The following is a 72,089-nucleotide window of genomic DNA, read 5'->3' on the forward strand; positions in this document are numbered from 1 at the left end:
GTGTGTGTGTGTGTGTGTGTGTGTGTGTGTGTGTGTGTGTGTGTGTGTGTGTGTGTGTGTGTGTGTGTGTGTGTGTGTACTCCTGATTTGGAGTCATGAAGCCGAAGCATTCCAAAACATTTTCACGTCGTGTCTTCACTTCGCTTCTTTGGACAAATCTCCATCTATTCGCGTCCACTCCCTTTTGCATCTTTGCACCGACTTGATGCGCCGCCTTCTAAAGTCTGAACAACAGCTTGATGAAACGGGGGGATGAATGAATCTCTTTGTTTCAATGTAAATGTCACAAATCAAACCTGTGCACACAAACAAACTCAATGTGATAATGTGACTCAGGGCCTTGTCTGATGAATGTACAATTATTCACTGAGTCATTTTAATATTTCTCACGGAAGAACAGCGTCTGCCTCCCGTCTCTTTCTCTCTGTACTCTCTGCTTTTGAATATTTTGTGTGTGTGCCAGAAATCTGACCGACTGCTTTGTTCTGCTTTGTTTGTTTGCGAGAAGCCGCCTGCGTGATGTTTTTAGCGCTGCTGCAGCGGCACCGACAGTTGACCCGTGCCGGGATTATGAAATGGTGTTTTTATTTCTTGGCAGGGACGTTAAATTGAATGGAAGCAATCTGGTGATTTAATAATTCACGAGCAAATAACCATCTGTCTCCAGGTTGAGGCCCTGAGCGATGCAGTCTCTGTTCGGTGGAGGGGAGCTGGGGCTCCTGGGAGGAGGCGGCGGCGATGCCGGGGGCCTGAAGGAGGACGGCTGCGGCGGCGTGGCGTGGCACTCCTCGCCCCCCGACGACGTCTACTCGGCCTCCCACTTCGCCCTCATCAGCGCCTACCAGGAGATCAAGACGAGGCTGGCCCTGCTGGAGCGCGAGAACACCAGCATCAAGAGGAAGCTCAAGATCTACGAGATCAAGGTGAAGAGCTGTCACTTCTTTTAATTAATATTGCTGTCCCAGTGCAGACAAGGATGAGGCCAGCTTGTTTTTTTAGATGTATTAGTCTTTTAAAAATTGGAGTTAGCCGTCCACCCTTAAAGCATAATGGAGGCAGGGAGATGGTACACAAAGATAAAAGGAGAGAACGCTTTGGTGGGCTTTGATCCGGGACCAGCGGGGAACAAACGGGAGAAAGAATGTTTAAGTAAAAAATAATATAAAGCAACAACCGTGAGTAGCACTGGGAGCCAACAGAGCCAACAGAGCAGCTATTAAAAGGGTTCTGCACACATAAGCTCTAGTTGAAACTGAATTAGTCGCCCACAGGAGCAAACACAGACCTTTAAAGTAACGATGGACCCCACTTACACCTGGTAATAACATGCAATCTGTACATGGGAATGTAGATAATGAGGAAAGGTCTGAAGGTCTTTGGATTTAACTGATTTCATCCGCATTGTAATTGGACCTCGGTGTGCAAACTGTGTCGGCAGAGCCGGCGGATTTGTCAACAAACCCGTCCCCGGTCGTAGGAAGCGGCGCTGCTGAACGGGCTCTTCAAGTTATTTACCGTCATGTGCACAGCAATTACAGAGAAGCAAATATCAGGTTCATTCCAACAATCCTCATTAAATATACATAAAGAAAATCACACAATAGATACGATACAAAAAGATAATAAGACATCAAATAACATATATTTGTGGTCGACAGGTGGACAGCGATTGTAAAATGTACAAGTTGAATGTAGATGTAGGCTTAATGTGGCGTAACTATATATATATATATATATATATATATATATATATATATACACACACACACACACACACACACACACAGAGTGTTAAGGTAAGACGTGGTTGTGTGTAGATTCTTCTTGGGTTTGCTTGAGATATTACGGCTGCAACTATATACGTTATCGATTATAAAACACTTTTTCTTCTTGGTTCATCAACTTATTTAGTGCCTGTTATGATTTCAGACAATCCAATATTGTTTTTATTAATAAAGTAAAACAAAGGTTATTGGTGAAATGGATTCAGCGGGTAATGAGCTACGTGGGTCTCGTCAAAGGGAGTCCAGAGCTCATCCAGAGCCTCACGAGGGAGCAGAGAAAATGAGCTGCACAAGTCTTATCTCACTCTTCAGAACGTTACTCTGGATGTCATTTTAGATAACGGAGTAACATTTCAGCAAAGCTCAGGCCTGATTGCTTGGCGGCGGACACCAGAACACTTTTTCTCCGGTTGGATGAGAAAGCAGGTGAGGCAGAAATCCACCGCTTAGCAGTTGCTGGGCCAACAGACTCATATACAGCGTAAAGAAATAGCGTGGGAGGACAGAAAGTGAGGAAAAGTGGAAAAAAATAAGTGGAAAGAAGGAGTTAAACGAGCGGAAAGATGCAGTGGAAGACACACAGAGATGAAGAGGAACGAAGGAGTAAGAGGAGATAATGATGCAGAGCGCAAGGGAGAGATACATTGCCTCAATTAAGAACAAAGGAGGATTACCGAAAAGAATCCTGGATGTTCTTCATATTAATACGAGTGTGTGGTGTTTCACTTTTTCTAGGAATTATATGATGTAATGTACCCACTCTGCCTTCAGCTAGTGCTGAAGGCAAGTGAGTGAGTGAGTGAGAGAGAGAGAAGATGAGTATGAGAAGCACTCGTTTGTCTGAGAGGAAAGAGAACGAAAAGCTTCAAATGATAAAAAGTTGTCAGAGAGTTTGCTGTACTTGAAATGCTGAGGAATTCCCAAAAAGATGCACGCTGTGGCTGTTGCTGTGGCTGTTGCTGTTGCTGTGGCTGTGGCTGTTGCTGTTGCTGTGGCTGTGGCTGTGGCTGTGGCTGTTGCTGTTGCTGTGGCTGTTGCTGTGGCTGTGGCTGTGGCTGTGGCTGTGGCTGTTGCTGTTGCTGTGGCTGTGGCTGTTGCTGTGGCTGTTGCTGTTGCTGTGGCTGTGGCTGTGGCTGTGGCTGTTGCTGTTGCTGTGGCTGTTGCTGTGGCTGTTGCTGTTGCTGTGGCTGTGGCTGCATCTTGGTCTACGAGGGATACGGTCGGTTGGGGAAACTGAATCATCTGTGATGTTTGAGTTGAATTCAAACAGCGGAGGATTAGTGCTGATGCTTCTAATATATTTATGTTCTCTCTCGTGAACGTGATAATTCAGCAGCACCGTGACTTCACCAATCATGTTCTTGGCCATAACTCAAGAATTCATAAGCTAATTATGACAATGTCACACAAATGTTTAACGGGATAAAATGGTGAAGTGATGACATTTTAGGACAGACATAGGATGTAAACTGCAACTTGACAGGTTGGCGGAGGGTTTTTCCAGTTAAGAAATTGATGGAAATGCAGTTTGACTGCGTCTTCCCTCTCCTGACGTCCGTGTCAGTGCAGAACTCCTGCGTCCTGTTAGTGAGCAGCTGTTACTGGAGGCTGCAGGCTGCCACATCGCTGTTGACTTACTCGCAGGCGGCAGTTTGTTCAGGGCCCATTCCCAAAGAGACAGGTGTTGGTGTTTGGAGCCGGAGCCGTCACACCTGTGACTCTGCAAATATAGCAAGTGCCTTTTTTTTAAAATTGGAAAATCAATCAATATAATCATATTGGCTCCTGAAAAGGCCAAATTCCCACACGGGAAGACCTTTTGCTCATCCGCAAAGCTCTGGATTCTTTTCTAGTGTTGTTGCAGGCTTTTCTCCACACACACAAGATGCCCGAGTACAGCTGCTGTAATGATGCAGATGGAAGTGCTTTCCTGCTACTCTGAACATGGGTGAGCAGTGAGGTTGTTAGCGCTCCCGATGCTTCGGCGGTACGAGGAGTCTTGGAACTCCTGGGGGGGTTTGACTCTTGTTGCGAACATTTACTGTTAACTGAGCAGAGAGAGGTGTTCTGCTAAATGGAAAAGGGTTGTTTGCTCCTCAAATAGACATTGCATCAGCTGCAACGACTTCGTACGGAAAATGAAAAGCCCTCCCCGCTTACGGCAGGCACTCTAAATGTAAATGTGTTCATTTAGGTCGAACCACATGCAGTTATATAACTTGTCGTGTTTTCGATCACAGGAGTCTGCAACCAGACAACAGTTTAGCACCATTACCAGACAAATCGCTCACTTCACAAGTAAAACAACAGCGGTGCAGCCCATAAATGCATCGTTATGATTACATAATCGATCGTATCTGCATGAAAATGCAATTATTTCTGCATAATATAAATGTTTATGTGTAATGCTGCAGCATCATAGCTGTACCTCATTTCATATAAAACAGTTAATATGTTTCCCCCATAAATCATGAGCAGCAATAAGATGTAAATAATATATAATGATATTAATATTGATAACACTGACATTAACAATAATAATAATCGTCATAATGATAATATTCTTTGTCTCTAATATGTATTGTGAATGTATCAAAGCTCTGAGCCACAGAGCTCCATTAAAAACACATCAGTGAGCCTCACTGTTGCTCCTCCATCACCATGAACACACACACACTGTAGTTTATTCTGACTCCATCACACACACACACCGTCCTGCTGCCACTAAAATACCTAATGTGAATTAATCCGCCGCTGAAAATAGTCCTGAACAAATGCACTATTTCATTGTGTGTAAGTAAGTTAAAAACTACAGTGACCAGCTGTTTTAGGAAATCAAACCATATGTTTGTGAGCTGTTTATAAAGATTTACATCTTCAGTAGAAACCAATGAGCCACAGACAGGAAGTCAGAATGTATTGAGAGACAAACTAATGTATTGTTGGTTTTGGTCTTTTAATTGTGTTTGTTGACACTAACTACTCATAATATATTACCAGCTGTTCCCTTTTGCCTCATCAGTATATTTATGAAAATAACACAGTGGACTTATTTAAGAAAATCTGATATATTATTTCTGAGATATCGTGATTGGCAAAAAAATTAAAGAAAAAAAACAACTCTCATTTTGAAAAAGTATTCATCATTTCAGAAAGTTTAGTCAAGAAATATGAACAGATGGAAGAACACAGTAACTGATGGACGGACAAACACGCCCGTCCCAGATTTAATTGTGCGGGAAGAAATTCAAAAGTACAATCAAAGCAACGTGCTAACTTCACAGATTACTTTAGGAGAAGGAGAAAATAAAATCTAGTTCATGACGGAAAAAAAAAACATGACACGAGTTAAAACACGCTGATCCTCTGAGTGATATCTGGGGCAAACAGAAGCAGTCGATACAAGATTCATCTTTTATGATCTCAGCGTGAAATCATAAAAAAATTGCAGAAAACAGCAGGAAAAACTAAGAAATCATAAATAAGCACTGCATCCTTGTTCTCTCCACTCTTAGTCTTATCATAACACGTCTAATTCTATGGTTCTTTAATGTGATTCACTTGTGTTCTGTTTCTGCAGTTCCCCATGATCAATGAGTTTGGGGAGGACACCAACTCCTACTGCTCCTTTGAGAGCAAGGAGACGGCGCTGCTGCACTCAGAGAATGGCAGCCTGCAGCAGAGAGTCAACGTCCTGACCCACGAGGTGAGAGAAGAGACGAGGACAGGGGGGGAGACAGAGGGGGGAGGATGGGGGACATGGGAGGTGGGAGAGGAGATACGAGACAAGGCAGATATGTACGAAATAAGAGGGGAATCATTTAAATAAACTGAATAAAATTAAAACCTCAGAACACCAAAAGGTTTGTTCTCAGTGCAGAAATCCCTCCCTACATGTGAATTAATTGAAAGAAAAGAAAAATTGAGGCCAACCCTGGTGGACATACGCTGAAAGATGTCCAGAACTAATTAATCAGAGCAAAAAAGACTGAGTGAGCTTTTAAAGAAACCGTGCAAGGAGCACTGGGACGTGGGATTTTCATGTTCTATTTTTGAGACGCACTATAATTGTGAACAAACGTGGCCAAGAATTTGCTGATTGTGAGCACCTTAAAGTCGAGATGAAATGAAAAATGCCTTTAAAACCCTTTTAGATCACAACCACGGTCATTTAACAACACATGCAAAATCTAATTCTAATCTCTTCTTTAAAGAAAAACTAAATATGTGAGACATAAAGCAACTGCAAAGAGTCACAAAACAACCACAAAGAGACACAAAGCAACTAAAAAGCAACTCAAAATGAGCACAAAGAAACAAACAGTCCTCTGTAACTCCGTATCATGCTGAACTCTCAGCCCGTCCATTTTTTAGCGGTCCAATAAAATGTGAAGGATTTGATTTACATCCGTCTTTTAGCTGTACACTGCTCAGATAGTCGTAAAGTTAAAGTAAAGTTAAGTATAAATGAAATTGATTGGTTTTACATCACGCTTTATATACTTAATTTAAAATGTAAAACAAGATGTGTGCACATTACTCACAGACGGCACTCCAAAGGAATCCGTTTTACTACTTTTCCACTTGAGCGTAGAGAGAAGAACGGCAGCGCCCTTAATGTACTTGGACCGCTCGTTCGCCTCGCTTGCAACTCTATTTTCTATGACTGTGTGAACGAGAGCAGGGGGAAATATAAATGAGAAACGACTGACACAGGAAGGCAGTGGTAAAACTGGTAGCGGTAAAAAAAAGAAAAAAAAAGAGAAAAGAGCTAGAGAGCAAGAAAGAGGAAGGAAATGGTTTAAGGGAGCAGCAGAGGAGATTAGCGTGGGACACACAAGGTCACATGGGTCTGACTTCGGGAGTTCAGAGTGAGGAAACGTGCCACGTTGAGCATACACACACACACACACACACACACACACACACACACACACACACACACACACACATACACACACACACACACACACACACACACACACACAACTAGGCTGTGGACACTTTGCATTTGTGACCACATGTTTTGCAGTTTAAATAATGAAAACAGCTGGGCATTAAGCGTTTGAAGGACATTAAAGTGACAATTGCAAGTGAGAAATAATTGTCTTATGATTTTTAGAGCTTTCAGGGGTTCTGAAGTTCCAATCAAAGGGTCTCGGACCCCCCCCCCCCCTCCCCCTCGAGACCCCACGTATTTCGCATTTGCGACAACAAATAGAGTTCACTCCATCAGTCTTCCCTCAGCAAGTGGTGTGTGGACACATGCAGCAGTGGGTGGAAACGCAAATTAATTTGCATTTTGTTTTTGCAGATTCTCTGGAAATTCATGTTCAAATTTGCACTGCGTGTGCATGTAAACCTGGCTAACGCCACTGTGTTCTCAGAGCACAGCGCTTTACTTTAACATGAACTGATAGAGATAGTGGCCAAAAGGATGAGCGACCCTTCTCGTCTTTACTCTCCTCTCAACAACATTCAAAGTGGCACCTTGAATTCATCACCTCAATGATGAAAACACACACTGCAATCAAATCAACTGTTTCAAACTAACTAATTAAAACTAACCAAACAGCTTTGAACCCAAGAGGTCGTTTGAAACAACAAGCCCCGCCCACACACCGAATCCAGACTGAAATGTAAAGCGTGATAATGAGAACATCTTTGGGTATTAAAATCTCCTTACTCTCAGTCACGATGCTGTCGACAAGCCGCCCAACACCTCGGTGCCGCTTTTCCTACAAGCATATGTTACCATAGACACGCTGCACACAGCAGCGATAACCTCTTGGTCCTCTCTTGTTTGTCTCACTCTCACTCAGTTGTCTAAAGTGACCATATTTTTCCAACACTTCCTCGCTCTGCTTTAAAAAGCTCCCCCCTTTTCAGTCAACCCGGAGCGCCGCGGCGTTCCGCTCTCTGGCCTGTCAGAGAGTATGTGATTATGCCATCCAGCGACATTCACCCCCCTCATTAAGCCACAGCGTGATGGATCAGCAAGACACCGAGAAAATTCATTATTCAAAACAGTGCCGAAGATGGTTGTGGAAATCATCATTCACCCGTTTGTGGAGATGGGGGAGGCGGGCGTGCTGAGGTGTCAGGAGTTCCGTGTCCTAAATTTGCTCGGTTACACAACAGCTTCTGAGAGGAAATGGAAGTTTTCTCTCGCTCTCTTTTGGGAGGAAGTTTGAGAACTGACAAAGAAGGGAACAAAAAGTAAATGTATGTCAAGCCTTTGTTGTTGTTGTTGACGTTGCTCTTTTTATCTGTCTGTACCTCGCTGCTTCAGCTCCAGAAGAGGAAGGAGAGAGAGGAGCAGCTGGAGGACGTGATCCAGGCCTACGAGAAGATCCACATGGAGAAGAGCAACCTCCAGAGGGACCTCGACAAGATGGTCAGAGACGTTACTCGGTCCGCTGCACTGTGTGCAGGAGCCATATGTTCCATTAATAAATAAATTCTTACAGCTTCACATTCTGCTGAATATGAAATGTAAACGCCGGCGTGGATGACATCATGTACTGGCGATGAACATGAGAGATGGTCATATTTTAGTTAGCACCACGTGGCCAGAAGTATGTGGACACGTCTGGGCAGAGATGTTTGTGACTTCAGGAGAAATCTTAACGCTACACAATGACAGTAATGTTCTAGACAACATCGTGCTTCTTGTGTTTGACCCTTTCCCGTTATTATATATTACATATTTCTGTAGGCTAAACAGGAAGTTAGCGTCACGCTGGTCCCCTCGACTGGATTCTTCCATTAGATTTTGGAGTATTGCAGAAAATAAACTTTAAACGATTATGATGCTTACACGTTTTGTTCAGCAAGACAATCTTCACAAATGAACACCTCTCTTTGGTAAAGGGATAGTTTTAAAAGGGGTTGTATGATGTACAAATATGCAACTAAAAACATCAGATTCTTGATAAATTCTTCTGTATTTCTGTAAGAAACTAATTAACTACATCTGCTTTTTCTCTCTACTGACTGTTACATTCGCCCCTCTGATAGTGCGACCAAAAAGAAAAGAGTCACTTCATGAAGTGCATTGGCTCACTTTAACTTGGCACTGTCGACAACACTGCTCATTTCAGAGTAATTGCTTCTGAGCAAACCCGTTTCATCACTTCTTATTCTGAGTCAACAGCCCTTCAGAGAGAAAGGTCATTCTAGAGACAACACATGATCGACTGGAAGGACACACCCATCTCTAAATGATTCCATTATTGTTTGTTGTCCAAGATGCTGCAACTTCCCATCATTTAAAAGAAACAATCACAGATTCGTTCTTTAGCTTCACGCTCTAACTCCTTTCATTTAGACACGTGCGTATTTCAAACTGTGAGGACGAACACATTTCTGTGGCGGAGCTACAAATCAAAGTGGATGCAGCCCAGGTAGACGCCGTCCAACTGAACAGATTGGCTGGCTGCTCTTTCCCAGAACCCCTCTGTGATAATAAACCCTCTCATATGACAGTGAAGTCCGCCGAGCAGCTCACGCCGAGCAGCCTCAGCAGTTTTTATGTGGGCACACAGTGATTACGGGGACGAGGTGCGCCAAAGATGTTGGAACTGCCACAGTGTCTCAATGTCACCCCGAGTCTGTGGCTCCAGCTTCCTACTGGGCCTCATTGACCTTTAACCATATTTGTATGTTATGAATATGTATTTTATCGTGTGTGTATTTTGCACACTGAAAATTAAAAAATGAAAATTTCACCAAGAACAAACTTTTGTGGCCCACAATCAAAGACGTTTGGTACATAAGTGTTTGAATCCTGCATCGTCGTAATGCAATTGGTGGATTAGAATAAAAAATGAATGTGTGTGATTGCAGACCGGCCTGGTGGAGAAGCATGTGGAGCGTATCCTGGGCCTGGAGTCGGCTCTGAGGCAGAGGGACAACTCGCTGCAGAAACTCAACATGCAGCTGCACAGCAAAGACATGCAGTACCTGCAGCTGCACGCCGGCCCCGACGCACACAGTGAGTGACGGTCGCCTCTCTCCTCCATCACCTCCATCTCCTCCATCTCCTCCATCTGTAGCTGAGATGTGCGGGTATTCTGGTTTTACTATCAATAGGTTCTGATGGTTACAACACAGCCAACGACGATTCCTGTTACCACCATTACTGACGTTATCTCCATTTTCAGAGAGAACCGTGGAATTTACTGTTTGTTGCAATTGCAAAACAATTGCAATTGTTGCAAAAAACACAATTTGTGCAACAGGGGCCTCTATTTGTCGAAACTCTTAACACAAAATATGTATACACAAAATATAAATGTGAAAGCAAACACTTCATTCAACATCTATCTTGGCTTGGTCTCCCTTGAAAAAGAGATTTTAATCTCAAACTCTTCTAAAAATGACCAAATAAATAGCTTTGTCCACACAACAACTGATGTGCTGAGTATCAAACACTATTACCTGAGTCGATAGACTTAAAACACAAACGTTTGTTCCCAATAAAAAACACATTTACTTTAACTGAGGATGACATTAAAATTACAGTATTCTACTGTAAATAAAAAATACAGCATCTTACAATTATAGTCCTCTAACTCTCTCTGTAAAATAAAATAAATAATCTAACTGCTTACAGGTGTTTGCACAGGTGCATTCTGGGAGCAGGTGGTTGATATTAGAGTGTTGTATTTTTAATGTCAAGCTTCAATGTGTTTAGCAAACAACACACATTCACTACTCAACTCTGAAACCCATTTTAGTTACTGTACGATAAATACAGTACAAAGTACATTTAACCAGCCGAGACACCGTCTCAGTTAATCACTGCTCATATTTTCTCTGCCATCAAAATCCCAAAATCTGGCCAGAAAATAACACTGAGGTCAAGTTAATCCTCGGCCTGTTGGAGAGAACCAGCTGGGACATTTTGTTCCAGCTCCCCAATCACAGTCGCAGGAATAGAGACCTCCAGAATCCGAACGTTTGTCAGTGCCTGGTTCTGTATATTTGGAGGATTTCTCAGCATCATTCAGCCTGTTGCTTCCATCTGCACCGCCGAGTGATCTCTATTGTAGTGAGTCTGTGTCACCAAATGCTAGCAAACCTGTGAGATAAGTCAAATGATTACGATGCAAATCAATTCCTGCATGGGAAACATGTAAACGTTTTAAAGATGCTTCAAACAAAAGGCGGGTCACTCACACTGCTTTCACTGCACGTGAATAAAACCTTGAATTCTGCTAAAGCTTCGCCAAGATTGTGTTACACTTTAGACGTCGTGGGTGGCTGATGGAAACCTGGAAGAAATGTGTCACTGCCACCTCAACAGATGCCCCCCCCCCCCCACACACACACACACACACACACACTGATGGTGTACTTGAGTGAAGGGGAGGTATCCTCCTGCATCAAACTCATCTTTAATGGAAAAAAAGGCGTTTTTTGGTCCTTAAGGGGAGAAACCACAAAAGGTTAAAACATTTAGCTAATAGATATCTCCATGAAACTTCCCACGTTCATTACTTACATTAACGATATCATATTTAAGAGAAATCTACGGATGCAAATACACAAAGTAGTGAAATAAACATCTAGATGTGTATTTTGTATGTTTTATTTCCTCTAGTCTGAAACAAGACATGTTATGGATGTAAAATAGCCCAAAATCTCAAATTGACCCACACATGAAAAGCAGCTTTTTGCCTGTAGTCTCTTATCTTAAAGAAAATACATAAAGAATCAAACATATTGACGTCACCGTCACTTCTCTCCTCTCTGGAATCAGACCTGTACTATTAAATGGTCCTCAAATTGAATTGAATATGCAAATGAGGCATTGTCTAATGGTAACTTTTGGTGAGTTTAGGAGAAATCTACAGACACAAACAGACAAAATAGTGAAATAAACATCTAAATGTGTAATTTGAATGTTTTCTTCCCTCCAGTCTTAAAAGAAGATTCCCACAATTGATCAGTGCATGATAACCAATGTTTTTGCCTGCAGTGTCCCGCCTTCATTTTGTGTGTGAGGAGTCAGAGCATGCCAGGTATTATTGTTGATTAAGAGCGGTGTGTGTATGAATGTGGGAACACATCCGTGTACAGTGTGTGTTTGCAAGAGGAGGCAGGAGGAGCTGGGATATAAAAGAAGATGTGCCGCTCCAGTGTCTTCTGGCTCAAGGACTGAGTGTGAGTCTTTGTGAGCAGAGCTGAATCACTAACATGCCCACGCACATCACATCACCCAGGTACACAGTGAAAGACGCTGCCCTTGGAAGAAGTCAGCTCCTCTGCTCTCTCACACTCATCTATTGTACAACAACCGTGGACGGAAGATTAGAAAGAACGCTGCATTAGTCAGGGCCAAAAGCAGTGAAAATTAAGTATTTTCGTTTCTCTCTCTCTCTCTCTCTCTCTCTCTCTCTCTCTCTGCTCCCAGTGCTGGACTGTCCAGCTTTGACCCTCCAGAGCTCCCGTAGCCTGGACGCTCTGTCCGACCTGAAGCTGCAGCGGCTGGAGGCTGAGCTGGAGGGGGCGCGGCACGAGGCCCAGGGGGCGTGTCAGAGGGAAGATGAGCTGAAGGGGGAGTGTGAGAGACTGAAGGAGGACATGAGGATGCTGCAGAACAGCCAGAGGGACAGGGTCAGTGTTGATGTTGTCAGAGAAGCAGTGCTTTTCTTGTGATACATTCCTTGTTTTGTGTGAGAAGTATTAAGAGAAATGTCAAATGATGAGCTTAGCTTTGCACAAAGACTGGAAACGGGGGATGAAATAAACAGTTCTGGTCATAGACTGTTAATAGGAAGTAGACACAATAACTGTGACACCCATTGGTTTGTGGACTAAGGTTTTGAAGCCTCGAGTTCAGCACTTTGGCCGTCGCCATCTTTTTTTTTTTCGCAACCAGAATTGACACGAGAGGATGAATAATACGCTGAATAAGACATTTTTAGGCGACCAAAAATGTTGCAATTAACCTTCATGAACTGAAAACACACTGTGCAATGGTTAAAGTTCTAAGACGAAAACATTGACAACACCCAGACCGGACAACGCTGTAGTAATGACCAGTCAATCACTGTGTAGCCCCGCCCTAAAGCATCCCCTGCTTTATGGTCTGTTTGACTCTAAATGGACCATAATGTACTAAATGAACATCATGCTGTATTGAAGAAGACTTGAAACTAGAGATTGAGACCATAAACTCATGTTTACAATGTTTACTGAGGTAATAAATCAAGAGAGAAGTAGAGTCATTTTCTCATAGACTTCTATACAACCGGAGGAGTCGCCCCCTGGTGGACATTAGAGAGAATGCAGGTCAGCGTTGGCTTCACTCTTCTGAACCGGAGGTTGCCACCTGGTTCTGGTTGGAGGGTTTTGGTTCCTTGCTACAGAGCGAGGCTAGCTGTTTCACCCTGTTTCCAGTCCTTGTGCTAAGTTCCAATACAGTTGTTCTCTCTTTGTTGGAGCAACATTGCAAACAAATTTGGGCTTTATGGAGGACTTCACCTACACACATAAAACCATAAAAAGGTCCACAATTACACACACACACAGTGCTTGAATAATATTTATCCTCGTCCTCTTTATTTCTGACGATGTTACCTTCAGACATGTTGCCTCGATGTGCTCCTGCTGTCAGATTTTGTCCAATATTCTACCAGCACCCGCATGCTAATCTAATTTCACGCTCTACTTCGGCAGGAAATGACTTCTCCGTGCAAGCAGTGTGATGTGGAGTGGATAAAAAAGGTGGGAGATGAGCAGTAAGTGACCACAGCCGATCTTCTGGGCGAGGGGAGGGAGGGAAAGAAAGGAAACCAGGAACGATGGAAGGAAAGGTGTCAGGAAGGAGAGAGACATTGGTTGAGCATCATCTGCAGCTTGACCTCCAGAGGCCTCATTAGAAACAAGACGAGCTCGCCATCGCTGGTTAACTGGGTTCAAACCCAGCATTAACTAAAGGAGTGTTCTTCTTTGTACACAAACGCTGCATTTACTAAGTGCACTCGACTGTAACACCATTGTTTCTTATTCAACATTTGCTCAGGAGAGATTAGTCTGAGCAGTAGGGGGCAGTGTAAGCACAGCGCAGAACCACTTCCTCTATAAACGGCATCAATCTACCGCTCTTACACCTGAAACCACACAAAAAGAGCAACAGCGGGCATTCAAGTGTTTCCACTCGCTTACAGCACATGAGCGAGAAAAGGAAGTAGCTCATGTTCATGTCTTTATAAAAAAATGGCCCCATGTTGCGTGGCTGTTTACGAGGTGCTACAGGTACAATGAAGAGTCAAAACCACAGCAGGTTGGGCAAATGACTCCCACACAGTGAAACCCCAGAAGTGTTTCGATGGGGAGACAAACTGAAAGTAAACGCTGTGGCAGCAAAGAGAGGTTGGTTCCGAGTGTGTGGTGGAAGCCTACTGCTTTTTTCCAGACCTTGGTCACCTTTTGGTTTTACTCAACAATATCACAAACTCCCACTGAGAACCTACAGTGCCTCTCCTCTGCTTCCTGCTGCTTTTTCTTGTAATTGGGCTCATTTAGAGTAAACTGCACAGATTGATACGGAGGGTTTTGCATGTGCTGTGGAGCGCAGTAACACACGACCTTTGCCCTGATAATCAGCAGCATTTTAAAAGGACTACTTCACCACATGACCATCGGTTACTCACCTTGAATTCTGGAAGGAAAACGTCTGTTCTTCTCACATGCCTCCACGGTGAAATGTATCCAGTCTATTCACAATTTAAAGGGTTTAGTGAAGATGCATGCGTTTGTGAAGTAGTGAGCATTGGAATGAGTTGTTTTAGAGTTTAACGGATGTTTTGTTCCCCGTGGAGGCACAAACACTGTTTTCTTTAAGAATTCAAGGTAACACAGTATTTGATACATGAATCGTCATTTTCAGGGGTAAAGTATTCCTTTAAGAGCTTCTGTCGGGGGAAATTGGCGTTTTATGAAACTGATGGTTTTGTGAGTAAATGGGTTTCTGTGATACTTTTAAAGCTTCTCTGCTACACTTTGAGATTGTTGTTGGCAGCAACTGAACTGATGAATTGATGAAACCTTCACCTTCTAAAAAGCAAAACAAATGTTCTCTTCCATTCTGTTTTTGTCAGGTTTCTTTCCTCTCCTTGTTTGTGGCAATAATCTTACAACCAGTCAAATGAAATGACGTTTTTGTGTGCATCACTCAGAACCAGTATTACGTGAACGGGATGCCCTCACCCTCACCAACCACAAGCCACACTGCCCCCCCCCCCCCCCTTACTACAATAAACAGAGCGACTGACTAATCCCTCTTCAGCTTTCAGAAAGTGAGACTATTTCCAATAAGTCACGACATGATGATTTTAATTTCTTCCTATATTTTGTTGGAAATTACAAAAAAAAAAACATTGAAGGAATGACAAAGTTTGAGCCTGGCTTTTGAAAAACCACAACGTTTAGCTTCTGGAAATCCCCCCAAAAAACACTTGCAGTTACCGTGTAGCAAAGCCCGTCACTCTGGATGTTTGGTGCACTGTGACTTAGCGTGAGGACTGTTTGACACCTCTCTGTGCTCGGCTGAAAGTGCCTCATGCGAGTGTGAAAAGCCCCGTCCGTTTCTTAACACGTCCCCTCATGAGGCCGAAGGCATGCAGCCAAGATTCACGACCATGAATATCTTCCTTTTTCCAAAACCACAGTAAGAAGTTTATGAGAGTATTTGTTACGGCCACATCGCAGAGTATTTAACCGTTCGTTCCCCCTCGAGGCCGCGTCCTCGATGTGAGCGACTGAGCTGCGGAAGGTTTATTATTACTCTAAGCCAACAAAGAGGAGCTCCGATCTCGCAGGCAGCCGCAGTGACGGCTCTTTCTTTGAAACGTCTGATCGGGTCAGAGGTCGGATTCCTGCCCACACGCTCTTCACTTCATCTCCCACACACACATCCACCCTTGTATCTGATCGATTCAGAGGCGCCAATCTTCCATCAATGCTGCATCTGCAATCATCACGCCCCTCCTACGCGCTGTACTGTACATTGTACAGTATGTTCGCGCGGTTACACACAAACAAGCAAAAGAAAGAAAACAAAAAAGGAAACAAAAATAAATGCAAAAAGAACAGGCGCATGCAGGAAAATGTCTAAAAGTATTTTTAGACATGCAGAGACCAAAACAAACTTGATTTCAAAGACTTTCTGAGAGAATGCGTGCAGGTGTTCACACGTCTGCTTCGCTGCGAGAGGTGTCGCAGCCCGACCCCGACACAGTTTGTCGAAACACACCAGCAAAGTTGAAAAGTGAGCCGGCACAAGTGTGAAAAGGGAAGAGGTGCATGCATCTAAACTGTCGAGAAATTCGGTGTACACCTCCAATTAGAAAAGGAAGAAGTCCAAGCAGAACTGGAGCTGAGATTCACCTGAGAGAAATCCTTTTGGGCGATATCAATATTATACTTTATGCGCCACCCACCGTGCAAGTTGCCAGTAAGTAACCTTTCGATTGCTGTTTTCCTACTGACGCACTAAAGGTATTGAAAGCTTTGGAGGAGACTTCCGATGACCCTGAATCATCTCAATGTCAGCACCAGGTTCCAACAACCTTTACCAAAAATGAGGGATGTTGTTTGTTCTAAGGTGGTGGGTGACAAGGGGGTTCGAGACCCCACTCTGTCTGAGTCATAGCAGAGTCAGTGGAAAACTAGGTGGGCCACCAGCAAAAGCCAACTAACCAGTGGAAGTTATGACTTATCTCCAGCTTGTGAGCTTCCCTGAAATGGGGTGCCTGACTTTATTTTAAATAATATCGGGGTGATAAATTTGTATCAGCGTGCGGTGCTAAAAACAGCTAGCTCGTTTTTTCAGTGCACATCTTTGCAGATAAAATGTAAAGAGGTGCAGAATAAGATCGTAGCTCAAAAATCTGCTGTTATTAATAAAAAAAATCTGCAGGGTTTATTTTAATACATACCCAAGTAGCAGGCTTAACACACACACACATACACACAGTGAGAAGACTTAATTAAGTGAGTGCGCGGGTGTGCTGGGGAACATACTCTTAATATGACAGTGTGTTTTATTTGCTGTGAAGGCAGGATAAGTGTTTTTCTTCTCTTTGTTGGTGCTGCAGTGGAAGTTAACATATTTTCCCATCTATGCAGACGTTTATCTGCCACCATCTCTACGGAGGAATGAGCCGAGTCAAATTCTGATTAAGAGGTTGAAAATTGTTTTTTTCGGAGACGCTTCATCAGATCTGAGAGTAGCAATGATCTGGCACTCGGGTACAACAAGACCTTTTTTCTCTAAACTTTTAAGTATAGAAAACTTGGAGGTAGAAGTGACAATAAGAGTTACGCAAGTTTATTCAAATTCCACACAATTTAAAGTGCTTTAAGTAATTCATTAAAAACATGTTATTTGAAGAAATAAATATGAATTAAAAATAGAAACAAATGGAGACAAATACAGGAAACCAAGATGGTTCATGGAGAATTTTAAAGTTTTGCTAAACATGCAAAAACCAAAGTTATGCAGAACAGAAACGTGTGTAACCTGGATCTGAACGTGCGTGTGAAAGTCACAAATATCTGGTGGAAGTTTGTCTCAGTTCTGTTTTATTTTTGCTTTCATGAAACCAATCGAACCTTTGAAACGCCGGTCTTGACACAAATGACTCAGGCTGGCAGGATAAGCTGATTATCTCAACAGATTTCAAGTTAGATTTCAGGGTTTCACGTCTCGCCAGTCGGGCAATCAACTTTTTAATCTACCGCCGTCGGTGCGTGTGACTGAATTTCAGGTCAAGACTGCAGGAGTTTACAAAAATTGGTTAGACATCTGAGATAAGCTGTGCGTTATCAGATCTGATTCTTTTCTGCTTTTAACCACACACATGCATCGGTCTCTTAAGATGCTTAAAGTTGCACAGAGGTTATTCCTTACATCTGCTCGTGTAACGCCTGCCTGACAGTCATTTAAATGACGGGGCTCAGATCAGTTTGGAGCTAATGAGTTGACTCAAAGTCAGCCCGTTGCCATGGTTTGAGAGATGCATTGGAAGCCAAGCGTTCTTGTTTACCGTTCTTGAAATAGAGTTGCTCCGTCAGCGCTGCCCCTCAGAGACTCGTGACACATCTTTGCATGAAACGGTGTGATTTTGTGCACTTCAGAATTATGTGCCGCGACATGCACTCCAAAAATATAAGCCGATAAGCCTCTCAATTAGCGAGGCCGCGTCAGTGCTGCAGAGCTCATTCAGCGGCAGTGTTTGGATTTGAGATGCAGTTTTATCCCATCGGACTCTGATTAACTTATACATTTTGTAAATTGCATTCCACCAACATTGTGCTATGACGACAACTATTAAGATGATGCCATAACTGCCTCCCTCCCTCCCTCCCTCCCTGCAGGGTGAACTTGGCTCTGGCCTACACAGAGCTGACGGAGGAGCTGGGACGCCTCCAAGCGCTGAGCTCCAAGCAGACGGAGATCCTGAGGAAAGCGTCACAGGAGCAGCAGGCTAGTCCAGGTTAGCAAGAATACGGTGTGTCGAAACTGTGGGAGAACAACCTGTGGCACCGTCACCACAGGGCCTCAGGGCCTCAGTGCTGGAGGAAGTACTCGTAGCAAATATTCAATTACAAGTCCTGCTCTCAAAGAGAAATAATGATTATTAAAAGTACCCAATGCAGAACAATGGCATGTTAATTAAATGAGTATTATATTAATATATTATAGAATTATTCTCACTGTCCAAGAATAGCTTTACTGCAGTAGTTGATGAAATCGTATCTACTGCTGACGGTTTAATGTTTCTCAAACCTTTTTCTGGGGAACCTACTTTTAAAAAATTACAAATCACAACAAGCCTTATGTGTAAATAATGAGGAAGCGAATGTGTACGTACATGAATCACCTTACATCATCTTAAATATATGAACCATCATTTTAAAGAGATAAATCATAACTTTGTTCATGTGTTACTGTAAACTACTAAGTTAAAAACTTTAGAAAAGAGACCAAATAAATGCATTCAGGCTGAGTTAACAGACTAAATCACTTTTCATTTCCTCTCATCAGTTCAACAAACAGAATGAACACTAGCCTTTCATTTTAGATTTAATGTTATTTAGATTACAATTATCAGAACAATACATAGACACTAAAATGTGTTCATATTTATTGAGTCCAACCAAATCTATACATCATGTTTTGTAAATGTACCTTTAATTTATTTTCTTGTTAGACAGATGCCGGCCCTTTGTAATGTGAAATGTCACTTAATCAAAATAACATTAATACATCCCTGTAGGCTGTCTAACGGCATAAAAAATAACTTCCGGTTGTGATTTGTTGCATCAGTTTTTCTCACTTAAGAGTAAAAAGACACTAACAGACACGTTGTAGAGTGTTAAACAGTAGCAACACCTTTCCCTTCCTGCACGCAGTCACACACATATCGAACGTCTCACAACTGTGCAGCTACTAACCTACCACACAGCAAGAGGCATCGCCTTCACTGAGCAGTCCATTTGTACGAACTGTAAACTGACGCTGCGTAAATCAATGAATAAATGTGCATTTTAACGCGGCTAACAAGTGGGGAGAACACAGAACCCGCCGTTAAACGTTTCCCTAAGCTCGTGTTTTGTCACATCAATATAGGAACTGGGACTTGAACGCCACGTCTGCTTAATTAGTTACAGGACGGTGCGGACGATGCGATTTTGCCTCTTGGCAATTTTTTTGAAAACAAAACAAATATTTCTTCTTGTGAATTGTTGAAGTAATCAGAGGAGCCCTGAAAGCTCTCCTGGGCGTTACAGTGGAAGAGTGAGCGTAAGCTGAAGAGTCCCGTTCGACTGTTTCCATCTCAGAGGTTTTCAGAGTGCTTCAGAGCACAAACACCTCCGCCCTCTTTAACACCTCAACCGACCGGCAATAAATGATGTTTCCTCTTTGATATGGGAAGTGGTGACTAGAAGGGTGACTGACTCATCAACATGTCTTGTAAATACACTAAACTGTGCAGATCTTAATCTTTTTATGAATACATACCGGGACATAATGTGCATTTCTTTTAACTGAATCCTGTACGGCAGGAAGGTTTAGTTTGTAAAAACTATATAAAATATATATTAACTCACTGTTTTGGTGCAAAAATGTCTCCCCCTCCTGATACACTACATAGCCAAAAGTATATGGACACCTGAACATTACATCTCATTCAAAAAGCACGGGCATTAATCTGCTGCTTTAACAGCCTTCACTCTTCTTGGGAAAACTTTCCACAAGATGTTGGAACCTGGCTGCAAGGATTTGTTCCCATTCAGCCACGAGAGCATCAGGCTGGCTGGCAGTTGGTGTTCCAGTTCATCCCAAAGGATGTTGGATGTAGCAGGCCAGTAAACCGATTTGTTTTAAAGGAGCTGTGCTTTGTGTGCAGGAAAGAGACACGAGCAAAGCTTTAAGAACACTATAGAGAGGCGGAGTCCCTCCCATTCCCCTATGGGACCTGCTTTTGGAAAAAAATATGTGCAGTCGTCAACCGCGAGAGACTAATAATTTTTTTATCTCGTTTGAATTGTTTTACGACAAAATGCTTCTTTCTGTCTTTTATATTGATGAACATTATATGTGTAATTCATGGCACAATTCAAACAGGATGAAATAAAGATACACAACACCATAAACTAACACTTTCTAAAACGGTTTCAGATATCGCATCATAAATAATAAAAGATAACGTACAAAATGCCCAACAATGTTTCATCCATGTTCATATTCAGCCAACCGTTTCTTTTTCTTCCCTCAGTCCAGCGTCACTCTCCCATCCACCACCAGCGCCACTCTCCGGTGTCTCAGCGCCACTCGCCCATCTCGCAGCGCCACTCTCCGGTCCCGCCTCCGTCACACCACTCCCCGATCCAACAGAGACGCTCCCCGGTGCTGCAGCGCCTCTCCCCGGACATGCACCGCCGCTCCCCCCTGCTGGACGTCAACGACGGGCCGGCCTCTTACTCCTGCCGCCCTCCCAGCCAGCACCTGAGGGCCAGCTTCCAGGGCCGCCGCAGTTACTCCGAGGTGGCCGACCCCTCCGCTTACCAGTGCCCTCCCCGCTTCTCCCTGGACCCCGTCGCCACCCTGCCTAAGCCTCGGCCCTACATCGACGGCTACGCGAAGCAGCAGCCCCAACACGTGGGCTCTCCTCACGGGGGACTGCAGCACAGAGGCTCCCCGTCCCACCATAAAGGTGGCCCCGGAGGAGACGGGGGCCTCGGGGAGAGCTCCATGCGCCACTCGAGAGAGATGCCATTCCCACTGTCGGAGGTGGCCCACCTGCATTTTGAGCCCCCTCCGCCTTCCACGCCGGCCCCTCAGCCCCCACAGTCCTCCGAAGATGAGGAGGAGTGGCACTGCCCGCATCCCATCAGCCCCCCGCGGACGCTTGGCGTGCTCTCCTCCGCAGCGCCCGGTGGAGGCATGAGAGGCCCGGCGTCCTGCTCAGTCTTCCCCATCCCTCAGAGGTCCAACACCCTCAGCTGCCACCCGCAGCCGAGGTACATGTCAGCAGAGCACGCTCAGTCCTGGCCTTCAATCAATGTGAGTTCAAACTAAGGGTAAAACACGATTGCATCTGTTTAAATGAGCTCGCATTGGATAGATATGAGTGATTCTGAAACCACGAAGTTGCAGCAGTGTACATTTTTTAAAAAGTGTCATTTTGTCACAACTGTAGTTACTGAGCTGGTTCACAGAAAATGAGTGTGTTCTTTAACACCAAGACGCTTTCCAATGAGTCTTGTTCCCTCTGAATGTCACAATCTTCTAAAGGCCTCTGTCTCCATCATGTCTCTATTCCTTTAAAGTAAATACTTTACAGAAATACAGTCACTCGCTTCCTTTCTGAGCTTGAGGTGAGAAGTTAGATATCGGTCGAGAGTGTTTAGCCGTGCAGCTCGCACGGCTCCGTGCACAGGTAACACAATCCACACCAACATCTCCGAAGCTCATGAATTCACATGTTATATCTTGTAAAAGAAAGAACTGTAATAACAATAATTCTCTTTTTACAAGTGAGTTGGTCAGAACTATTTCTTGACAAACATTATTGTGCACAGCTTCTTCAAATCAAGGTTTGCAAGGTTTGCTTTAGACCGAAACCAGAAACTGTACTCGTTGACCAAATCCGGCACACAGAAGCACAGGATGTACGGATTACCTGTTGCTTTGTCAAGAAATAACTCCAACTTCAACAAACAAGATACATCATGTCAATGAACCGGCTTGAGGGGAGCATTCTTAAACTTGTGATGGAGCTAATGTTCGCCGATTCTTTTGCTTTCCGTTTTTTTAAAAAGCTAAGCATGATTATCCTCGCAAGAAAAATGCAGCATCAGTTGTTTTCAGCAAATATCTGATACCGACATGTGCTTATGTAACATGTTTATGTTGGTGGAGAAGCCCTGCAGCAGCTGGAATTTCTAACTTTGCTACAATACTTTGAAAAATTACAGTATTTGATACCATTTTTTGACACTAAGGAATAAAAAACTGACACATTGAGGGCATAAAATATGAGTGTTTCAACTCGCTGTCAGAGAGAAGAGAGCAGAAAACACAGCTGGTATCCGAGTAGCAGAAACTGTTTTAAATACACAGAATCAATATGTATTGATGCTTCGATATTGTTGACAAGCTATAGGACTTATGACTGCTGTCCATCGGAGAAGGCCGGACTGGATGGATGGTTCAACAAGACGTTGACATAAAAGACCAGTTTCTTAAATCCATATTGATGAAGGTTCACTAACCTTTACAAAGTACTTAATTCAACCCAAACCAGGATCTTTGCCTCATTCTAATGAAGTTGCTTTTGTTCCTAAACGTACCAAATAATAACAATGTTAAATGAGGCAGGGACATGAAACTCCAATTAGTCTTCTGTCGAAACTGAACAATGAATCTGAGCCTGGATGAGAGTTTCCACCTGGATTTACTACGAGTCGGTCGATTTCTAAAGTCTGAAGTGATGATCACTCACCAAGTAGTAATTGTGTTGCCTCCCACACGATGACTAATACTATCCAGTGCAGTTTGTGCCTGCATGAGATGTATCCTGTTGTCTAATACCTGTGTGTGTGTGTGTGTGTGTGTGTGTGTGTGTGTGTGTGTGTGTGTGTGTGTGTGTGTGTGTGTGTGTGTGTGTGTGTGTGTGTGTGTGTGTGTCGCCCCCACAGCTCTGGATGGAGACGGAGGAGAGCGACATGCGGAGCTGCCCTCTCTGCCAGCTGATCTTCCCCATGGGTTACCCCGACGACGCCCTCATCAAGCACATCGACTCCCACCTGGAGAACAGCAAGATCTGACCGGCAACCAGCCCGCACACATCACGGCTCTCCTCTTATAGATTACGTCACAGGACGGGGAGTCAGAACGCGGAACGACCAATGTGTGATAATCTATAGGTTAGGGATGCAAAATGAGCGCAGGGGGCCCCGTTATATCCTGGAAGCAGTTAAAAACACGGGTCTCTCTTGGACTCCTGAGTCCACATGCAGAGTCCCTCACTGGACCGCCCTCCAGACAGCTCTGCCCGTATCATCACCGGCTCTGGTTGCTGCTGTTTTGTAATGAGTCTTGTCGTGTGGTTTCCGCCCGGTTTTCAGGTATCGTGTTGTTGTTTTTTTCCGCTTCACAGTGTCGTACACGTTGATTTAGCAAAGTACGCCAAAAAATACGAGGTATGAGAGGCGCGCTGGCAGGTTCAGGGGGCTCTGCATGTCAAAAAGCGAGTGTTCATCCGTGAATGATCAGGGAGATCTAAAAAGGCGTCAGAGTATTCTCAACACTTAGCTTTAAATACTGTTCGCCTGCTTGGACATTTTCTATCTCACACACTAACGGTACATTTCTCTGCAGTGATCGGTAAAAAGCTTGTTGAAACGATCTGACAGATAAATGATAAGTCGTCAGAGTGATGCTGAAGTGAGGAGAGAACGTTAAGGATAACTGATGCCGGCTCACTTTCGCTTCTCTAAAAACAAGGTTTCCGTGCCAGTTAGGAAAGTATAAAACATTCCAGTCTCACATTTCCTCTGCTGACAAATCAAGCTGGAGAATACGAATGTGAAAGTGTGTTTGGTTTTAACCCCAAAGCGAGTGATGATGATGATGATGCCCTGCAGGGCGGGGCACTGCTGTTGAAGCGCCTTCTCTACAAGTGGAGTCAGAATATACCTTAATGCTTGCGGCTTGTTCAAAAAAATCTAAGTATCTTCGCACTTTAAGTTGGCACAGCCTATTCGATGTATCCGTGTTCGGTCCCCATATACTGTATATTTTCCACGTATAATTTACTATTTATATTGACTTTATCTGTACGGCAAAAAAAATATGAAGATATATTTTTGCAAATGTTGACATGTCTCATGTTGGTGTTCCTCCCATGTGCTCGCACACCGCTGTATATAGAGGATGTTGAGGGTAAAAGTCCCACCGCATGGGAGACTTTTCTGTACAAAGATTTTGAAATGAACAACTGGGATTCTTCTCGGTCTTCCTAAAGATCTGAACAAAACAAAAACAGTTTGATGTCACGACTGCCCAGACCACCCAACAAAAAAAAAAAAAAAAGAAGACACACAGCCGGCTGCATGAGATCAAGACCTGATTTTTAAGTGTACTGTATTTCTATCTCGGGAGATCTGATACCAGAAACATCTCCAATCAGCAAAGTTATCTCTGCAGGGTTTCAGCAACTACTCTTCTTTCTTCTTTTGATACGTGGGTTTCATTTTTATCAGAAGTGGAATCTTAACTCGAGATCTGCTTTGTGGGACGTGAACTTCTTTTTGAAAAAAAAAAGGTTAAAAAAAAAACAACAACAACAAAGTTACACTGATGTCAGCTAATCTGAGGCTTTCAGTTCCATGTGCAGTTTCTAATGTACTGTAGGGGACGTCCCTACGCACCCACCCATGCATTTAAACTGGTTGGAAGTCACTGAAGAGGTGAAATGCGGTAGATTAGAGCACATAGGGCAGTGATTGTGGCAGCAGGAGGATGTAGGACATTGGTTTCAAGTCCCATTGACGTACTCTTGAGCAACGTTCTGAATCCCTACACGCTCTGGAGGCTTTGCTCCAGGCGACGACTTGAAGGTTTTAAAGGTTCATTACCACCTGGATCTTATTTTATTGGGGTTCAGACATTGGTGCTGTTGGTGATGATAACATTGTGCTCACCTTGTTGATTGCTGAGATCTGGGAGAGCACTGTCGCCTCTAAGAAAGAAGCCAGACGAATTGCTGAACTGTTGATGCTGATAAGCTAATTGCTAACATGCTAGCTAGCTGGCCTGTTTCACAGAGACGGTTAAATTAAAATAAATCTGCAACACAGCTAATAAGCTACGATAGCTTTCTCCATTTTGGATTCTCCGGCTTTCCATTCCTTCATAAAGAATTAAATGCTGGCGCGACCAGACCTTTAGAACATTGTATTTCAGTCATTTTACAGTAGAAGCGCCTTGCCTCGCCTGAAATATAGACTCACTAACGTCAGAAGAAAATAATGCACTTTTTTTTTTCTCCATTTTTCTAAAATGTAATGCCAAGCCTAGCTTTAAGGAGTGAGCCTACGTAGTAACTCAAGACGAGGTGCGTCAGGGTTTGTCGGATTTGTCGAGCTCGGTGTTCGCAAATTAGAAAAAAGTTTTTAGAAAAGGGAAATGCACCTACCACCTCCACTAAACCACGTCCTGGGGAAACCCTGAAAACTATTTCACAAGAAATAAGGTGAAGTTCAGAGTAGTCTGAAAAACAAACAATGTGTTGCAAAATAATCTAAATTCCTCTATTGATCAATCTGTTATGCCTGCAGGGTTTCTTTTTGCAAAAAAAAGCAATCAACTCGGTGATTATTGTCACTGATAGAACCAAACTGAAATAACCTGGAACGGGCCTTTAAAGAGCTGCATTCTGAGGTGTACAATTAAAACTTTGAAGGCAGTGCAGAGATACTTAACTATTAAATTGAAGAGGGCTTTAAAGACTCCCAATTATTCTATACTGTATGTATGTTCCTATATCACTCTGTATAAAAAAGTATTTAAAGTTGTGTACAGAAAGGTATTTTGCAAGTGTGTAAGGCTAATGCAACGTGTACTCTATTATTCAACAACTTCAAATTGGAGTGTCTGTAAATCAGTATATATATACCCACTACCACACTACGTATGAATTATATACAAGTACTACCCTACACCTTTAGTCTTCTACTCACTACGTAGTGGTACAACCTCTAGTCAACTAATATCCAACTACATTTTGCAGATACAAATCTGTTTGTTTTAAGCTGTGGGATGTGTGATGGTGTGCACTCTCAGGCTTAAATGACCCGGACTAAAAGTACACATGGTTAAAAGAAAAATTACAAATACTGTACATGTTTGTCTGAAGGTTTCAGTCATTATTAAGAAATTAGATGCATATTTTTTCTGGTCTGATTTATCGTGCAGCAAAGAAAGAAAGAAGCACAGCGATCAAAATGTGCATTTCTTCGCTGACGACGATGTAATGTTGCCTCATGAACCACAAGTAGTTAAACTGCATTTGGAAGCTTTAAGTTGACTTAAAATGAAACAATGATGTGAATCTGAAGTCAGACTGCAGCTTTTTTTTCATAGAGGTAATGTTAAAGTTCAGCAGTTAAAGATTTTACAAACAATATGTACTTTTTTTTCCCACCAATCAGTGGAGCTACGTTGGCTCACAACCAAAGACAACGAATGATTTCCTGTATTGTGAAAAACAGAAGACATAGTTTCTCGTTCATGTCAGTGTGTGGCAAGATGCTGCATTGTGGTCAAAGATGCTGGGATGTTTGCAAACCACAACCTGTTAGCCAGCAGCAGCAAAGCAGAGTGACGATCACGCCCCATACGAGCTCACAGTATGACGAACACAGATGTTCATGCTGCGACACATCCGCAAGTACACGAGCCGTGCTGAGGCCCATCACTCAAAAATCAGAAATGCTATTTCAGGTTTTTCTTTTGTGGTCACCGACTGCCAAGGGTTCATCTGTTTTTTCTTCTTCCTTTTTGTGTCCTAACAGCAGCCTGTCTCCTCGGGTCACTCAGGAGATAAACAGAGAAGATCTTTATCATGAAATTTCACTCAAATTTTCCCTCAGATCTACTCAGGAGGTTAACGGCTAGGTCCAACAAAGAGTAACAGGTTTCTTTTTTTCATTCTTGTATAGCTCCTCTCTCTTGTAAGTAACTATGTGAGTCAGGTTGTTCTCCTGGTGTAACACTAAGCGCACATGAAGACCTCAGCACTTATTAACTCTCCACAACACTAATGAGAAGTAACGTCTACTTCACGACGTTTGTGTGGCGGAACAACTCTGCTGTCATTCAAGGACTTTTACGAGTGTAACAAACAGAACAGACCGCAGCGACGGAGGTATATAAAGAGTCACTTTTTCTTTCTCTCTGCCTGTAAATAATCTAATAAATAAACTGGAACATGCACTGGAATCATGAATGAACTGGCGTCTCACTGCAAACACAATGTCATTCTCGGCTGCGTTACACAACCTCTTTTCTTAAAATCGATATTAAATTGAGAGCTTGCAACGCACGCGAGTAGAAATTATTTCAGGAGTTACACTTTGTGTCCAAAAAGCACAAATCACAATTTCCATGCTTTTAAAACACCCGTAGAGCCATACATTTAGAATTACATTAACTTCAAATAATAACTGCTATATATTTAGATATTATTGCTAATAAAGGTTAGGTAAAGGTAAGTTGACTTGTTGTAGGTGCAGATGTTTCAAACTGAATTATGAGTTTACTTCACAGCCTTACCCAATAATAGACTTTATTTTTTGAGTGTAAATGAAATATTGCACATATAAACATGCTATAAAAGCTAGTGGTAGAACAGATGACTTAAAACAGTCGTAGTAAAAGCTTCAATAAATGATAACTCTCCATCCAGCTCAATGATGTTGGGATACTTCGTCTCCAAAGAATTCACAAGCTTCATCTGGTTCTTTATCGGTTGAATCAGTTTGCACATTCGTTTGTGATGTTGACAGTTTAGTCGAACATTTTACCCAACAAACAACTTCATTTTGCTTCGCCGTCGTCTCCAAAACAGATGCGTGTGTAAACGTACCAACACGTGTAGCATCGTCTGGTTCTGACAGCAACAGCAACATTGAGTTTTAACGAGCTGAAAATCCCAAATTTAGTCTTTGGAACATGATAGTACTGACCTGTAAAACTAAATATTTATGAACCATTAAATGAGCGAAGAAGCGAAAGAAGAAGAATCTTTTTTTAAATATGTAATTTTAAGTATTGCACACAAAGCACGTCAGGCAATATTATTTCAGAGTAGATCAACCAATTTATCATAAATACAAAGAAAATGTATATTAAAACATATATATTGAATGTTGGTGCTGATAGAAAGTAATGTCTTTCTCTGTTTAAAGTCAAGGTTGTTTTGAATCCCTCCCTCTGCCTCCAAGCTTCTAAGCAAGTTAGTCTCCTACATCTTTAGCTCTGTGCCGCTAACCTCAATGCTCAATAACCTCAATCTACCTCAGGAAAAAGACAAATGCACCCACCCATCCGGGCCACAAAACCACAAACCCTAGACGTGTATATGAGAAGCTAAACAGGCAATACGCAGAGAGAACTAACAGAGAAAAACCACAAACTCAGTCAATAAGTGACGAAATGCGGCCCTGATCAAAAACAACAACACACACACACACACACACACAATGCTGTAAATACACACCAACACACATGCATATTTTTAAATACACACACACACACACACACACACACACACACGGATACTCAATTCTTAGAAGTCACAGTTTTTTTGTCATTTCTGTATTTCCAATAATCCCCTCATCACTTCTTGCCTGTTGCTTTCGGCAACAAGGTTAAAGTTTCATCAGTTGTGATCACTAGTTTTTTGTTTTGAAGTGATACAAAATTGTAATATTTAAGATTACATTTAAATGACTGCATGATGATGCGTATATATATATATATATATATGATGACGATGATGATCATAATGATGGGACCGAGTTTGGATTTTGAAACACAGAGAAGTGCCGAAAAATCAGGGCAGGAAGAGTGAAAATGAGCTTGTTCTTCACATGTTTAGACATCAGTAAAACGTGTTTGTTTGCCACTTCCCACATTAATGCAGATCTAACAGAAAGTAGTGGCATCAGTCAAGAGACTAAACAGATGCATTGCAAAGTTAAGATGCTGACAGCACTGAGGAGGTTTGCCTCTGCAGCTCTGATGTTTTTCCTGAAGCCTCATTCAAAAAGGTGGTAGTCTCAGTGATTCCAACTTAAACTGACAACATTTAAATTAGTTATACGGTAAATTGCTGTATAAAGTTGTCATATAAATACATGGATAGATATGGAATTAACAGAAAGGGAAAGTCTTTATGCCCGAGGATTTGTATATATATTTCTTTTAATGTATTTTCTTAAGACATGACGCAGAGAAGCTGTGTAAAAAGACATTTTCCATCCCATGGTTAGTCTTTATGGGAGAAGTGTTTCACCAGCCCACTAGATGGCCACATAAACCACACAAACCACAGAACTGTATCCAGCTTCACACCACAGCAGACTGTCAAAAAGAAGTCTACTCGTTGTGTTCACATTTAATCTCTTGAAGTTGTTTATTGTGCTCTAAGTGGAAAAAGGCAGAGGCCATGTGGAAGTGGACTGCTGGACCTTCTTATACGGTATGTCAATTCCTTTTTGTTTTTTAAGTTTAGACAAAGTTTGGTAGAATTTGATTCACAAACAGAAAAACACGCCCCTCAAAAAGCGTTCCTCTCCAAACTTGTCCTGGGTGTCCAAAATTTCCAAAAATGTCGCCCCTTTCCAAAATGATCCCCATGGTCCAAAATTGACCTAATTTTCCTAAATTGTCCGCACAGTCTAAATTGTCCTCATTTTCAGAAAGTATCTTTCAAAAAGATGCCCTCACTGTGCAAAACTGTCCTCGTCGTCGAATAACGACTTCTCTGTTCAAAAGATGTTCTCACCTTTCAAAAATGTCCCCATTTTGCAAAAGTGTCCTTTGAAAAGATGTCCTCACTTTTTAACAGATGTCCTCACTTTCCAGAAGATGTCCTGACTTTGCAATACGGTAGATTCTTCTTAAGACAGTAGAGTTCTTCTTCACCTCCTCTTAGACTACGTGCACACTGAACCGGCTACTGTACCTTTAAAAACGCATCTTTCTACATGTTTGACACCCAGAAATGTAGCTTTTTGAAAACAGACTCCAGAGTGAACACATCAGAAAACACATGTTTTAGTGTGTGTGTGAGGAAAACACAGCTCGGGGCTGTGTAGCAGTAGCCAACTGTCTGTGATCACTTATTTAAAATTTTCTTTTCTTTTGTTGAGATATTTCAGTGTGAGAACTTCACCAAGACAATTTACGTGAATTGCATTTTCAGGATTAGCCGGCGTGTCACATGGATGTGCAGAAAGCCACTCAGCGAAAGATCAACCAAGATGACTTCTACCACCGTATTGATTGTTGCGTGACATTTTCCTTTCAGTGACCGAGCGCAGTGATACAGCTGATCACACAAACACAGATTCACCACCTGCTGTTTCGAGTATGACTCAATGCTGGTTGTCCCACATGCCCCACTGACGACATGTTCATTATGTCGGCTGGCAGAAGGCCGAGGCCGGGGATCGAAAACCCCTCAGTGCTGTGACTGACACGCAAGCCAACAAAATAAATACATACAGGAGGATGACACACAGCGACTCTGACTCCGACACTCCCAACACACGGGATCTGCACGGATAGAGGCACAGCGTTGGTGTGAAGCGGTGAACTGCGTTTGAACCGCCGACCTCTGTAACTCACCCATATTGATGGCGGGGCAGCGCACTCGCTCACAAACACAGCGCTTCAGCAAGCACAGCGTGGCCCCAGGGACTGTAGGCGTCAATGGGGGGGGGGGGGGGGGGAGCGGTTGAGGGAGGGCTGGTTGGATGGATGAATGGATGGAGCGGTTGACAAGCAAGTAAAAATATTGCCAGTCAAGTTTATAGGTCAAGGTGTTATGGTGGAATAAGAAAGACACACAGAAGAACCTATGATGTTTATGCCCAGTAGGTACTGGAGGTTTAGTGAATGGTGCTGAAGAGAGAACACAGTGGTTTGTGCTTCACTGTTTTACTCTTCATCCTCAAAGAAGAAGACGAGACTGGATGTAATGTAGCAGCTCAGTCACCTGGAAAAGATGTTGGCTTTGCACGTTTCTGCAAACTGCAGATACGATGAATGCAGCAAGTGACGTGGTATATAAAGCAACTGTTATTGAAGGCTACAGGGTACAGTATAATAACACGTATAGCTAACAAGAAAGTCCTCTAAAGGCGGGATGAAGAGGAGGTGGACGGGTCAAACAAACACAGGACTTTCACCCAAGAGACCGCTGTTCGTGTCTCGTCTGAAACCAGAAGTCAACGTGGACTTAAAGCTTGTTAACTAACCTTATTAAGTTGTTAAGTAACACTACGTAAGAACAAGCACAGAAGGCTGTTGTGATATATTTACATTAGTGACATTGTTACAGAAAAGTTACTCATTTTTCGTGTGTTTTACAACAGCCAGCGACAAACAAGTCTCAATTTCCGCTTGTTACATGCAAAGAGGTTTTTCTTCTTTTTTTTTTTTTTATCTGTGTTTGCAGTTGTAGGATGTGACTGTAAAGACTAAATATCTGTCCCCAGTCATGTGTCCTCTCCAGGAACCCACCAACATCCGGGGTGACACAGAGGTGAGTCACCGTCTCCATAAATCATTAAATCTCATTCTCATGTATAATTATCTCATTTGCGTTAGCGTTGCACTGTAAGGCCAAAAGGACATCCTTTAGAATCCGGTATGAAATATTCAGCTTCACGCGGTGTCTCAATGCGGCGCAAACGTTCATATGTTCTAATCCAGAACACTTGATCCATCATTGATGTTAGAAGGTTACTACAGCCGGGGAGAGGGTGGAGGTGCCGGTTGTTACTGTCAGCACTGCCTTCTACTTTAATATTTGATCAAGATCAGGCAGCCACTGACGTATCACAAGGGTCTTCAGTCGGGTATCCGCCGACATGAAATGCCTCTCAGAGGCCCGACACTTAAGAAGCAGTCCCGCTGACACGACCGGGTTATGATGTCACCCGCTTTTCAGACCCTAAAATGACAGGTTTCCAGGTAGGAAACTGGTATTAATACATAAATTATAATAAAGTATGAGGACACCCAGAAATTACACTCTTCTGGTTCAATGTTTCCACCCGCTGAAGGGATTTGCTCCCATTCAGCAAGAAGATCATTTCAATCAGGGGAGACTAATTGAAAGAAGGGCTTAATAAGTATTATAAGTATTCTTCAGCTACACGTGCCAAGCTTCCAAAAACGTATTAAGCCAACATCTCTGGTAGAAGTCTTCTCTGTACGGCCATTAATGATTATTAATTATAGAAACTCGAGATAACAATACAACCAATTCTCTGGGCTCAGATCTCTCGTTCTGCTCCTCAAACAAACTCCTTTTCCAAATCAATCTTTGAGGCAAACAAATGGAGGCAGGTGCTTGAGAGTCTGCCAAATCAACCATATGGCCCCTGAGGTGGAAGTAACAAGAGAGAGTGCACAAGAAGCTCTCGTTTTTGCAAACATCCACCTCAGCGGACTTCATCCAAGCTGTGGGTTTTCTGGATAACAGATGTGACAAAAGGTGTCGCCGCCCGGAGCAGCCCACTTGACCTCGGCTGCTTTGGGTGAGAACGTCTCCATCGGAGAGAAAAAAAATAAGTGTTTCAACACTCGTAGCTTTATTGTCAGTTACAATATGGAGTTGGCATCACTCTGGTGAAGAGTGAGGCTGCACCGGTCTCCACTGTGTGTCATGGAGAGAGAGAGAGACGGAGATACGTCTGTCTGCGCACATATCAACTCGGTGATTGGTGGGCATATTGCTCGACTCGGGGAGTTTTCATCATTAGCCTGCACTGCATGGCAAACGCGTGGCCCCTTTTTTTTTTCTTCTTCTTCTTCTTCTTCCCCCCCTTACAGGCGGCAGTATCACAGCTCTGATCTGTCACCCTTCGCTTGCCTTAATGTGTGAAAGCAAGACGTGTTGCGCCTATTAGCACTTCTTGGCAAGGCTGGCATGCTGATCCCTCGTCCCCGGGGAGCCCGGCAATATGGTGCCGCATGGTGACCGCCCGCCAGCCCCGGCTCCCGCTGTCACAACACATCACACATCGCCAGCAACCACCGCCTCCTACGCCACACCTCCATCACTGTTGGCTGCATGAGTGACGGGAGCGCCAAACAGCCGGGGCCAGGGGTCCACTGGGTGGGATAACAACAAAAACTTTTAGAAAGAGAGGAGGGGGGGCAGCTCATGTGGACCATTTTTTTCAATTACTCATCTCATGTTTGGTTCAATGGAAGCCTGGTATCAACCAATTGGCTGTGAATGACTTGTAAGCCATTTTGCATGCAATGAGAACGCCGTTCTTGCTTTCTGCGTGTCTTTCTTTTTTTATTGCAACGTAAACGCTGCAAGCGTGAAAATGCTACGCTTTAAATAACTGATGTAGTATTAAATGTAAAAAGACACCACGATCACAAAGTTCTGTTGTTGTTTTTACGTTAGTGAAGTTACATTAGCAAAGGTTTGCGTCGCGTTTATTTTAAGTCCAACCTCGGTATTTTCCCTAAAACTAACTCAGTGGTTTTGTTAGCTAAACATAACTGTAACTGCTTGAATGACATATTTTTTTTAAAAGCCTAAAATATGCAATAATAACACTTAAGAATGTTGTGCCATTTACAGGCCTTCCCATGAGATCGGGTTGTCAATGGAGAGAGTTTTGCTCTAATTAACTTCGATTAGGGAACGCAATGATGTTCTGGACAAACTGCAGTTTAAAGCTTTGGGACACATTACAATCCAGTGTCATGTGAGCTGCGTGTTGGATCTCAATACTTTTGCAGCAACGGGAATTGAAAAATGTTGAGTACAAAGAGTTGGCATCTAATATCTTGTCAAATTTACAGATTCAACTCCAGATTGAAATCTGAATTTTGCCAATTTAAAACTATTTGAATCTAGGACAAGCTCTTGTACTGCTGCACATGTTTTTATACTCCAGTGTCTGGCATCATAACTGGAACTAATATGGTTAATATACACCCTCCATACAACAGTATGATTCATGCATACGTACGTTTTGGTCATAATTTCCATTTTAAATCTGACTGAAAGCTTTCACTCCACATCAACATTACCCAGATTCCAGACCTCAGAAATCGCCGCCCACATTTGTGATTTGTGAAGTGATTCCAATAAATGAGGGCAGTTAAATTAAATGATCAGTCGAGTTAATCATTAGCAAAAAATAAAAAAAGACAACGTCACTTACTGCTTCATTAGTATCCGACAGAAGACGCCTCCTCACATGATCAAACCATTCATAACCAAAACGCTGCAGCGGTGGTCGCACACAACGAGATGAGAGGCTGGTTTGTGGGATGATGGAAAATAAACCACCAGTATATTTGTACATTACAAAAAAGGGCCAGAGTGGAAACATAGGAAACACCAGACAGGATATTAATGATAGTTTCCAACTTGCCTGTTACACAGAACACTGCGGCACACTTGATGACTGTGCTGCCTGGATCTGGATCTGATGATGAGTGGTCTCAGTAGATAGTGTCGACTCTGTGAGTCATGAGGCTTCCACTGACTAACTTTGAGTATCGCAGACCACAAGCAAACATATCAGCCATGCACGTGGGTGTATGTGTGTGTGCGTGTGTGTGTGTGTTTTTGTGGTCAGTAGATACTTCATTGTGAAAGGAAATGAGCCTATATTTAATTTTTAACCCAGGCAGCTTGCAGTTCTTCTGTTTAACGTTACATTTTACTTGAATACTTTTTTTTTTTAACTACTGCAATTCGACCTCAGGGTCTGAAGAGTGAAGCCAATGCTGGAGTTAAACTTGCATTCTTTCTAATAGCAAGCAAGGTGGCGACTGCTCTTGTTGCATAAATAAGTCTGGTTGTATAGAAGTCTATGAGAAAATGACTCTACTTCTCTCTTGATTTATTACCTCAGTAAACATTGTAAACATGAGTTTATGGTCTCAATCTCTAGTTTCAAGTCTTCTTCAATACAGCATGATGTTCATTTAGTAAATGATGGTCCATTTAGAGTCAAACAGACCATAAAGCAGGGGATGCTTTAGGGCGGGGTTGACAGTTCTTGTCTATAACTTTAACCCTTTCACAATGTGTTTTCAGTTCATGGATGTTAATTGTGACATTTTGATCAACCTAAAATCGTCTTATTCAGCGTTCGGTTGTACTAAGCTCCGCCTTCTCTCGTCACTTCTGGTTGCAAAAAAAAAACAAGATGGCACCGGCCAAAATGCCAAACTCGAGGCTTCACGACGGCAGTCCACACGCCCGTGGGTGACGCCACAGGGACCACGCCCACATGCACCACATAAACGTCACTTCTTCATTATAACGCAGATATCCTTCAGATACCACAAGCACTGAAGTCATCCCAATGTCAACGTTGTTTATTTTAGATAAACAATCACCTGAATACGTATCAAAATCCGATGATGCCAGACTAGTAAAAGTATCGACTATCATTAATGATAAAGGGACTTTTGCAGATTTTAGACAAGCAACAGTGTGATCCTCAGATTTGCATCAATGATGAACTCAAACTACAGTCAAAGTCAAACAAATCTGTTGTTTGATTCGATGTTTAGTACGACGTGACGGCTCAGACTGAGGCCCAAACAAGAGGCGGGAGTTTTGAGACCTTTTGACCCGGCACACCACAAGACTTCTGACGTTTGTGATGCCGCATTTAGATTAACACAAACTCCATTCAAACAATCTGTTGTCGCGGAAAAATCTGAGATCTGCATCTGGCTTTCAAACATTTTCACATGTCAGGGAGTCTCAGCCACAAAGCCACCATGTTTACTGCATACTTGAAGCTTTTCACACAGTCGTGTGATGAAAAGGTCAGCTTAACGGAGGCGCTTGTTACACAGCGCGACCACGTCTGCACACTTTACCTGCCCGTCACAACCGTGCATACACTGAATCTAAGCCCACCGTATATGTAAGAGTTTGTGCCAACCGGTTAAAGCCGCTGTGACACCGTGGCTTTCAGCCATGAGTGCGACGCCTCTGAGGCGCCTGTTGTATCACCGCTGATCCTCTCTGCCACCCTCCGCCGGAGCCCACCGGGCATCTCCTCTGATGCATCGGAGCCCGAGCGCCGGCGACGGGACGGGTTCTGACCTGAAAATTAAATAAAAACTCCATATGCCAGAGGTGATGCCTGGACAGTAAAGGATATTTAATCCATGTGCTGAGGGCAGGGAGGCGAGGGGAGGAAATAGGGTGAGAGGAGGTGGGAGCGGGTGGGGGAATCAGGGGTTTCGTCTGCTGATCTGTCACAGCTCCACGCCTGGCTGGCCATGCTCACATTAACACTGACAAGACAAAGAGGTGACACATCACGGCCTGCAGGGGCCCGGCTGTACGGGCACGCTCATGCTCATGCACATGCAGGCATTTTACTCACATTCACATGTGCACAAATGCATTTACTGTATATGTCAGTGTGCGGTGGCAATAACAGGAAACGCTGTCTACACTTCAGACGGTGAGTCTACTGTAACTTTTGACACCCAGTATTCTGCAAACATTGCCACAACACAAAAACACTGATATTAACAAGCACACAAACCATAGAAATAGAATAGGAGCAGAACGAACTTTGATCTTTTCCTGTGTCTATTTGAATCGTACATGAAGTGCAGCGGACCACGTTATGGTTCACAAACGGTTTGGCCGACAGATGAGGGGTTGGCAGAGAGCGATGCCAGAGCAGATTGAACTTAGGGACATCTCTGCTTTGGACAGCTTCAACACGCGGAGGGCACGCGGCGGTCACTGGGGGCAAGGCTCCGGTCAATGGGGGTTGGCACAACATCCTGAGGAGAGTGTTGGGAGGGGAGGGGAGGTGAGGATGGTGGGGGGGGGGGCTGGCTGGGGCGCGTGAAGCGTTGTGGTGTCACCGTAATGTCAGCCAGTGTCAAGTGCAATCATCGTTAGCTGTAATTTTCTGAGCAATTAGAGTGCTTATATTGAGAACGCTCGCCAGCTGACAAACACGAGGGAGTAGCTGAAGGAGTTCCTCACAGCTACGCTGGACACACACACACACACACACACACACACACACACACACACACACACACACAAACAGTCTCAAAAGGCCACACACAGACTGAGATAATCGTTGAACTACAGCCACAAACCAACACATTCCTGCTCCCCTCTTTTTCCTCATTCTAGTTGACCGCTGTCTTACCTTTTTTCAGCTTATACGAGTATATTTACATTCATATTATTACTTACAGAGCACTTCATGTATACTGCAAAGTTGCACCAAAATTGAATATCAATTAGGAAAACACTCTTATCTGTCCCCTTTCAATTTTGCAAGACTATTTCCACTTTAGCCTCTTTTCAAGGTCGGTTAAAAATAATATAATAATGAATGCATGTAAACAAAAAGAACAATGCAACGACTCCTGCAGAAAACATAACCGACTATAATGAAATGTAACATTGCTGAAAGTGCACCTTGTCCAAGAATATTTTTGAAAAAAAAATCCTGGAGGTGTATACGGTGCAGTGCCGCTGGTGTTTGTGACAGGGACATGATTTGGAGAGGCCACCTCGATCTGACACAGTGAAAAGAGGGGCATGTGGTCCCAGTCCGCTCACTCACAAACTGGGTGATGACTGACTGCCTGACCCCCCCTGTGCCCCCCCCCATCACTTCAAAACACTCCACACACACAGTCGCATGCACCTACAGTACGTGTGAACAGACGGACGCACACACACACAAATACAAACAGCATGTGCAGAATTTGCACGACTCATTCACACCTTGGAAGGATATAAATACTCACACGTGTGCACAACTGCACCGCACGACAGTTTACACTCTCTGATCAGACAATACATTGAGGAGTTCATGATATAAACCAGCATTTTGTACATATTTTTAAATTCTAATTCAAGAATTTAAGCATGAAGTAAAACAAACTGAAAACGTAACTCAATGTCAGTCAACAGTAAAGATGCACATACATGTATGTATGTGATTATTTTTGCAAGTGATTACAACCAAAGAAGAAGATGTGATCTTCTGGTCAAAAGTCAATTGATTGTTCACTAAACTCATGAAGCTAAACTCATGACGCTGATGGTGGGGGAGGCTGAGAAGCTTCAGTCTTTTCAGCCGAAAACTGTGCGGCCGTCTGCTGAAGAGAAGAAGCTGCTTTTGTCTCTTATTGAATTCAGGGGACGAAGAACCTTATTTTAAAGTCTTATTTTGATTCAGCGATTTGTTAGTTAGCAGCCGTGTACAACATGGAGGTGAAAGCAGTGTCCCTAAAGTCAGTAAACATGATAAATAATGGTGATCTGGTTATCATTTTGGCCAGATTCATGCAGCCAAGTACTATGATTTACTCCCAGCGTTGTGGGCCTTCTTGCCTCATTATTTGTAATGGATGGGTTCAGAGTCAGTTAATCGTGGTGGTGTATGTTTGTATTTACATTATTTATGCGTGTGCTGTGGATTAAAACAGATTTCTTTCTCGCCGTCTCCTTCTAAGACTTTCAGAAAGCTTTAACGTCTCCCACCACGCGGGCGTCCTCCCTCGTCACCCGTTGTCTTACTGACACACGTCTACCCGGGACGAGTCGCTGCCTACATCCTGTCTGCTCGGGTTGGCCGGTCCCTCGTCACCAGCAGCCGCCAAAAAACACCAGCATCCGATAGATAGTGAGGGGATTCAGGAAACGACGCCGGCCTGGAGCTCAGACCGAGCCACCATGGCTGCAGAGAGTCACGTGTGACACCGTTGTGGTTTGGGGTTTTTTTTATAACAGAGATGGGGAGCAGTCCAAGCAACAAGCAGCAGATAGAGAGAGTAGGTCAAACGTCAGTGTGTGTGTGTGTGAGTGTATGAGGCAGAGAGGGAGACCTCATACACTTTCATTTAGCAATTCTAGGTTGAGCTCAGGCTGTGTGCAGAAATGTGTCTGCAGCACAGAGTATCGGAAACTTGTTGGCATTAAATCTGACTTTAGTTTAGTTAGTCAGTGTTTATGAGTAAAACGTTGTAAGAGGAAGACTTACGTCGTCTTATTTCGTCAAAATATACATAATTTCGCTTTAAAAAAAATAAATGTAAATACATTTAGCATATTTTGTTCTTTTTCCCGTCTAACCTTCTTGGTATGAATATCAGCTTGAAGAGTTAAAAATAAATGAATCACAAATCGAGGGGCTTGCTCTCTACTCTGTGATTGAGCAGTGAGGGGGGAGGGGGAGAGCAGGTGAGGGGGAGGCAGAAATAGAGACAAAGACAGAGGGAGGTAAACGGAGATGTACAACAGGAGGAGAGAAAGATTCAGGGCTGCTCCTCTCCTCCGCCTCCCCCCTCCATCATGTTTAGGCGCCGGGTGTATAAATACCCCACTTCCCCCCCCCGGGGCCCGCTCGGCCCAGCAGGACCCTCCCTGCCCCCCCCCCCCCCTCCTTTTCCCCTCCTTGTCCAGCTACCTCTCACCCCCCACCCCTCCCTCCCTCTTACATCGTCTAATTAGGATCTTGGGCCTCGTTAGGGCCAGGCACCCGAGGGCCCACCGATACAAAAGCTGATTCCATCTGACGTAACAAGTCAATGCCAAGGGGACAGATGCTAATTTTAATTAATTAAATGGAAGGGTCAGCTCGTGACAAACGAGGGCCCGAGGGAGGGTCGCTCGCCGGTGTGCTCGGACCAGCCGGAGCCCACGTTCCTCTGGAGGGGGAGATCAGTCCAGTTGTTGTTATTAATGCGGTTGTTCATCTCACAATGAGAAGCCCTGCGCTCCCAGATGAGAACTTTACATGGCTGGTAGGCAGAAGGTGATTGGAGGGGGGAGAAAGAAGTTGTCATGTCATTTTAATTATGCTAAACTCTTATCTGGGGGAGAAATATTAGAGAAAACAATGCTTTACCTCGCTTTGATTTTCATTCAAATGACTATCATGGGATATGTTTTTTTTGTCTTTTTTACGACTCCGTTAATTAAATAAACCAACACATGCTGCCACTCCAAGAATAGAGAATGTTTCCATTAGGGCTGAAACAAGTTCATATATTTTACCTAATTACTTAATCTGGAATCAATCAGGCAGGAAATCAAACTAGTAACAAATGCCCAACACCACCACCACCTGATACTGACACCTTCAAATAAAACTGATTTCTAAAAAAGAAAAGCCAAAGTTCTTAAATATTGAAATCCAACAAAATGTTTGCATACACCCGTCTCATTGAAAACATGTTTAAACACAAAACTGTTTAGCTAAATGCTCATGCAATTACACAAGAACAGGTAAAGCATTGATATTGTTTTTATGACGTTAGAGGAAACTCAAAGCAAGACTGGAAACCGAAATGTTTCAACCTTCATCAGCGTTGTTATTTTTCACATTTTCTTCTGGAGAACATCCTGTGCAACACATCTGGATGATGAAACTCTTACAGGTTCACATGCTGCCTGTGTCAGTATCATCTGTTTGTGTGGAGGATCTGCAGTCACAACCAGGTGACTTCTCATCGGCGTGGACCAAACCAACACTGACAAGAAAAACCACAAGTCTGTCATTGTCTGCCGGCTCCTGGTGTCGTCCATCTGATAAAACTGTCGGCTTTGACTTTGGCACGCTCGTCTCAAAGCGGTAGATGAGTGGATGATAATGACTGACTGTACAGCCTATTCTGCTTCAGGTGTTAAACACTAAAATAAACATGTTTTCTAAAAATTAGGACCCCTCCCTCCTCCTCCTCCTCCTCCCCGTCTCCGTCTTTCTCTCTTCCCTCTGACCTAGTTTTGGCATTTGATCCTGACTGGAAGATCAACCCCTAGAGGGTGCACGGTGTCAGCCCTGCACCATGTCAATTCCCACACAAAGGGCACCCTTTGTCACTTCATATTTTCAAGGCTCCAAAAGCCTGGCTTTTTCATTGTTGTCTCTGGCAGGGGTCATTTGCTGGTGGTGGCCCTGCCTCCCTGTTGTTCTTCCCTTTGGTGCACCTGCTGCCGATGTTGACCGTCACACGACAGGGAGCCAAATGTCTCCGTTCACAGATTAGAGATCTGAACTTGATCCACCTCATCTGCAGTGTTAAAAAAAAAAACACACAGGAAATTCCCATACACGTAACGTACTGTAAACTTAGTGCAGGCTCTGACCTTTCAAAGCCCCCAAAAATAGAGCGTTTTTTGTGTTTTAAAGAAAATGTATCTTTTTTTTAAAATGTTCAACCAGGAGGCTGCTGCTCTCGTCTTGTGTGAAACCAAAAGTCAACGTTGACTTATTTTAATTCACCTCCATCACTTAATAATGTAACAACCATTTAAGCCAAAACATTATATTTTACTAAAACAAACCAGTTTTGCTGCAATTTGGTTTTGTTTTTTTCGATTTAATCATTTAAAACAGGGACTGTAATCAGGGAGAAAAAAACGTTTCCCTCAAAACGTAATTGAGAATTCAGTTGAGTTGTATTGGAACGTAAATGTGTAGGAGGGTTGCTAGAAGGGGCCTGAGAGGACAGGATGTAAACAAACCAACTAAGAGGTGAAACTGGAAGTGAGCGCACAAACGTCGGTAATAATCCTGCACAGCTGGTTAAGTGTAGGTCTAAGTTGAAACCAGGATGTCGGTCTGTTAAACGTGATGTTTGTTTCCACGAAGTTTGAGTTGTAGTTCTAACATTTGCCTTCTTTGTCTTTGTTTGAAGCCTGTGTGATTGTCTGACTGCTCGATTCTTCTCCTGTTGGACTTTTAAAGCGATGTCGGTCTCTGTCCACATCTTATCATTAAAATTGCCTTGCAGAAGTTTATAAAAACTGATATAATCGATGGCTGAATGTACAAGAATTCCATCCAAATTCTAGTTAACGACCCTTTGATTCTCTTAAAAGTGGAGAAATGTTTGTTCAAACTACTTTTGCGACGCTCCCTCCCTCTCACCCGTCTCCTCCGTGCTCTATGAATCAGACACATGGGGCATTTTAACAGGGTGTCCTTGATGAGGCCCAGCACAAATTACCCAGAGTGCCATCTTTTGCCATCGCCACTTGCTATTTGACATCAGGAGAGTGAGGGCTGCTCCTGGCAGGAAGTGAGCCCAGAACCTGGCCTGATTGGTGCCCGACACCGGGCCAAACCGTCACGGCCGACGCTCCGCCGGGGGTCAGCAGCCATCACACGCGGCGGCCTAATGCTGCTGATGAGAGAGAGCCCGCCTCGCAGGCCTGCACGCCCCCGAGGTGTGGCCACTCAGCGTCAGCTTAACCTGAGCTGACAGACCGGTCCACCGCTCGGCACTCACGCACACATGCACGGATTCATAAAAATACACACAAACTCGTAAAAATACCCATAGCCACACAAAACCTTCTTTTACACACATTAGCACATTCACACACATACAGAGCAATCGTAAAAATAAAATAAAAACAGATCTAAAGATTGATCACTTATCAGAAACATTTATATAAACTCAATATGTTTGGGCAGCGGTACATGCTCACAGTAATAACAATGCTATCGCGCAGGTATGATGTTTACCATCAGCAAAACACAAAGTGCAGCTGAGACTGAAGAGAAGTAGTTCTGCAGGTATTTGGTCAAAAACTAAAGTATTTGAGAGACAGAAAAGTCAGAGGATCATCTACAAATTCACCATGAATATCTGCACCAAATGATATAAAAATGCATCCTTTAGTTTTCAAGACATTTCCCTCAAAACCACAAATGTCAACGTCGTCGTGGAAAAGTCAGAGTCTGTAAGTTTCAATCCATCCAATAGATATTCCAGGTGGTGGACTGATCACTAGAGACACTAAAATGCTTTTAAAAATAGCTCTCATTGAGTTAGTTTAAGTTCATAAAAAAAACATCCAGGAATGTTTCATATTTCATCTCCATCTGTTGTCGACATCACCAGTAAAAAAATGCACTCACACATTCACAGAAATAGAAAATAAAAAGGCAAAAGGTCTGAGAGGATGTGATGGTTTTCACACCCAGCATGTTCACGAGAGCATCACGGTGTGGTTAGAAACCAGATCACAAAACTAAGAGTGGAAACAGTTGTAGGTCAAATGCATCTCCAGTGGCGTGTATTGTAGTTTTCAAAGAGTTTAAAAGGACAGTGTCTCATCTGTTGTGTGCAAATCATGGTGGTTGATTTAAATACTTGTTTATTTTTCTTTACTATCTATTTAAATATAAAATTGACTGTTTACATGTGAAAAACCTTTAACTTTACGAACACCTGCTGAAGGCACACAGATATTGCTCCCTTACGTACGTCCCTCTCATGGCCGGTAGCAGGTCGGGCAACAGTGCTTTGCTCAAGGGCACTTGGATGCAGTGGAAGGCCAAGATGTAACACCAGGCACATAATGTACCCTGAAGTTTAAAATGTCACTTCAAAATGTCACTTCAGATTCTGCCATCTGAGTCATTAGCGAGCATCGATGTTCACACATGAAAAAATCCAAGTCTGAAACTGAGATTTCAACGCCGACGACGTCGTCGGTGGCATTTCCTCCGTGTTACCGGCAGGTTTGGATGTTTTAGTCAGACGATAAAAGCAGAATTGGCTTCTTCAGTGCAGTGATTCCCAAAGTGGGGACCCTGAAAAGTTTTCAGACTAATTTATTTAAATTATCAGGATATAAAATCTATTTTTTTAACAAAAGGCTTCATAATTTGACACATATTTTCATCATTTTAAATCTACAGTGTAATAGTTCATAGAATATGTTCTAATTTAACAAATCTACCATTTAAAACCTACAATTATGGTTAATGTCTAGTATCTTTCTAATACATTTACATTCAAGATAATCTTATATATCTTGTGAGGGGTCCTTGGCTGAGAAAAGGGTTGAGAACCTCCGATTTAGTGGAAAACACCAACGTACAGAGACAAGTTTGGCGTCATGGCTGTAAGGTCAAACAGCAGATTGAGGGGAAGAAACAAAATATACTGTTTATACACAGCGGTGGAATCTCCTTCGTGTGGGCTGAACTGCAGCCGCTGTGTGGCCGTACCCAGACGAGAACACCGTGAACCATTACGGCACATTTGTTATGTGGTGAGGTAACATGGATACATCCAAACCCAACAACCCACCTGATAAACTGCAGCGAGTTACAACACATCAACACCACACAGCAGCAGATAATTAGATGCCAACACATTAAAAGAACTGAAGGATTCACAACTTGAACGTGGTGTTGATAAGCAGCCTCGTCTGAAAATGTAAATTCAAGAGTGTGAGTGTAACTGCAGAATAACTCATATCACAGATGCTCAGGAGATCTCTGTCGATGCAATTATTTTTATGATGAGATTGGAATAGTAAACCCACAGCTTTTGAGTTTATCTGCAATGCTTCGGATGAATGTAACTACATTTAGGGGGACAAACGCTGTGACAAACCCATGAAGTCAAGAAAGCATACATTTCTAAAAACAATCTCTAAAAGGAGTAATTAGTTTGCAATTAGCTTAAATGATACAATGACAGCTTGATATGTGCAAAACCAGTTCAGGCCAGAACAGAACAGTCCATCATATAAGAGTATTAAAGCATCACAATGCACGTACCAAACAACCAAATCAAAACAAAGTTCAGCAACTACAAAAATACAAGTAATGCAAAAACCAACTCCAATGCAGATGTTGCATTTTGCAGCAGCAGCAAAAGCATAAGAGCAGAAAATATCAACCACCATGACATAGCTCACAGCAATTTGACATTTCCAAGCACACAAACACAGACCGAACAGAGCGAAGACATGAACTCAGGATAAGAAATGTTAAACTTAGCTTGACGAAGTGAAGCAGTCGGGCATCTCAATGAAAACCTTCCTGGAAGAGTCTCTGTGGTGCCAAACAGCCAACAGCAGGGACAGGAAACTCCAGCTCCAGGCTTCAGGTGAGTGTTTGAGGCCTGCAGCTAATGTGACAAACGGGGTTGATAAATCCAGGCAGCAGCAGCACAGACACCATTATCTTCTTTAGCATTCTCTAGCATTGGCCTGGTGTGTTGAGAAATACTACTCAAGTACCTGTAGCAGTGGTGTATGGAAGTTCATAGTAGTGTTAAAGTGCAGATAGCTAGCAAGCAAAGGAACAGTGAATAGCTGCAGCACTGCAGGCTGGGCACCTTTCACCTTAAATAGCCCGCCTTGTGACAAAGGGTGTGTTTGATATAAACAACAGGAAGTAGATCTGTCACGTTTGAGTTGTCTGTCTGAATTAGCTTGCAGGCAGTTGCATGGCATCACCATGATGTTGTGTGTGAAATATCTCAACAGCTACTGGATGGATTGCCATGGAATTTGAACATGTTAATTATGGCCAAATTCCAGGCGTGGCTTGAAACAGGGGGCGTGGCTTGAAGTTGCAGCTGAGGCTGGCTAGTTACCTGGCTAGCGAGCTGTTTCCACCATGCTTTGTCACTCATCTGGTGATGGCAGCGTGCTTTTCTACGCTGTGACAAGAGTGTGTGGATGAAACATTAAGGTGTTTGAATTCCTACTCATTTAGCTAATTTGATCATGGTGAACATGGTTAACTTTTACACCTGCTAAACCACAACATGTTAGCACGCTAATGTCAGCATTTAGCTCCCAGTAATGTAGTGCCTAAGTACAGCTTCACAGAGCTGCTAGCATGGCTGTCGACTCTTAGTCTTGTTTGTGTATTTTGGTGCATTTTATACCATTATTAGATACTAAAGAGAGTTGGACAGAGGTGAGGTGAGAGAGGTGCGCTGGGTGACGTGCAACAAACTTCCCTGGCCAGCACCAGGGACATTTTAATTACATGGTTAGCGTCCCAAACCGCTTGCCCATAAGGACATCCCACACCAGAGAGCCGGCCAACAAAACTTGCAAGTCTTGAAAATGATCCAAGTCCTTCCAAAAACGAATGAATTACGTCAGTGTAATGTCTTTCCATTGCATGGGTTTGGATGAGTGACAATCATCTGTTGGATGTTTTGATATCAAACTATTATCCTCTGTCAAGGAACTCATCTCCCTCATCAGCCAACTGAAAGCCTGCACTGTCAGTGAGCCAGCATTTCCGAACACACATGTACCAGACCATCTGCTTAGTGATTCCAGAGGCTCCATAGAGAGGCAACATCTCTCCTCTTTGAGCAAAGTATTAAGTATATTTACGTTGTTGGAAATAGATTTCTTTAAGGCATCTTGAGGCAAAATTAAACCACAATCCTTGTTTGTAAACCGTGACAAAAGACAATTTTGCAGACAATTTACAAGTTTAATTTCATGTTAAAACATAGACACCAGCAACAGAAGAGACGTAAAGTCAGTGAACACTCTCAGTCATATCATGTTATACGACAATTTAGATTTATAAATCGGTGCATTGAATTTAGAGGAAGGGTGCTTTTTATTGCGTATGATTTCTTCTTTTCATTTGTAGAAGAAACAATACATTATTTCTTCTGTCAAAAACCACATGGTGCCACTTTAAAGATCACGTGTTCCCCAGTGTCTTTCATTTGAAGAAGTCTTGTCTTGAACACGGTATCTGGACCGCTCTCCTTTGTTGTGGCACATTGTTTGTTGTTCAGATAACACTTTTTCTTGCTCAATAAAGATAAACTGAATACAAATGGTGCTGGGTATCGGGGTGGGCGGCAGGGTGGTGGACGGGGGTGAAAGGAAACACCGTGGTGTTGATCTCCAGGAATGCGGAATGCCAGAAAGCTGGCTCGACTGGCACCAAACCAAATGCCTTCAGCCCCCCCCAACACCACTCTCACTCATTTCTCTCATGAGCGTCATGTCCCCGGTCCAACTCACTTCTCCCTCTCTCTCTCTCTCCTCCACAACCCATGAAACAGGAGAGCCGAACATCTCCGCTTCTTCCGACAGGATCAGCGATCACTCTGCCCAGGCCTCCGGACAGACGGCATTCCTTCCCCCTGCTGCTGCTGCTGTTGCCGGCCGGCTGTCGCACCAGGCATCCAGAATAGATCTCTGACGTCCGCCCGGTTACTAGACTAACGCCGACGTCCCGAGAATCAAAAGAACACAGAGGACACATTACTCTTCTCTTAAAAAACACGAGCAGATTTGTTTATACTAGACAAAGGTCAATTCAAATGCAGATATGTTGATGTCTACAGGGTGTTGTTGTCATGACAAACCATCACGACTGTATCACACAGAGCGGCAGGCTTTCAATAGTCACGTCAAGCGACTGGGGAGAGGGTGGTCTGAATAGTGACCGGAGTTTGACCTCATATCAATACTATCAATACAACAAACAGCACCACGCAAGTTGAGCTACTATAGCCGAGGTCCTCATCAGCTGATGTATTGAGTTTTTGATGCCTGGCGTAAATGTCTGCGCTTTGTGAGAAAAGGATGCTAAAATCTTTGTTTTATGTATCCCAATTGTTTTTAACCGCACATTTTAAAGACGGCAATATCTGTCAGGTGGTTGGTTGTTCAGTCCACCGCTTTGGTTCAGACTGAAACATCTCAACTATTGGATGCATTGATATTGACTTTAGTGCAGATATCCATGATGCCCAGAGGAGGACCCTTACTGACGTTGGTGACCCCCTGACCTTTCATCTGGTGCCTTTAGCGGGTCAAAGTTTCCCTTTGATCCAGTTAAATATCCCTATCGGATGAATTGACATTGGAATTTGATGCACACATTCATAGTTGCCAGAGCGTGATCCCTCCTGACTGTGGTGGTTCCTAAACTTTTTAATTAGAGCCAACATCAGGTCAAAAGTTCAATTCGTCCAATACTAATTAGCAAATATTAGCATGCTAACAGGCTAAACTAAGATGGTGAACATGGTAAACTATACTTGCTAAACATCAGCCTGTTAATATTGTCACATGTTAGCAAGCTGACTTTAGCATGTAGCTCAAAGCATTGTAAAAGTGCAGCCTAACAGAACTGCTAGCATGGCGTAAATGTCACACTCTGGCCATTCAAATAGATATTGTAAATATGAAGCACTAAATAAAGAGTGGTTTCAGACTCAGTCTTCTGCATCAAGAAGCGAAAATACACCCATTAAAAGAAGAAATACAAAAAGCTGCTCTGGCTTTAATGAACAAACTTTTAAAAACGGCCGGGGAGGAAACGAGGGAGGGGTTTGGCGGCGGCCGGCACGGTTGTCACTTTCGCTGGCGTCCATTCGCGTGATTCATGTTGACTGAAGCCCTGCGTTTGTCAGGGGAGGTGTCTGCAGTAAAAGTGCCACAGCCCTCCAGATTGACACTCATTAGTGAGGGCCTCCGAGGCAGAGGGGCGCCCGCGGGGGGCAAGAGGGCAGCGAGGAGGGCGAGAGGCCACATCCCACTAAAAATAAATGATTTCTAATGATTGATACAGATAGCAGTGGACTGATAGGGCCAGATGAATCAGAGGGCTTCGGTGGTGGCGGTGGCGGGCAAGACCTCTGGTTGGCAAGCTGTTGTCAGCCGAAACGCCGCTTAAAGCCAACGTGTCCAGCTAAACGTGTCTGATCTGAATCCCAGCACACATATATATACACACACCACCTCAGTACAAGTACACCTCCCCCCCTCCTCCTCCTACACTTGTTGTGTTTGACCACCCCTAGCAGTGCCCCTCTGCCTGCTGCCACTCAAGTCATATACACAAATGCCAGCGCTCGCCCAGGAGCAAGTGAAACAAATAAGAGCTACCGGACTGCAGCACACACACACACACACACACACACACACACACACTTTTGGGCTTAGCCTCTTGTGCTGCACTTTCCACGGCTATGCGTCCCCTGAAAACACCGCGTCCATCACTGTGTTTGTGCATTGAGTCGGCAGGCTCAGGTCATTCATCGCACATGTCTCCAGCTGCCAATCATTCAATCAATCCCGGCTTCATTACAGTGATTGTAATATCAAGGCCCGCAGCGTCGAGCTCGCAGGATGATGAGGAGCAAAGGGGGCAGGATTATTTTAACACAGCGTTCAGATCAGATTTCCTTCAAATGTAATTTTCTGCCGCACCTTCCCAGGCGGTGTTCTTCAAAGACGGAGTCGAGGCGCAAGGGGGGGGGGGGGGGGCGCGAAAGTTTTCAGAGTTGATCAAGTCTCTTAAGAGAAAGTTGGAATCTGACTATATTTGTTTTTTCATCAGCTAGCACCCACTAGCATCTCAACCTGCAGAAGTAAATGCATCTTCCTCAGTTTTAAAGTCTTCTACGACATATTCCCTCCATTAGCTCTTGCCATTTTCAGTTTTCAAGTATTATTTATTTTGCAAGTTTAAAATCAAAAGGTATGAGAACCTTATTTTAAGGGAAGTCTTAAAACTTCCCCGTCATGTTTTGGGGAAATAATTCAAATAATACAAATATAAAAACAGGCTACTTTTTTCTGTTACATCAATCTAGCAAATACGAAATCATGATGACACTGGTTTTGGCTTTCCATGTTATTGGTTGTAAAAGAAATGTAAACTGTATTTTTGATGCACATTTAAAGTTATTTAGTTTCTTAGATATATGATAGATAATATTGTTTATGCATCTTTACAACGAAAAGCATTATGCTTTAAAGTGTTATCTTTGATTTATGTTAAATTATAGTGGGGTTTTTTTATGAAAAGATTAACTGTAACTGTGTACTAAAATAATGAGGAAGATGTTTGAGAAGATGTCTCGTTAAGAGTGGTATAATGAAAAATCACCATGTCCTCTCCTCTGACAGACCACCGTCAGCTCTGTCAGCAGGGTCGGACCTCAGAGACCACCAGAGACCCCGGCCCCTCCGACACCCAGCTGAAGCTCCTGGAGGATACAAAACACTGGAGGCATCTTTACGTCATTTTCTCTGCTTCTCCCTTCAACGACCCCAGTGAGGCAACTACATATACCAGGTGTCAGAGGTGAGCGGTGAGTATGGCAAGTAAAGTGGGTCAATGTGAAAGTGAGGACGGCGGAGCGGCTGCTTCTGAAGCGCTGAACTCACTGTTGCTATTTAAACAGGCCGAGATCGACCAAGGTTTTGGCTGAGCTTGAACTCGAGCAAAGTCAGCAGAAACAGCCGTCGAAATGTGATGTAATTCACCAAATATGTCATCTCGTATTTCTTGTGTGCATCCCCTGAATTCCATCAGTTAAGATTCGGTAACTTTTGAGGACAATGGAGCCATTTCTCAAGTGTCAGTGTGGGATTAATAAGAGGGCAGGGTTGACGACACATACCGTGTGAGGGGCCTTTATGTCCTGAACCTGGATGAGGGACGATCAATTATTAAATGAAGAGACCTTGCCTTTGTGTGGATACGGTGACACGGACCCCTGGAAATCCTTGGCTGAACTGAGAGCACCTGACACTTTGTCCTGCAGGATTTATGGCCTGATAATTAGGCATTAGAACAAGCCGCCATCAGCTGCCTCTCTGGATAGACAAAGACAACAGAGCTGGTGAGTGGAAGGAAAAACATCCTGTATTCCTCCATGCCCGAAATAACTTCATTAAGTTAGACAAGCATCAGAAGATAAGCACACATGTTGTGAAAATTAAGAAAAGCGGGATGTACAGACTTGTGAATGCGGTTGTTTTTTTATTTTATTTGCAGATTTTTGTGCAGAGAAATACACATTTATGTCATTTAAGTAGATTTCTGCATATCAAGAGGAGTTCACCTTCCTGCCTCAAGTTAGATGAACAGATTGATACTCTGTTGAACATGAAGCTAGAGCCAGGTGATGGTTAGCTTAGCATAACGATTGGAAATACGGGGAAACAGCAAGTCTGGCTCCATCCAAAAGTAACTAAATCTAATAATAACCTACTGGCACTTCTAAAGATGAATAGCATGTTATATCGTGTCTAATATGTACATAAATTGATGTGTAAAGACAAATATTTACGGGGTTATTTGTTTTTCTTGGCAGCCAGGTAAACCGTAAACCGTTAAACAAATATAAAAGTAAATAACACATCAAAAATAAAACCAAAATCTATGAACATAATAAAAGAATTGTGGCACAATAGAAGATGAAGTCAAGGTGTCAAGCTTAACTCGCATTGAATGAAAACTGGAAAAGGAGGGTCTTTAGCAGTTTCTTAAAACTATATGAGAGGCATCAATCCTCCATTATAACTCTCTGTGCGTTAACATTAAAGTCTGTCCTTCAACAATACATCTTTCTCTTTGATCATCTCCTTTCCTTCAGAAATGATTCCACATTTAAACAGCTTCGTTGAACACGTCATGTTTGGTTAAAAATAAAAGAAACTCACATTCTCTCTCGTACTCGCATGAAAACATGCATCACAACCTGGCAACATGCCAAGCACACACTCCGGGCCGCTGGCCAATAGAAACACGACCGCACAACCACAAACCGCTCATTCACAATTTTTCATACGTGGAAAACGTCGATGTGAGGAAACTCAAGCGTTTAAACTCCGCATGGGTTCACTGTCACTCCACAATGCTACAACTTCTATAAGCTTCTCATTTGGATGTAATTGAACCTCCAACAGTAGCTGCAGACGTGCAGCTGACCCTGGACCAGCTGACCCTTACAAGTAGCACTTAGTGTAGCAGGGTCAGCTTGAACCTGACAAGGGTGATGATTTCTTGATGTAGTCAGAGGGCAAGTGGACGGCGGCGAGCCTGTCTGCATATGAGGTGGGTGCAGGGTATGGTATGGGAAGCCCGGTGATGTTCTTTTGGGGGGGGGGGGGTGATCTGCATCTCATGGAGCAGGCCAGAGGAATGTGTGGTAGCGCACAGCTGCCCTGTTTTGTCGCGGCCGTGCACTGCGCTGTCCGTCTGAGTGACATTAAGCTGCCAGAGTTGTGTGCTCATGTGCAGGACCTCCCAAGGATCCGCAGGCCCCAGATGCACAGCGCAGCATGAATGAACCTCCACGAGCACCCGTTCATACACCAACCATCAGTCGGTTCCTAGTTTATTATTAAGTTGTGGCTCATGAGTCTGTCAGGTCTATTCGGTGCTCTCAGTGAAATGATTTACTCTTTAACTATTTTTTGGAGTGCAGGTTCAAATTATCACAGGACTCAAGGTAAACTTTTGACACATAAAAGGTCCATTTTGGAGAATACTCAACGTGTTAAAAACACAATGTATCTTATCATCACGGTTATCTTGGTTTGGGCTGGCAGGGCATTCATTTTTTGCAGAAGGTCTGTGGTAAAAACTGCGGTTGCGATGTTTGAGAGATGTTTGAAAGATGTTTGAAAGATGTGGATATTTACCAGAGAGTGAGGGTCTCAGACTCGGGGGGTGAACTGCCCACTGCTCATTTTTAAAAGGCCTGCCCTGAAGATTTTAAAATAAACTAGAATATAGCCTGAGCATATTTCTGATAAATAACAGCAGTGAAATGATCTCTTAACCTCTTGGCACAGACACACAAAATGTACGATGTTACATCTTAAAATTAGACTTACAGATTTACATTTGCATCGTAATCTTTTTAGCAGGCCCTTGGTAGGTATTGGTATTTGGCAATTTCTGCCTGTTTTTAACTTTGTTACACATACCATATTATTTTCGAGTTTAAAAGTAATTAATTCAATTTAAATTAAAGACTTTTTGTAATATGTGGACACACCAGTAAACAACTGTAATGTCAAACTCTTTCGTAGTTATTGTGATAGAATATTCATTTGACGTAGCACTCTGGGTTTTCTGGTCTAGAAACACTGATTTTCTTGCAGTTTAAAGGTTTTTTCCGGGGGTGACGAATAAACACGGAAATGCAAAATACTCACCAGAAATCTGCCACTTTACGAAAAAGCTTTTTTGTGTCTGTGTGAAAGTATTCATGACAAAAACAAAAGTTAAAATTGCACCAAAAAAAGCCCCCCCGGTGTGTAAAGGCCTTAACTGGATCCAGTGTTTTTTAAGCTTGATCCATATTAGGACTAATATTTAGGACACCTACTTTATAAACTTTATAAAACTAAATCACTGGAAAACCCCTCCAACAGCCGAGTAATCACCTAACTTCAACACTATACGTCGTGTATCGCAACACTTACTTTTCAACATTGGTATGATGAAAGCACTGGCAATTTGGAAGAAAAGATATCATTTCTTTATCTGGTTCTTCTGAGCAGAGTGGAAAATGAGTGTGTTTTAAAATTAGCTACCGAGGATTTCTTGAAAACCTCGAGATTAATTGAAATGCCTGAAAGTCAGAGTGAAAGTTTTGACACACTCAACATGTGATCACTCAAATGCCACAGCATGAGTCACACCCTGAGCAGACGAGGAAGCTGTGCACTGGATTTGACAGCATGCAGAAAAAGATGAGGTCTCTAAATTCTACATTTTGCAGACTTGGAAAGTGACAGAAAACAACAAGAGAACCTGTGAGATTCCCATGAGATAATCAATAACATATGTTGTCAAAAGCGGCATCAACTGGAATATGAAATGACGATATGAACTCTGAGAGGTCACATGGGTAACTGTGGCGTGGTGCTTGTTTTGCCTTCAGCCTACACATCCCCTCTCTGTGTTTATAGGGGGGGTTAGCGAGGGTTCATAGGCCAACAAGAGAGTGCAAACTGTCCCATTACTCTCCCACCACCACAACACTCCCCCCTCTCCTAAACAAGCTCTTGGAGAAAGTGGCACATGTGCCAATGGAGATGTCTAAGAACTCCACCGGGGATCAGGGAGGTGGTGGTGGATTTTTTTAGGGTTTTCTCAAGTCAAAATATCCTCAAAAGTTCACACACAAAAATAAAGCTGCATGGCGTCACTTGAACTAAATTGTCCTTTTTTTTTAAGGAAGCCGTTCCTGAAAACGTGGCCAAATGTATGTCGGATGTCATCTGACACCTGAGAGTACAGCTGCAGGTCTAGTGTTGCCCCACGGTGGCTGTGGATGTCTGACAGGACAGAAACCCACCCAGCATTGATTACCAGCTAATTATAGGCAAAAGGAAGTGGCAGCTTGTTTGTTTCTGGGTTGCCGAGGAATACATTTGCACTTCACCAAGAGTTCGTAAGCTACCGAGTGCGAATTCCGCTGAGCACTAAGTGCTATCTTTGCCTTCTCACAAGATTTCTCCGTTCTGTCTTTCCTCACTTAATTCCACCGCCCTCTGTTTTCACAGCCTCGGCGGGTGGTGCCTCCTGAAGCCCTCTTTCACACCCGTGCGGAGATTTGAATAAACATATGTCGCGTTAATTGGGAACCAGTGCCGTGGTGCCTCCTCAGACAGGAAGACGTTTTCTTTAAGCAGCCACTTCGGAGGGAGTCTGCGCTCCAGCTAAGTCGGTCCAATGAGGAACGTTTACATGGTGATTATGAGGGACGTCCTCACTCCGGATTCGCGCAGCGCCCCGAACACCTGCTCCCAACGTCGCCTCGCAAACACATGCAATCCGAAGCCAGGCTTCATCTCATTTTTACCCTGGTTTTTAATAAACGCCTCAGCACAGTGTTGGGTTTACAGGGTAATTTAGTGTTATGGATCAGGTACCAGTAAAATACTTACTAGCTCCTATCGGTACTTCAGCGTAGATACAACGGAAGACTTTGAGGAACAAGGGAGTCACAACTGGGCATTTACGCATCGGCCTTCGTATGTTCTGCTACATGTTTGTCACATGGGAAGAAGTTTCGGGTTGGTTGCAATCTGCAGTCACAGGACAAATTTGAAGGATTGTGAGACAAATTCTGTTAATGTTTCTGACTTTTTGTCTATTTTTTTGTTTGATTCTTGTGAAATACTGGATAGTTTTACCTCTTTGTGCTTCTTAAAACTATTCAAATGTGAAGGGAATATTACTCATAGTCTGCAACATGAGACAAGGGATCTTAAACGGTTAACAAGCCTAAAACTTAGGGAACCAGTGTCTGATGTCACCAGATTATTTAGTCCTGTGCTGTATGTAGTTCATTAAAGTCAGAAGCGACTTCTTAGTTTTCAGAAGTTTTACTATATCAGCACATTTGGGTCGTCACTTGTAAGCTATAAATCTCCCCATCCATGTGACGATAACGTCATATCTTTTTTATTAGTCCTGCTCGCTATGAGCACCAAACTGGTGCTCAAGTGAAACGAATGCCGCGGCTCAGCCTGCACGTTGGATTTGATTTGTGAACTCTGTGTGAGAGACGTGCCGTGCCCACCCACATCGACGCAGTGTCAAGAGGCGGATATTTATGGCTGTGGGGTTATGCATCCAAACGGCACAGTTGACTTCTAACAAGAGCGAGGAGGATAACAGAAAAATCACACAAAAACGATGCAGTGATTATTATTTTGACGCTATTAATGAGGTCATATTTCAGATGCTTGTGACTGAAATACAGCTTGTAGGAAGTGCATATTCAAGACGAGCAGATATGAGTTTGACATAGTGAACATTGTGGTCATGAGTTAGAGCAACATGTAGACTCCTCAGGTTTCACTTGGGGGCTGGTGGGCCTTTCCAGTGCAGATTCAGAGGGAACCAGCTGTAGACTAAGTGGTGTCGACCTCAAAACTTTATACCTGACTTAAGGGTTCAGTGTGTCCCAAGAACTCATGGGTACGAAGTCTCATCCAAAATTGTCTTAAAGGAGAACGTGTTCATACGAGACAGTCAAATGTTTTACGTTCAAACAAAGTCCTTCAGCAGAATTATGACTCCTGTCCGTCAAGAGCAAAGGAGTTTCTGTAAACCACGAATATGTGGACATTTTTGCATACGGTCAGATCAAGCGATGCAATATATTGTGCTAAGACTTGAAACTAGAGATTGAGACCATAAACTCATGTTTACAATGTTTACTGAGGTAATAAATCAAGAGAGAAGTAGAGTCATTTTCTCATAGACTTCTATACAACCAGACTTCTTTTTGCAACTTTTTGCTTCTTTTTGAGTTGCCCCCTGATGGCCATCGGAAAGAATGCAGGCTTCAGGAAATTCTGTTTTGTCTTCACTTTTCAGAACTGGAGGACAGAACTTCGAACTTGAACTTGTTCACTTCGGACGCACTTGTGTGAATTTCTTTCTACAAAAGTTTTCAGGAACTCCATCATCTAAAAAGGTGTTCGGAGGTGTGTGTGTGTGGGGGGGGGGGGGGGAGATTTCAGACCCTGTTTGACCGTCTGACAAGTACTTCATCTGAAGCACACTGAGGCCTTTAATGTCAGCCAGGAATCCACAGTGTCGTTCATTACAGATCAAATAAAACATCCTATTTCTAACCAGCTGATGATTTCGGGGTGTAATTCCTATAATCTGATAATCATCCCCACGTCTTCCTTTTCACACGATGTCATCTGTTTAAATTGAGATGTCTGAGTATTGTTAATGAAGACATGTCGAGATGTCCGCTGATGTTCCCGTCTATCACGTCTAAATCTGTAAACCCTCAGAAGCCGTGTCCGAGGCAACCGCACTTGCTTTTACTACATTCTTTTACTAGCGTAAAGATTTTTACATCAGTGTCCAGTTGCCTCTCATGTCTACAAGCACGGGGAGGTTTTAATTTAAAAATACCAGCGCTCCTGCTCACCCAGAGAGACACGCAGAGAAATCAGAATCAGGCGCTTCATGAGGATTAAAAAACGCGTTATCCCGCTCAGAATACCTGGCGTGTTTCGCCCTCACGCCTGTGCTCACGAGAGCCCACCCTGACCTGCTAATAACACTTTCAGGAGAGAATGAAAGCTGAACAAGGTGATGGGCCCGAGGCTGCAGCCGGAAGCAGGGGGAGCAGAGGAGAGGAAGTGGTGACTCCAGCCGGAGGCGGTGGGGGTGGTGGAGGGGTTTGGACACGCCTGGCTGGCCGTGGCGGCCGCGGTGTCGCTCACACCGTTGCCCTCTCGCCACCCGTGTCAACACTGATGACTTCAGCGTGTGCCCTTATGAGCTCACCTTGCTAGGAGAGACACAGGAAGTGGGATTAGAGCAGTGACAGTGTCGAGGGGGGGTCTGTGTCATACCTGCACTGGAGGGGGGTTTCATCTATTAATGTGGTCACACACACACGCGCGCGCACACACACACACACACACACACACACACACACACACATGCAGCTGGTAATACCTCAGGGTTTTTCTCTTCCACCTGGGTTTGTGAGGCTGATTCTGTCCGGTGATGGTAAAAAAAACAAGCCACTTAAAAAGGTCTTAAAGAGCAGAGAGTGCTGTCAGCTTCGTCGAGAACAAATGACGTGTGATTGGTCGCGTGCCGGGTGACGCTTTGTTTTGAAATCCATGTTTGTGAGAGTTTATTTTGCGTAAATGACGGAGACGGAAATCTGACCTGATGGTGTTCCGAGGTGTTCTGCTGCCGCAAATAGTGACTTGTTCAAACACCGAGCAGATCGAAACCATCTTTGATCGATAGTTTATTTTTTTAGAGTTAGGCCCAATCCCAAGACACCCCTCTTCCCCTCCCCCTCCGTTAGGGTAGTGTGTCCAGATTCTAGTGACACAGGGCTATAGCGCCCTCCAAAATGAGGTTTGAAAATGACGTTAACATTGTATAATCTTAGTTTCATGACGTTTCAATGTATTATAGACGTTTTCCTGATAAAAAGCGTAACAATAAAACCATTATATTCCGATGTCTCTAGCTAGCTAACGTTACAAAGTTGTCGTAAGGCTGGTTTGTGCGTGACTGTCGCGCATTCATTCAACATATTTCCGTGTCGCATTTTCTTCCCGGTTGATGCCATGTGGTGCCCAAAATTTACCTCAAGTCTAGCAGCGAAGTTTCCCTTCCTCCTGCAGCGGAGAAGCGCGGGTTACTAGCCAACAGAGCATCACGATGTCATGAAGTGGTTCGTTGCGTCCATTTACGTAAAGGCTATCGACGACTACTGATGACGTATCCGGGTCTGGAAGGTTGCCATTACCCTTGTAACTCTGTTCCGGGGCCAAGTTGAAAATGAGGGATGGTGTAGAAGTAAGAAGTGGGATTGGCCCGTTTAAACATGCTGGTATTCACAGGCCTGTGCTGGAGTATGAGATCATCTCCAGCCTTAAAGGAACATTCTGGTATTTTTCTGCCTGGATCTTTTTCTCATGTCTATCACAAAGGTGTGACTCTGAGCTCAGGAAATGAAACAATCTGCTTCACTTCAATAAAAACATTGTTTACATTTAGACACAAATTCCTTTCACATTATATTCTGACATGAACTCAAAGTTGGTTATAGTTAACAAATAAAAGAAAGCAGTACAAATATTAACAGTTATTGTAAATACATTTCATATTTTCATGACCTGAACAATTTTAAATAAAAAAAATAAAAAAATGAATTGAAGACATTTTATTTCCTAATTAAATAATAGTTAATGAAATGTATTGTATTTTGGGTTAATTTGCATTTAGTGCACATACTGTTGTCATACTGTTAATAGGACAAATCAATCAATTTGACTCAGCACAGCCAGAGTCCTTATTACGTCATGACACGTTGAATCTAAAAAGTACAGTTTATGATGATTCAAATGGAAAATAAAAATAAAATCGGGTTGATGATGCAACATGTCACCTGTCTGAACAGATAAAGTAAAAACTGGTCGATTTCATGAGAAAGCTTCAAAATACCCTGACACATAAAAGAGGGGAAGATATTTGATCCAAATTTCGCCAAAATAAACAACAAATCGCTATATAGTTATCGAATTAGCTTTAAAGGTGTCAAACTATGTTTTTTGAGGAGTTATATAGCGAAAATTAACAGCCATAATTATTCATTATTCCTTTTAATTACATTTACAAGATAAATAATCGTCTCATTGTTAAACGTATGAACCCAAAGCGCTATATTCTATTGTATTGGTGAATGAAAGTAAAATTAATGTGTCAAAAAGAATTAGTAAATTATTCGCTTGATTAATTATGGTTAGTTTTAATTCACCTCCTTGCGGGTCACTTTACTAATTCACCATCCAATTATTATGATAAACAATATCAACATTGATAATTAATGTGCACACGTTACCCCTTAATTAAATAAAACGCAAGATAATTTCCAAACATGTGGCCAACAATTGTACGTGTTATTTCCTGTAATGTCTTAATCCTAAATAATATCCTTCTTATAGTATATAAACCTAAATATAGTCTTCTTATTTTTTCTTCCAAAGGGCAGTGTGTGTGTGATTTGTGCTCCGTTATGTGATGAGGGGATGGCTCGTTCATATCTGGAGCCTATCACGTCCCGCCTCTGCCTCGGACACACCTCCGAGATATGAGCGCTCACTAAATGTATATATCGTAGGTTCGAAAAGCGAGCGTGTGTTTGAGTCACTGGTAGCGACTCCACGCGTAAAAAAACAGATAAGACAATCAGCTGCTGGGTAATAAAAAAAGTTTATAGATGAACAGTCTGATGACGGTGAGCTGATGGTTTTGTATCTTAAATCACAGGCTGAGACCGACCGAGACGCAGCATTTTAAAGTGGCATGTCAGTGAGTCATAAGTGAGGATAACAGTCCAGCTGTTTTGTGATTTTTATTATCATTATTATTTCTTATTGTTCATGCTCTTATTGAACTGGACGCAGAAGCGGAGCCTTATGACATTACGCACACACCGGGAGTGGGGCTGCAAATGGGCGGCATAGGTGGCAACCTCTACCTCAGCATGTTGAATGGGACTGAAACGCAAACTTTCGGAAAGAACCCCGACATCAGCAGTCATCTCCACCGCGGCGGCTGCAAGGACCTAGCCGAGTTTAAAATGGGGATCCAGGATGCGAGGTTTTACTACCCGGACTCTGTTCCGAGCGGGCAGGACGCTCTGGCTCTGCCGTACCACTCGGACCAGGCGGTGGGAGGGTACGGAACGCAGTCCGGCAGGTTTTACGCGCAGACCCTCGGCAGTTGCCCGTACGGTGGCGTGCGCTCGCCGCCAAGGAGCGGAGCCGGGCAGAGTTATATCCCGACGGCAGGAGATGGGTTTCCCACCGGGGCTAAAGACTTGTACTCTTCGTCTCCGGAGAATTACCCGGTGAGCTTTCAGCACGGCTTCCAACGGCCGCCTCTCTACCCGTTACCTGGGCTACAGGTGTGCGGGAAGACCCAGGCTCTGCTCAATAACTACCCGCTGTGGGCCAAGTTCCACAAGTTCCAAACGGAGATGATTATCACCAAACAGGGGAGGTAAGTCCGACAGACAGCTCCAACTGATTTAAAAGCTGGTCGCTCTCTGTTATGGTCAGAAATGAATTACGCACCGCTGTCCTTTTGGTTTTACACACTTTCTACTCAACTCACCACCGGTGTTATCTTAACGTCGAGCAGCTGCAGTAACTTCCAGTTTAAAAGGCAGTTTTTCTGAGAACTAATATCACTTTATAACCTTGTCGTCGTGGTGATCACTGATAGTTTTGGCTCCTGTTTACTCTGCAGGCATCAGTTGAAGGAGCGTCTGTAGCTTTGTTTTTGTTTTTTAAATTGATAAGAATGACCTCTGAACATGTTTAGCATGACACGCTTTTGCGCAAAATTGGTCAGAGCTGAGTCATAATTAGACTATGAACAGAAATTAACCTACTTACAGGAATTCATTTTAAAATATATCCCAAGAATGGTGCTGTTTAATTTCAAATACTTGATAAAAAAAAGTCCTTTCTCTCATTACTCTTGAATATTCCCTCTCTTTTTGTTGTTTCTTTTTGTAAAAATAAAAATGCTTGGGGCAGAAGTTGCTCCAGAGAAACGATGAAGTGGAGCTAATATCAGTTGCAGGCTGAGTTGCTGCAAAACATTTTGACACCTCTGCTTAACCTCTAAAGGCACAGGGGTCCCTTCACTGTAACACAGCGGGAGTTCAACCCCCCAAAAAGGAGGCAAATACATTTTATTCGACATCTTTTGTAGTTCATTGTTATGACTTCTTACTCACTATACTTTACTCCACAACGTCTTAAATATGTTTAATTTATTTCTCGTCAAATATCTGTTAAACACTCATCTCCCTGTGCTTTTGAATATTAATAAGCTCAGCTAAATTAAAATCAGAGCCAAATCAAACTGAGATGTCTTATCTCTGCGCGCAAACGGGCTTCTTGAGATGTGATAAAGAAGGAAACTTGTTGGTATAAACCTCAACCTCATCTCAAGTAGGCGGCTGTAGAAGCGACGATACTAAAATAGAGAATCAAAAATACACAAAACAAACGTGAAGAAGCGTCTGAGAGCTCCGTAGAGAGAGCGAGCGAGCGAGAGAGGTAGAGTGAGAGGGGGGAGATAGAGGGGGGAGACAGCGGCGCTGCCGGGCCTCTCTGACGGGTCACCGAGCATTAACATGCAGCCACGTCCACGAGGATTAATTCACTAATGCGCGACACTTGTGTTTGACAGAAGGTTTCAGGCCGGAGGTTTCTCATGAGCAGAGAACAAGTGTGCTGTCACATTATAGGACACCGATATTTCCATCTCTCTGTTTTGTAATACTCTGACTCGAATTGTCATTTTTTTTAAATGTGTTTTGCACGTTTGATTCACAGATTTGGAACCAGAGTTTACATTTTAATCTGCACGTTACAGTCTTGGAACACGTTGCCCTCTGACCTGCATGGTTTCTTTAGTTCACTCTCTGGTTGACTGCAGGTTCACCTGTCAGAGTCACTTACATTACATTGTGCATCTTTGAAGTTTCTTGACATTTCATCTTCTTTTTTCTTTTTGAAACTTTAACAAAAAAAGCAAGATGCTCTGTTCCCATGCTTCACCTTATTGCATCATAGTTATATGGATTATTAGAAGACAGTGACATTATTGCATTAAGAACATTTATTAGAAATGTTAAGCTGTTTGGAGATTTTGAGAGTTTTTGTGAAAGCAGTTACAGTTTCAGATCATAAATACAAATTTGCAACACAAAGTGTGTTTTTTGTTTATTTTTCTGCAAATGTATGTGTGTGTGTGTAGATTGACATAACCAGTCCTGGTAAACACATGTAATAAAAACACTTGGCAAGGTTTTTAATTTCAATACATAGCTCCCCCAAAGACACACACACACACACACACACACAACATCTCACCATTTTGTCTAATCTAATTACGCGTCAGAATAACTCATTACACGTATCATCAACAAGTAACATTTCACTGAGCTATGGGGACTTCTTAATACATATTTAATATCTTGTTAAGTGAATAAATATACTTTTGAGCATCACAGTTTATATTATGACACAACACTTTCTAATACCAGTGAAATACAGCTCACAATGAGTTTTCCCAACTAGTTTCAAGATTTTGTTTTATCTTAAAAGGTCTTATTTCAACAAACCTTACCAAGTGAATTTTCACTGAACTATGGTGACTTATTTTTAGACAATACATCTTTAATATCTATTTTTCACTTGTCCCATTGGCACATTTTTCACTTATTACAAACAAAAGCACCTTGTATTTATTGTTTGTTTACTTGGTTTTGAAGTGGCCCTTTGTTCTCAGTGCTCACTAACTTGTCAGACTTTTCTGCACAAAAGTGTAAAAAACTACCCGCAGTGACAAAGGGTTCGGTGAAATGGGCGCGGAGGTGTTATCCTTCCGCATGCATGGGACCAAAAAAAAGAAGCTAATTTTCATGTTGCGCAAAAAACCCAAACCTCATATTACGAAAATGTCTAAATGTTATCTCCCTTTTATCTCCCCCTCCCTTGCTCACGTGCACAATAAGTGATGGAGACTTCTTCAAAATACAACAAAGACTCCTGCAAGATTCTGGAGGAGTTTTCAGCAGAGGATCAGTACCAGAAAAAGAAAGAAAAAGTTTTCAATATCAGAGGCAACATCCTCCTTAAAGTTTCATCTTGGGTTCCAGCTCCTATATAATTTTGCTGTGATTTTAGAGAGAAGTCGGAGGGTCTGCAATGTTAATCAAAACCCTGGAATCTATAGGAGAGAAGCTGAAAGAAGCTCCAGACGAAAAGTGTAGAGAAGAGAAGGGTCAAACACAGCTGAGCCTTTAGATGGCCACGCGGAGGAGGTGAGGCACCTTTGAAGTTCAGGAAGTAAAAGACTAGATTCTCATTTTTTATGCCTCTACTTTCTTCAGCCTGCACGCCCGACAGATCTCTCACAAGTTTTGCTCGCGCACCACATCTGGGCTTTGAAATCATTTTTCATGGCCTGTAGCAAAAGGTGGGGTGGGTGAGTGAGTAAGGGGGTGGGGGGATTCATCTGCACTTCTCATGAGCTAAATTCAGATCCCCACTCTAGTTGAGGCCATCTGAGTTCTGCTGTTTGACTCGTGCACAAAGTTCATGGAGGCTGCACGCAGCGGGGCGCGAGGTCGATGCGAAAACACAGCGACGCGTTCTGTCGTCCACGAGAACGAAAGATAATGATGGAGAGAAAACAGGTACAAAGAGGCTTTTCAGATGCAACATAGTCAGATTTTTCTAATATAGTGAAACAGGAAATCAAGTGACTCAAACTGAAAAGAGAAAGTGAAGCTTTTTTTTTTTTCCTGTTCATTTGATTGACCAGCGTGTCGATCCCACACCTGTGTGCTCAGTTTAGATGTGAGTCAAGAGGTGGAACTTTTCCCTGCCGTGGTTTCTAAGAAGCACTTTCATTTAAAGGGGACTTTTTTTTATCTGAAAATCATTAAATATTTATTGATTTCGTAAAGACAATTATATATATTATATGTATATGTCACAATCCTGAAATGGGCCTGTACTCGAGAAAAAAAAACGTTTACAGATTTAAAGATAATGATAATAAGTCGCAAGTCATGCTGACAAAGTTCTGCACAGTCATCCAGCCTGTGTTCTAGGAAGGAGATAGGACTGACTGTTCTCACCATTCAGGGAAATAATGCAGAGCTAAACTTCAGACTAAGAGGAATTATGCTCCTCTGCTCTCTCTGCTCCACTGAGTGCAAGCTATGAGTCTGAAAATCATCTTTTGATTTATTTATTATTTACCAATAACAGCATAAGTGCAAATCAGAAAGTACTGCTATGAGGAGAAGTTTTGCAGAATTATCGTGGCAGAATAATCAACATATTTGGAGCATCTTAAGTTTCTGCTCTTCTACGGCACATATTAAGTTTTAATTTAAAATATTTACTCGAACATAGTTTAAAATGTGAATGTGTGGTGCGTAAATGGATTGGAACTGCTTAGTTAAGTCCTACAAAGTAAAACACCACCCATTTACAAATCAAGTTTCTTTCCAAAGTATAGGTCATGTTTTGGAAATGATCACTTGACATCAACATGGAAATTAGAGTGGGCGTGTTCTCTGTTGTGCCCGGCTACAGACATTTCAATGCAAAGTAATGCAGTGATGTCAAACATGTCAGAGAACAAATGGAAGAATTACATCTCTTATCACGAGAGCTGTTTTAAGTTAAGGAATGTTTGGAAGTCTCGTGTGTTAATTATCGTCCTGTGTGTTTGTCTAAAAAGCAGAAGTGCAACTGTTTCAAGGTTTTAACAGTATGACTTGTCACTTCCTGTTCAGCTGTTTATGTGTGCATGTGCAGCTTTTCACAGAATCATCTAGTGCCAATATATTTACTGATAACCAAACGAGTCCTTCCTCTTACCGTGGAAATAGCTCTTCTAATAATTGAGTGGTGAAGTCCACCGCTGTTTGAGCCACAGGCCTCAACGACGTTATTTCATTGTGTCTCTATATTTGGTTTCTAAGAGGGTTAATAAACACATTGAGGCTGACTGGACTGATCAATAAACTAATCATTTGTTGTGATTACTTAAATACCAAATGTGAAGGCTGATCGTGACTAGAGAGACTCTTAGTCGACTAACACTGATACCGATTTGTCGGCTTATCGATCAGTTCATTTAATCGACAATCTGTAAAACTGACCACACTGGTCCACTGAGTAGTGTGCCAGAACAATATTTTGTATCTACCAAAACATAATCTGTCAAATGCAGTATGCCAAAAATACCAGGATGTTCTGCTACATCCGGTCACATCTGGCAGCAGGCATGAGCTTCTCTGGCTATTCTGACCCACAATCCTTTGCACAGCAAAAGAGGATCAAAGTTCAAGGTGCAATGTTATGAAAAAGTAGTCTGTCCCAGATGGATGCATGCAGCTGTACGTACTAAGCTGCAGTATGTACTAAAAGTTAAAAAGGAAAAAGTACAAGATTTGGAACGCAAACTAAGTTTCCCTTTAAAGAATCGTGCAAAAAATGGAAATAAGTCATTCAGCATGAAGAAAATAAAGACTAAAACAATGAATTTGTCTAAGAGGGGGCGGCCTAACAAATACGAAGCCAGTTTTATTTTTCAGCAAAAATGCCAACAAATCCCATGAAAATCCCAAAACTAACAACGAACTGATCCGACCAACAAGTTACATATGATCTCTCTTCTTCCTCTGAGTCATAGAGCTCCATTCAAAACACCTTGATGAGCCTCACTGTTGCTCCTTCATCACCATGAACCCACACATTATTCTGACTCACACACACACCGTCCTGCTGCCACAAATACTCACTAGAGCACCCAATGTGGATTAATGGTCCCCAACAAATGCACTATTTCTCCTTGTTTGAGAAGCATTCCATCAAAAACTGCAGTGCCCATCTGTTTAAGGAAACCACAGAGCCTGCTTTCAAAATCCAACTACATATTCGTGACCCGTTTAGGAACAAATGGCCTTGAGGTGTCATAGACAGTGAGCTAGTCTGAGAGTGGTGGTAAAAAGACAAACATTGTTTTGTTGATAACAAAAATACAGAATAACGTCAGTCATATCCTTGACTATGAATGAAGCATGAAACTATAGTATCAGATGTCACGCTGCACTAAAAAACAGAAATTTCAACGCGTCTAGTCCCTGAATTCCTCTGCAATAAGTCAATACAACAGCGAGAGTGTCTGTGCAGAAGGAGTGCTTGTGTCCGGCAGCAGCTGTAGACTGGCATGTTTTCGTCACAGATGATCAAGCGTACGCACGGTGACAAAAACTGGACCTGAACTCCTGTCCGGATGAATCAGCGGGTGCGCTCATGTAGAAAAGTCCTCTCCCTGGTGAATATCCAGTTCCTCTTCTCCTCTCTGAGCTTTCGCTGTGCATCCCCCGGACAAACCCTCCCTCTGCTCTTTCCTTTTCCCTTTCTCTTCCCCCCCACACATGGTTTCCCCTCTGCCTACCCAACCCTCCCCCCTTCTTCTCTCTTCCACCAACATCCACACAGTTTATTTTGATTTTTGTTGTATTTCTTAAATGTCACCACCAGCCGTACCGTCTCTGTATTACTGGCTGGTTCACCACACTCATCTGTTTCTATGGTATTTTGTCTGAAACAACAAATCAAATAAAAAAAAAGGACTACAGTTATGAGTATTGATGTGCGTACATCTGGATTGGGCTGAGGGAGTACCAGCCGGTTGTCGTCACCGTCAAGGTTTCCAGTGAATCAGACGTCTGGTGGATGAAGAGCTGCAGGTTTGATTCCCTAGTCCATGTTTTCTTTCTTGTGCGTGAGTCTACTGCGAACAGACCGAGCCGTTTTCCTCGTGATTGAAACCGTCACGCAACAATAGAAAAATGTGTCAAACGAGTCAGAAAGCAGCAGAGCTACTGTCTATGCTTCATTACCACGCCGCCACCACATTGACTGAACTCTGTCAATGTGCCTGAGTGCCGCCCCCGCATGCTAATACCCCTCTGTGTTGTGTTTTCTATGGTTTCCCCCCTTTTGTCGAGTTTTGATTTCTTATAAAAGGCTTCGTATAAGTGAATCGACAATATCACTGGAGCAAAAACCAAAAGATAACTGCTCATCCACTTTCTAGATTACTCTCACACAGCGTGGGAGGGTTGATGCATTCATGTGCTGTACAGCAGAGTTTCTGTTTTCACTTGTATTAAACTCTGCAGTGGAAGAAGAGCCGGTTCACCTGTTGTTTAAGAGCCACTAAAAGAGCTGCTGCCACGGTTCTGTTTCACAGAGAACTGTGATTGATTGTTAAACTGGACTCGCCATGTTGCCAAAAAGACCCAACTGGGACGGCTCATGGCAGGGTTTTGTCTTACTGGTATGTGTGTGTGTGTGTGTGTGTGTGTGTGTGTGTGTGTGTGTGTGTGTGTGTGTGTGTGTGTGTGTGTGTGTGTGTGTGTGTGTGTGTGTGTGTGTGTGTGTGTGTGTGTGTGTGTGTGTGTGTGTTCAGTCTACAAGCAGCCATTCGAAGGCCCAATCCAGAATACATTCTTAATGTCTGACTTGTGGAGCTTCTTTTTGAGGATTTCTGCTCAAGACAAATTTAAAGAAACCTTTTAAAAAATGCAAAGTTCAAGTTTTGCAGAGATAACATTTGCATTGAAATGTAGTCAATACAATAAACCAAAGATATAGTGTTCGGATGTTTTAACAGTCTTTTGATATTTAGTTGTGTTGATATATTAATATGTGAGAGGTGTCAGAAGTATTGTTTCAATATGACATCCAAGTTTAAATAACTTCCTTAAACAGTCACTGTAGTTGTTAATCAAACATCACTCAAACAGAGGTAACAGTGTATTTGTTGGGGACTATTTTCAGCGGTGGATTAATCCACATTAGGTGCTCTAGTGAGTATTTGTGGCAGCAGGACGGTGTGTGTGATCGAGTCAGAATAAACTAGAGTGTGTGTTCATGGTGATGAAGGAACAACAGTGAGGCTCATTGATGTGTTTTACACATTTACTGCAGGTTTCAGTATTTTCATGGGATTTAATAAAAATAAGAAAACATATTGAGGTTGGATACCCAGCCTTAGACTAGTGTCACCGTGGGCTCTTGTAGAAATAAAGAATAAACTGATCCATTATAACAACTGATTTGTGTCAACATTTGACAGCTGTCCTCACCAACCATGACTTCATTGAATCAGATTTATTGGTTTGTGTGCAGATTCAAGGAACTTCACTGTTTGTTCTGCGTCTCTCTCAATGTGCTTTCACAGAAATATAAACAGCAAGGAACAAAGACAACAAATTATATAAATATATAAAAGCATCAATCACCAACAATAGAATACAAATAAAATGTCTTCTGTACAAAAAGTGCAAAGAAATACTGAATGATGTACATAAACTGTATGTACAGTGTGTAGGATTTATACTGACAGATATGCAAATATCTAAAAGGAAATTGTATTAAAGACTAAGTTTGTAATCTAATGGCAGCAGTAAATATCGTGGAGTAAGAGGGTTAAATATTTTAGTAAGAGTAAGGGAAATATATGTTTTACTTCTTGATGCATAAACACATGCATGTAGAAAAAAAAATCCTGATCAACAAAGACGGACCCTCCAGGTGTCCGACTGGCCTCGAACGCGTCGCCTCTTTACACACCTCACTTGTTTTTACACCACTAAATGACCGAAGTGCTCCAGGGAGACACGCTGAATTTAAATGAGGTGCATCCAGAGGGGGACGACAGTTCCACTTTGCTCAACACTGGCAACATGTAGAACAATTTACATGTTTCAGATCAAATTATTAGTTCAAGCGCAACTCTTGTTTTTAGATATTATAGATTTTATCCATGTTGTTCCACCAGCTGAATGACACTGTTTCACTCTGTTTTTTGTGTTTAAGTCATGCCCTGTATGAAACACACTTAATCGCTTTTAGACTCGTGATTTCTTTCAATGTCTTTATATTGAAACAATTGCACCGACACTCACTCACTTTTCACATTGAACGAATCAAAAAGGGGGATGGATCCTCATTACAAATGCTCCACAGCCTCAGGTGCTATTAGTCGGTTTAAAAGCAGCTGGGCCGAATGTCAAACATGTTGCCCTGATTTATTAAACACCAACTACACACTGGGTGCCTCATATAGACCCAGAGTGCAATGCTGGTTCTACATGCAAACACATGAGTGAGGATGAAGTGAATGACTCGAGGTCTCATTCTCGGGTTCATTTATTGCTAAAGATACTGTGGAGTGTGTTTTTATTTCAATTCACTTTGACAAATGTGCTTATTTGTTTTTCTTTCCGAGAGCTAGACGAGAAGATCAATACCACTCTCATTTCCGTCTGTAGATGTGAAGCTACAGCAAGGAGACAGTTAGCTTAGCATAAAGACGACAGCTAGCCTGGTTCTATCTGAGCACATCTGTTTTTACAAGATAAGAGTTATTCAGGGAGCTTTAGAGATGCTTGTAGGGAGATATTTTAGGAATGTCAGTCTGTTGGTCCGTCAGTAAGTCGACCACTTTGGTCCAGACTGAAATAAACAGACTTTGGTGATCCCACGTCTTTTCCACCAACAGGTTGACTTTTTTAGCTTTCTGTAAAATATCTCAAATATTTGATCAATTGACATGAAATTTGGTACAGAAATCCGTTGATTACCAGAGAATAACCCACAACGACGCTGTTGATCCCCTGACTTTTACTCAAGGGGCATCAAAGGGTCAAATCTTTACATGCAAACGTTTGCTTAACGAGTTGCAAAAGACGGTGAAAATGGTAAACTTGCTAAACATCAGCATGTTAGTTTTGTCATTGTGAGCATGTTTACAATGCAGAGGTTAGCATTTAGCTCAAAGCGCCGCTGTGACAAAGTGCAAGCTCATAGATTGATGAATTAAAAATTGTATATCATGAACCACAACTCAACCTTTTGGTTTCTGTCCCGAGGAGAAAATTCTTAACTGTAAATTGAGCATTATTATTATTGAATACATAATTATAGACAATGTGATAACAAACCGTCCAGCCACAAAGCAAATGAGTGCATTTTGAAAATGTTGAACTATTGCAAGATGATGCAACCGTCTACTTCATTGTCACATTCATGTGACGCGTTTACTTTACTCTGTACAATATAAAAAAAGGGAACATCTGATTGGTTATTAATCCTGCAGCACTAAGTGCTTCTCTATCAACACTACATGCTTAGCGTTTACATGAATGATGCAGATTGTCACCAGTGTCTGAGGTTTTGTGTATTCTGCGTCCATATCCCGTATTTTCCTCTCTTGGTTCAACCCAGCCTCTCCGTCTCTGACCTCCCCGTCACCTCGTCTCACTGAAGCCCTCTGTGTTCAAACAGAGTTCAACATGTAGAGCTCCAGCAATCAGGGGCAACTTTAGGGGGGGCATCTTTTATTAACAGCAGCATTAATTATTCACCTATACACCCCCACCGTCAGCCATCTCCTCGTCCATTACTACTACTCTTCATTCTTCAGCTGGCGAAGAAGAGTCTTTCAGTCGTGAGGTCCAAACAGGAATCACCTCCCTTTAATACATCTTGTTCTTAAAAGGGCTCTTGGAATATCTTCGGATATTATGTGACTTCATCTTCATCGTTTTATTTGAGAAAGACGTGTAGTTGTTTGAGGGGGAAAGGAAACTACTGAAGTTGCACAAATGAGGACAAACTGCACCGATGCAGCTCGGTGATGGAGGATCACTTTGTCTTTGCATAGTTTGTAAATGAACCTTCTGGATTTCTTTCATGGCAGAAAAATTGGCTCCAATCCCAATGTTCATCAACAATACTTTAAACCAGTAAAAAATAAAATACACAATCTCAGTAGGGCAAAGCCTAATGTAGTAGTATTACATGCATTTTATATCCCACCAAATGCTTTAAGCATCAAATTCCAAAGGGAACTATTGTTAAGATCTGTTGCTCAATCAGATTTTACGTATATTTTTAAACCAGTTGTAATGCGTTTCACAACTCAAATAATAATAACTAAAAAAGAAAAGTCACTTTTTTCTTCAAGGCATGCAAACTTCAGCTTAATAAGGTTTTTCCTTTTCGAAATAAATGCCCAAATAAATACAGATATGCGTGGACAAAGATATTCTATTGATCATATTTTCCCCTGTGTTTGTCCAGGAGGATGTTCCCCTTCCTGAGCTTCAATATCAGCGTTCTGGATCCGTCCGCCCACTACAACGTCTACGTGGACGTGGTTCTGGCGGATCAGCACCACTGGAGGTACCAGGGCGGCAAGTGGGTCCAATGTGGGAAAGCGGAGGGTAACATGCCAGGTACGGTTCAAATCATGACGCATAAAACCCAAAGTAATGGAGTATGTTTTACTTTGCTGCCGTTTTTATGACTCGAGACATTTCCAGGAGCAGAAAATATAATAATTAACATTCAAATATGCAAAACAGAACTAGAGAGTCATTTTTGTAAATTACATAAATATGTTATGAAAGCTCTTTGTTACAGAAGCCACAGTAGGAATATTTCATTAGTAAAATAAAAACAAGCGAGAAAGTACTAAATACAATCAGAATCTGGTTTATTGCCAAGTAGGTTTTAACAAGGAATTTACTTGAACATTTCATGTGACATACTTCTACATTTTGAGGCAAATATTGTACTTTTTGCTCCTCTATGTTTAAAAAAAATAAATAGAAAATATTCCCAAATAAATTATATCGGCATAATTATAAATCATAAAGTATATAAAGTAGTTATACTTTATGCCACTTTTACCAGCTGCAACATTAAAGTAATGCAACCATTAATGCATCAATTATTATTTTGAAATGGGGAAACATGCATACAAAGTAGCTTTAAGTATATTTCAAAGCTCAGACTTTTGTACTTTTACTCCAGTCAAATGTTAAAAGTACTTCTTCACTGTGGTACTTTTACTTTAGTGAAAGATGAGTGCTTCCTCCACCTCTGATAAAAACACAAAAAAAGTCCTTTCTTCTAATTTAGTATTCCTTCTTTTGTAATGATGATTAGCAGAGCATGCAGCGATTAACATGGAATCTAATTCTGAAAGTTTCCTGTTAATTCGAGCACGAACGTGCAAAGTTGAATCAGAGTTTTCGTCTCCCAAACATTAGAATCTTCTTGACTCAAAGAACGTTCCCCCAGCAGCCATGAGCGATGAACGATGCTAACCTTTCTTTCTGGGGCTTCAGAAAGCAAAATACTGACACAAAGCAGGTGATCGAGCACGAACTCTGGTCAAGCAATGAGCCGGAGACTTCAGCTCAGTGCGCAAAACATGGGGGATCCTGAGGAAGTGGTTTATTTAGCA

General features: G+C 42.6%; 2 protein-coding genes across 2 annotated transcripts in view; both read left to right on the plus strand.

Moving 5' to 3' along the window:
- Positions 1-683: 683 nt before the first annotated feature.
- On the plus strand, positions 684-23,135 carry tbkbp1 (TBK1 binding protein 1; the record flags this gene model as incomplete). Its single annotated transcript, XM_079182414.1, has 9 exons — positions 684-923; positions 5,365-5,490; positions 8,077-8,181; positions 9,633-9,780; positions 12,205-12,407; positions 13,473-13,534; positions 18,177-18,295; positions 20,582-21,369; positions 23,007-23,135. 9 exons carry the CDS (start codon positions 684-686, stop codon positions 23,133-23,135), a joined length of 1,920 nt encoding a protein of 639 aa, XP_079038540.1.
- Positions 23,136-59,393: 36,258 nt separating this feature from the next.
- The window catches only part of tbx21 (T-box transcription factor 21), an 18,726-nt gene continuing 6,030 nt past the window's right edge, over positions 59,394-72,089 (plus strand). Inside the window, exons 1-2 of the mRNA XM_079183228.1 lie at positions 59,394-60,218; positions 70,919-71,073. Coding sequence (XP_079039354.1) covers positions 59,668-60,218; positions 70,919-71,073 — 706 coding nt within the window. The 5' untranslated portion in view covers positions 59,394-59,667. The remainder of the gene's footprint in view (positions 60,219-70,918; positions 71,074-72,089) is intronic.

Source organism: Pholis gunnellus (genome assembly GCF_910591455.1).
Source record: "Pholis gunnellus genome assembly, chromosome: 21".
Lineage (NCBI taxonomy): Eukaryota > Metazoa > Chordata > Actinopteri > Perciformes > Pholidae > Pholis > Pholis gunnellus.